Below are 72,089 nucleotides of genomic sequence, written 5' to 3' on the forward strand. Positions count from 1 at the left end.
TCACCCTCGGGAATATGTGACCTAATCTCCTTTGCTGTACCAGTTTGTCTCCTTGATTACCTCCTTTTCTGTATATTTGATATTGTCTGTTGTATTATTATTGATAATAACATTTTCTATCTTTTATTCTATGGTGGTCTTTTGTACTCTGCCTTGCTATGTGTATTTAAAAGATAGTTCAGGCAATTTAATGTATTTGCTATTCACATACAGTACAGACCAAAGGTTTGGACACACCTTCTCATTTAAAGATTTTTCTGTATTTTCATGACTATGAAAATTGTACATTCACACTGAAGGCATCAAAACTATGAATTAACACATGTGGAATTATATACTTAACAAAAAAGTGTGAAACAACTGAAATTATGTCTTATATTCTAGGTTCTTCAAAGTAGCCACCTTTTGCTTTGATGACTGCTTTGCACACTCTTGGTATTCTCTTGAGCTTCAAGAGGTAGTCACCGGGAATGGTCTTCCAACAATCTTGAAGGAGTTCCCATCACTCTCCTTCTTGGTCAAATAGCCTTTACACAGCCTGGAGGTGTGTTTGGGGTCATTGTCCTGTTGAAAAATAAATGATGGTCCAACTAAATGCAAACCGGATGGAATAGCATGCCGCTGCAAGATGCTGTGTTAGCCATGCTGGTTCAGTATGCCTTCAATTTTGAATAAATCCCCAACAGTGTCACCAGCAAAGCACCCCCACACCATCACACCTCCTCCATGCTTCACAGTGGGAACCAGGCATGTAGAGTCCATCCGTTCACCTTTTCTATGTCGCACAAAGACACGGTGGTTGGAACCAAAGATCTCAAATTTGGACTCAACAGACCAAAGCACAGATTTCCACTGGTCTAATGTCCATTCCTTGTGTTCTTTAGCCCAAACAAGTCTCTTCTGCTTGTTGCCTGTCCTTAGCAGTGGTTTCCTAGCAGCTATTTTACCATGAAGGCCTACTGCACAAAGTCTCCTCTTATCAGTTGTTGTAGAGATGTATCTGCTGCTAGAACTCTGTGTGGCATTGACCTGGTCTCTAATCTGAGCTGCTGTTAACCTGCGATTTCTGAGACTGGTGACTCGGATAAACTTATCCTCAAAAGCAGAGGTGACTCTTGGTCTTCCTTTCCTGGGGCGGTCCTTATGTGAGCCAGTTTCTTTGTAGTGCTTGATGGTTTTTGCCACTGCACTTGGGGACACTTTCAAAGTTTGCCCAATTTTGCGGACTGACTGACCTTCATTTCTTAAAGTAATGATGGCCACTCATTTTTCTTTACTTAGCTGCTTTTTTTCTTGCCATAATACACATTCTAACAGTCTATTCAGTAGGACTATCAGCTGTGCATCCACCAGACTTCTGCACAACACAACTGATGGTCCCAACCCCATTTATAAGGCAAGAAATCCTACTTATTAAACCTGACAGGGCACACCTGTGAAGTGAAAACCATTCCCAGTGACTACCTCTCGAAGCTCATAAAGAGAATGCCAAGAGTGTGCAAAGCAGTCATCAAAGCGAAAGGTGGCTACTTTGAAGAACCTAGAATATAAGACATAATTTCAGTTGTTTCACACTTTTCTGTTAAATATATAATTCCACATGTGTTAATTCATAGTTTTGATGCCTTCAGTGTGAATGCACAATGTTCATAGTCATGAAAATACAGAAAAATATTTAAATGAGAAGGTGTGTCCAAACTTTTGGTCTGTACTGTACCTGAAAAGATATATGTGGGTATATAGTTGGCCATAAACAGTGCATCAGATAGGTGTTAGCAGGGGCATAATTATTGCTGTTGAAAAGGGTGTAATCGAGTGAATGGAGGAAGGGGGCTCGCCTATGTATTCAGTATTTTCAGCTGAATGTGTGTCCACTAGGGATGATCGCACGTGTATGTGAAAATGGCAGAGGATAATATTACAAAATCCAGGATGTCTGGGTGCTGAATCCAATTTTCATAATCGTCACGTGGTCTCCCTGCGATCAGCAAGACTAGGCAACGCTGATGATAGTTGTAGTCAGCACTGGCATCATTCCTGCTGCCAATCAGCTCTGGCTTCACTGTACCATTCTTCAGACAAATCAAGACATCCGGAGCTGAGTATAAGTGTCATTGCTTTACTGGGTGGAAGCATAAGAATTCAGAATGGGTTATAGATGTAATGGACAACCACATTAAGTGACATGCACCCAATAATGAATCAGGTGCACCTTACATCTGTTATGGAAATATTAGGGTTGGATAAATATATCCCTGTGTGTGCTGTGGCCGCTCCCAATTAGACTGAGTATTTTGAGCGCTCAAAGGAATGAGACTGCACACAACTGTGACAGAACAACATTCCATCAATACTGAATTTTATTGTACATACATAGTTTTATATTTTCACATAGAAAGGAGTGGTTAGGGGTTGTCAGGGGTGGTTAGTTAATTATCATATTGTCTAGCTCCTCTGTCATTGGTTATCTAAACATATATAGAATATTGTGATTAATGCTCATATGACTGCTGATCAAGCAACTAAACTCGAGTTCTCTGTCTAGGACAAAGTGGAGACACCTGACACTGTTGGTCTGCCGTTTCAGCAAGATTCAGCTAGATTCTAGGCATTATCTCAGACATCTGACCCGATTTCCTGTTTTTAAGATGGAAAAACACCATATGATCTGTCTGGGTTATATCAGGCTTATATCAGTTCAGTTTGTGTCAGCCATTTTAAACCATTGATTATAATGTATATATTAGCTGTGAGCATATAAGTATATATTTGATTATAGAGGAGTATACATGCAAGTGAGATCTACATGATATATATATTTCTATCACAAGCCCCCCTTAGATATCACTTGCCCTAATCCTAGCCTCCTGTCCCAAAGCGCTGCAACTCTTTTGTGCTGTTGGCGAACTGACACAAGCCTAACGCCTGTGCCCCACTCCATACAGACTTTTCGCAAATGGGCGGTCAGGAGATCTGTCCCTAACGGGGGTTCGTTGCAATCAGTCTCTTAGTCAATAGCATGTGTAGTGAGCGATGTGTAGTCTTTATCAGGGAGGTCATCTGTTCGGTCAGGCAGGGCATCCACGACATCATTCTGGCTTGGGTGTCATCTTCTGGTAGGGGAGCTTTCTTGCCATGCGATGAGTGGATCCAAGCGAGTCTTCCCTCCAGTTTCACAGAGTTTGGTGTCATCAGCAGCACTTGAGCAGGACCATCAAATCTGGGATCGAGTGGTGTTCTCCTTACAAGCTTTTTCACCAACACCCAATCTCCTGGCTTCTAGGAGTGCATACCGGACACTGAATCTGGATCTGGCAATGAAGAAAAAACTCGAGAATGGATGTTAGCAAGTTTCTTGGTGATTTCAATTACGAAAGCAGACAAAGTATCATATTACATAGTCAGCTGCTGAGGGAAAAGATACCCCTAACCTGGGACTAGACACAAACAAAATTTCATATGGTGACAACTTTTCTGGGCCTCTGGGAGTGTGCCTAACACTGAGTAGTGTGATTGGGAGTGTGTAGGCCTAAGTCTGACCCTACTGCTGACTAGATCTCTCATGTGAGGTTTGCTGTGAATGCAGGTCCCTGGTCACTCTCTATCACTTCTGGGACCCCATAGCTGCACATCTCGTCTCTGAGAGTAGCTTCTTTGCAGTAGTCTTTGCTGACTGGTTCTTCACTGGGAAAGCTTCTGGCTGTCCTGAGAACACGTCCATGACCACAAGGGCATATTCGAATCCTCCACTTGGCGGCATCTGGATGTGGTCTATCTGGATCCTCTGGAAGGGGTACAGTGGTCTGGCAAGTTGATGAGTGGGAACTTTCTTGATTCTTCCAGGGTTGCATTTGCCACAGGTCAGACAGCTGTTTATGAACTTGGCTGTTAGGGTGGAGATTTCTGGAGCGAACCAGTAAGCACCAATCGGATCATTCATCTGTGTCTTTAATCTGTGTGTGGGCCCATGTGCCCACTGGACCACCATAGGGTACATGCTTCGGGGTAAACAGGGTTTGTAGTCCATTTAGTATACCCTTCCTTCTTCATGTGTTGCTCACTTCTGCATCCAGCATTCCTTCTTGTCCTTTGGGGCTTGCTCTTGCAACTTTTTTGAGCAGATCCCAGGATGTCATCTTGTCAGGTTTCCTGTCTTCAGCCGTCCTGTAGTAGCCGTCCGGCTCTACGACCTCTTCCACTTGTCCATATTGTCTTCCCTTGACTGCTTCTTTGGCTGCCATATTGACCATGTTGTTGCCCCGTGCCTCTACTGTGTTTAGTTTTCCATGCGCTTTGACTTTTAGCACTGTCACCACTTTTGGAAGTTGAAGTGTGTTCAGCAGGTCCTTAATGGCTCCATTATGCTTCAAGGTTGTTCCGCTTGCTGTGAGGAAGTCCCTTGCAGCCCAGATGGGTCTGAAGTCGTGTGCTGTGCCATGCAAGTACCTTGAATCGGTATACATTTTCTCAGTCTTGTCTTTTGCCATCTGGTAGGCCTTCATCAGCGCTATCAGTTCTGCTTCCTGGGCTGACAGACTGGGCGGCAGACTTCTGGACCACAGGATCTCTTGATTGCTGGTCGCTGCACCTCCCGTGTGGAATCTTCCTTCATCATCTGCAAATCTGGAGCCATCCACATAGAGGATCAACTCTGGGTTGGTCAGTGGCTCTTCTGCCACCTTGGGTAGTCCTGCTGTTTCCTGTTGCATGATGCTGAAGCAATCATGGTCATCCGTCCGGAGCAAATTCAGACTTTTTATCTGAGGATCCGTATCTGTATCCCCCCTTGGGAGTGGGAGTAGAGTGGGCGGATTGAGGACTGTGCATTTGGAGATGGTGACATTGTTGGGCAGGAGTAGAGAGCACTGGAGGCGAAGATGCCTGGCGGTGGAGAGATGTTTTAGCTGGGTTTGGTTGAGGATTGCTGAGATGTCATGCAGAGCCAGGATTTCCAATGGTTTTTCCACTGATGTCAGTAGTCCTGTCCAGGAGGGCATGTGCTGCAACTGCTGCTCTCATGCGGGAGGAAGAGGCTTCCCTTGCAACTGGATCCAGGCAAGCTGAAAAGTAGTCCGAAAGTCTCTGCTTTCCCCCCTGAAGCTGTGTCAGGACTCCAGTAGCAAGGCCTTCTCTTCTCATCAAGTAGAGACGGAATGGCTTCTTGTAGTCAGATAGGCCTAGTGCTGGCGCTGAGACTACAGAGCCTTTTCACTTCTTGAACGAACTGAAGGCCACATCTGTCTGGAGGAACGGGGTCACGCTGACGTATTCACACAGAGGCTGCATTAGGACGGAAGCATCAGGGATCCAGGCTCTGCAATATGAAACTAGACCAAGGAAGGCCTGTAGCACCTTTGGAGTTGTCGGAGGGACCATCTTCTCCACTGTGGTCCTCCGGTCATCTGTCAGGTGTTTCACCTGGTGAGCAATACAGTGTCTCTGGAACGTAACTTGCTTCAGACACCACTGGACTTTGTTCTTTGAGATCTTGCAGTGCTGCTCCGCCAGGTAGAGTAGGAGATACAAGGAATGGGCTTTAAACGTGTCAAAGTCAACTGCACAAAGGAGTAGATTGTCCATGTATTGTAGCAGGGTTACTTCTGCTTGTTCTGTGACTCAGTTGGTGAGAACTGTGGACATTGCTTTGGTGAACTGTGAAGGGCTGTTCTGGGCCCACTGTGGCATCACTGTCCATGTGTGGTGTCCCCCCTGGTGCATTAAGGCAAACAGGAACTGGTCTTCCGGATGAGGGGGGAACACTGAAGAAAACATTAGCCAGGTTGTTCACTGTGAACACTTTTGCTGTGGCAGGCACATTTGAGAGCAGAGTGTGCAGATTCGGCATATTTGTAGTTTCAAACACCGTGGCGTCATTCACAGCTCTCAGGTCATATACCATTCTGAACTTGGCTGGCTCTCCTTTTACAGTCTTTTTCTTGACGGGGAAAAGGAGGGTATTGCAAGGCGATGTGCGAGGAACAATGATTCCTATTTCCAGGCAGACCTTCAGTTGGTCAGAGGCAGCTTGACTCTAGGCCTGGCCTGGGCCTTACGAGGGTACGGGGTACATGGCTTGAGTGACACCCGTACTGGGGCAACTTGAGGTTTTCTCACGTGCTGGGGTCCCTTAGACCATAGACTTTCTGGTACTACATCCAGTACCTCCTTGGGTAGGCCTCGATTGTTTAATGTTCTTGTAGGGCCGCCAGCATGACTCTTCTCGGGTCAGGGATGAAGAAAGTGTCACTGTCCCATCTTCCTGGAACACTGTGGTTGCCTTCAGCTTCTGCAGTAGGTTCGCTCCCAGCAGGTTGAGTGGCAGGTCCTTTACACCACAAACTGGGACAGGATAGAGTGTCCTGGCTGAGTGCACACGCTCAGTGGCTTTGTAAGCTGAGAATGTCTGACTTGACCATCAATGCCCATGCGAGACACAGAGGATTCTGATAGGCAGGTGGGATCAGCGAGTTCCACAGGTGTCATCACACTTCTGGCTGCACCACTTTGGATCTGACAACGCCATCCACTTTTAAAGGTAATTTGAGGTATTGGTCCTGCAGATGAAGTTTTACATGTCAGGAGCGTAGTGTCTTGCGGACCTGGCTTGCTTGCCTCTGTCCTATGGACGGGGTACTTCACTGCTTTCTGCACTTCCTCCTTGACCTGTTTCTCTGGACCAACTCTTGGATTGCATGGGTCCAGTCTCTTCGGGGGCGTGGGTGCTTTGCACTGGTTCTGGTAATGGCCAAACTTGCCACAGATGTAACACTTGACACTTTTTCTGTCTTTGTAGTGTGGTTGCTCTTCCAGGTCAGTGGTCACCATGAGAGGGGCTGTCTTCTGCACCCCTGGTTGAGACTCAATCCTTTTGGCTACTGTGGACAACGGCATGATGGGTACTGTAGCGGCAGCGGGGTCCGGCCTGCTGATTGAAGCTGCGGTGGTAAGACGGGGCCTGCAGGTGCATTCGTGACGAGGCCTGGGGTGCCATGGGACCGGCGGCTGCATCCAACCCAAGGTCTTGGGGCGTTACAGGGGCTGTGGCTGCATCTGCCATCACTTCTTCCCCCTGCTCCAACATAGCTTCTCCCCTTTGCTAACCTTATTGAAGAGTCTGCAGCGGTTCTTCTGGTGTGTTGGTCGGCACTTTGCAGCGTCTTCACCTCTGGCTCCCCTTCCAGCGTTCTCAGCAGCACGGCACCCGTTTCCTTCTTCGCGCTCTTTGCGGTGCTATAATGGCGGCAGTTTTGGTGACAATCGGCAATAAACAGTCTCCTAGGCGCACATAAAACATTTTGCTGGGTCAGTCCACTGTTATTGACCTGTTCTCAGGCCTAGCCACTATCAGTGGTTTCCTGATTGGCTGTCTCAGTCCATGCACAAAGACCTGTGTCAACATTTGCCTGTGTATCTGGTCATGAATGGTGAAGCCCAAGTCTTGGAATACTTGCATTACTCTGCAATGAAACTTCTTTACAGACTCTGTCTTATCTTGGCTCATGTCATGGCTTGTCCTGCCAATCTGCCTTTGGCCCACTCTCTGAGCTGTTCAATTAGCTGTGGCCCTGACTCCCAAGCGTGTATGTCTGATTCTGCTGGAAGTTTGAATTGTTCCTTCATGATTGGCCAGAGTGCATCACCTGCTTCTATTTTCATTCATGGCCCAGAGATCATTCCAGCTGGCTGCATATGTTTGCTGCTTCTGCTTCTGCTACATTCTTCTGTAAAATGGCATGGGATGCATCCCTGGGTCTGGACTATTGTCACCTGACTTGAAGTGCAGTGCACATAGTGTAATGGTGGTGCCTCTATCTGCCCCTGCTTTCTTGGTGCCTGTGGGTTTCTTTTCTAGTACTAGACAGCATGTATGATGTTCCCTCTTCATCTTCATCAGAAGAATAGTTGTGATGGCTTGTACTGGGGTCATACACTGGCTGATTTTGGACTTAGAAGTTGCTTTTTTTTTTTTTTTTTTTGTGAGGATGTCTCCCCCCTTGCTGAAGCTGTGATGGATTAGGCTTATAGTTTCATGTTGGTGTGAATGTGGATGCAGGCAGCTCTGACCGGTGCTGAAGCTGTACATTATCAATACATGGTGATATCAAAGTTCATGTAAAATCTTAAGGGTTACAATATTGTTGACTGTGAAATGAGGTAACGGAGGATCTGTCAGTGAGCTCCTTCTGATATCACTCCTCCCCCCTCTGCACCCAGGGCTGAGCTGCCTGCTGCCTGATGTGTCTGGGGCTGCCCACTGTAGGGGGGGCTTTCACCTTCTCTCCCCGATATCACAAATGGCAATGGCTGGACTGTGCCAGGGACACATTGTGCTGTACGCACCATATTGTTTGAATTGGGCGTTGGCCCAGCCGGCAACAAGGAGGGAAAAAGAGGAAGAAGAAGGGGGAGGGTTCGAGGAGTGAGACAAAGGAATAGTAGGAGGGGAGAGAGAGAGAGAGAGAGTGTGGAGAAGAGGGAGGAGAGATGGGTGTGTAGAAGGAAAAGAAGGAGGAGATAGGTGTGGTTGTGAAGTGGAGAAGAAGGGAGGAGAAGATGGAGGGTGAGAAGAAATATGTGGAGGAAGAGGAGAGGAAAAGAGAGAGAGAGAGAAGAATGCAGAGAGAAAAGACTGACAACAGAATGAGAACAATAGAGTGGAGCAATGATGCCTTCTCCCTGTAGGGAGAGACGGGGTGCACCACATACTGTGCAAAAATAACTACCTATACCATGGATTCTGCTAAAAGCAGACTACTCAGATTCTCCTGTCTTATACCCACAAAAATCACTTCCTGGTTTGCTCACATAATTTTCTGTAACACCTAAACGATGTAAGCTCTGCTGCCACTTTATACCATGTATTAGTTTTCAGCAATCTAACATCAGATAACTTCCCTTATTTTTCCTTTCTACGTCATGCCACTCCGCAGCTTGAATTCTGCCATTCTAATGAATTTCACGTACTTTATACCTTCCAAAATCTTCACATACTTAATACCTTCCGTGTCCTGCCACTATCTAGGGGCTCTTTTCTCATCAGGAAGTAAAAAGACTTTCCTGTTGCTCGGCCACTTTATTCCCCATGGCAAGAGTAAAAAATGAAAAAAACACACAAAAATGAAAAAAGAAAACAGTACTAAAAAAAACTTCTAAAAATGAGTATATAAAACTCTAAGAAAAACCCAAAATGATAAGAAAACCGTCAAAAACTTAGTTCACAACCAAAAACTCAAAACTTTGATACAAGAGTAAAGAAAAAACTTTTTTCAAAAATAAATAAATAAAAAAATAAAAAGATAAAGAGATTGAAGATTGAGGAAAACTTAATTAAAAATTTTAAAATGCCGCAAAAAGGAAAAAAAAAAAGACCCTTTAAGAGAGTAAAAATCTCTGCGCTCAAATGCAGTCAGAGACATACTTCCTCTTTTTTCCGTATGCCATTGCAATAATATCAAATGTCACTAAAATCATGTTTCTGAAAACACTTAAGTCACATCAAAAATGATAGATACAACTTAAATTTCACTTCTTCACAAAAAAAAACTACATATAGCCAGCATTGCAAAAGAAGAAGAAAAAAAAAAAAAAACAGATATGACAGTGTGATTTACAATGCATATCTCTCTGCTAAACAGCACGGAGAAAGAGGAAGTTCGGACAAGAGAACTATTTCTGCTTCTTAAAGCGGCAATAGTAGATGGCACAAACAGACAGATAGACAATCCGAGAGATGCCCTTTTTAATTCTGTGACACATGCAGGTTGAGCTGGGAACAGACTACTGCCAATCGCACTGGACGCACCTGCGCCCGGGTTCTACCACCCCGGTCCGGACGTCCTGACTGGATCGCCGGCACTACGGGAATCTGCAGTAGCCCTCTTAAGTTATCACTACCCGTGCCTGGATCATGGGACCACCTGCCCCGGAACTCTGCGTGTTCCTCCTATGCACGGGAATCCTGCAATAACTTATCGAGCGATTTGACCTCCTGCGGTCCGTTTCCAGCAACCACAAACAAAAGTCACTTTTTCCTTCCTCTCTCGGATTTTACACAAACACATACACGGTCCACAGCAGACACCTCCCAGGGTGGATTCGTGGCTACGGATTTTTTACACTACCTGGGAATTTGTGACCACATCTGACTGGCAAGAGGCATAGACAAGGACTGGGCACAGGGGACTTTCAGGTAAGATGATAATCTTATTTCTATCACACATCAGTGGCCCCATTCATTATAATTGACATGCAAAACAACAGTTTTTATAAATAGGGCAAATTGTACCTATGGTTACAAAGTAAAAAATAAAAATCACTTTCTTAAGCTGTAGCATAGTGCAGCTAAAATGTTTGCTTGTGACTTGTATATCATTTCCCTTCTGAGATTTATAGTTTTTCTTCCATATTTGCCTAGTGGGCTAGCTCATTAGTGTAATAGCAAAAAAAATGTGCTGATTAGGGTTTTTTTTCTTTTATTTTTATAGGATCAGGTCGGGTTTCACGAAACCCGACTTTCTCAAAAGTCGGGTCGAGTGAAATCGGCCGATCCTATAAAAAACTCGGGGTCGGCCGAAACACGAAACCCAATGCAGTGCAATGGGATACTATGGTTCCCAGGGTCTGAAGGAGAGGAAACTCTCCTTCAGGCCCTGGGATCCATATTAATGTGTAAAATAAAGAATCAAAATAAAAAATATTGATATACTCACCCTCGGACGCGCCCTGGTACTAACCGGCAGCCTTCCTTCCTAAGAATGAGCGCGTGAATGACCTGCGGTGACATCGCGGCTTGTGATTGGTCGCGAGCGGTCACATGGACAAGCCGCGACGTCATCTAAGGTCCTTCACGTGCTCATTCTTAGGAAGGAAGGCTGCCGGAAAGAAGCAGGGCGCGTCCGAGGGTGAGTATATACCTAATAGGAATATACTCACCCTCGGACGCGCCCTGCTTCTTTCCGGCAGCCTTCCTTCCTAAGAATGAGCGCGCGAAGGACCTTAGATGACATCATGGCTTGTCCATGTGACCGCTCGCGACCAATCACAAGCCGCGACGTCACCGCAGGTCATTCACGCGCTCATTCTTAGGAAGGAAGGCTGCCGGTTAGTTCCAGGGCGCGTCCGAGGGTGAGTATATCAATATTTTTAATTTTGATTCTTTATTTTACACTTAAATATGGATTCCGATACCGATTCCCGATTTCGCAAACATATCGGAACTTGGTATCGGAATTCCGATACCAGATTCAGAAGATCGCCGACCTCATGGCCGACCCCACACAGGGGTCGGGTCGGGTTTCATGAAACCCGACTTTGCCAAAAGTCGGCGACTTCTGAAAATGGCCGACCCGTTTCGCTCAACCCTAGTGCTGATCACTTCAAGCTTCCTGTTATGACCCCAATGGCGAGGGTCTCAGAGGAACGTGGAAGTCTGCAGAATACAAAAATCCAGCTCATAGGGCAGTGGTAACTGGGTTGACCATATATCTACTCCTAACGCCAACACTAGAAGTAGCCGGGGATCATTCCTACGTTGATTCTAGATGACACGCGCCAGCCGGAGAATCTAGCTACCCCTAGTAGAGGAAAACAAAGACCTTTCTTGCCTCCAGAGAAGGGGACCCCAAAGCTGGATAGAAGCCCCCCACAAATAATGACGGTGAGGTAAGAGGAAATGACAAACACAGAAATGAACCAGGTTTAGCACAGAGAGGCCCGCTTACTGATAGCAGAATAAAGAAAGGTAACTTATATGGTCAACAAAAACCCTATCAAAATCCACACTGGAAATTCAAGAACCCCCGAACCGTCTAACGGTCCGGGGGGAGAACACCAGCCCCCTAGAGCTTCCAGCAAAGGTCAGGATATAGATTTGGAACAAGCTGGACAAAAATACAAAACCAAAACAAATAGCAAAAAGCAAAAGGCAGACTTAGCTGAGATAACTGGAACCAGGATCAGTAGACAAGAGCACAGCAGACTAGCTCTGATAACTACGTTGCCAGGCATTGAACTGAAGGTCCAGGGAGCTTATATAGCAACACCCCTAACTAACGACCCAGGTGCGGATAAAAGGAATGACAGAAAAACCAGAGTCAAAAAACTAGTAACCACTAGAGGGAGCAAAAAGCAAATTCACAACAGTACCCCCCCCTTAGTGAGGGGTCACCGAACCCTCACCACGACCACCAGGGCGATCAGGATGAGCGGCATGAAAGGCACGAACTAAATCGGCCGCATGAACATCAGAGGTGACCACCCAGGAATTATCCTCCTGACCATAGCCCTTCCACTTGACCAGGTACTGAAGCCTCCGCCTGGAGAGGCGAGAATCCAAGATCTTCTCCACCACGTACTCCAACTCGCCCTCAACCAACACCGGAGCAGGAGGCTCAGCAGAAGGAACTACAGGCACAATGTACCGCCGCAACAAGGACCTATGAAATACAATGTGAATAGCAAACGACACAGGAAGATCCAGACGAAAAGATACAGGATTAAGGATTTCCAATATCTTGTAAGGCCCAATAAAACGAGGTTTAAATTTGGGAGAGGAGACCTTCATAGGAACAAAGCGGGAAGAAAGCCACACCAAATCCCCAACGCGTAGTCGGGGACCCACACCGCGGCGGCGGTTGGCAAAGCGCTGAGCCTTCTCCTGTGACAACTTCAAGTTGTCCACCACATGATTCCAGATCTGCTGCAACCTATCCACCACAGAATCCACCCCAGGACAGTCAGAAGGCTCCACATGACCCGAAGAAAAGCGAGGATGGAAACCAGAGTTGCAGAAAAAAGGCGAAACCAAGGTGGCGGAACTAGCCCGATTATTAAGGGCAAACTCAGCCAACGGCAAGAATGTCACCCAATCGTCCTGATCAGCAGAGACAAAACACCTCAAATAAGCCTCCAAAGTCTGATTGGTTCGCTCCGTCTGTCCATTAGTCTGAGGATGGAAAGCAGATGAAAACGACAAATCAATGCCCATCCTACTACAAAAGGATCGCCAGAACCTGGAAACGAACTGGGATCCTCTGTCTGACACAATATTCTCAGGGATGCCGTGCAAACGAACCACGTTCTGGAAAAACACAGGAACCAGATCAGAAGAGGAAGGCAGCTTAGGCAAAGGAACCAAATGGACCATCTTGGAGAAGCGATCACATATCACCCAGATAACGGACATGCCCTGAGATAGCGGAAGATCAGAAATGAAATCCATGGAGATATGTGTCCAAGGTCTCTTCGGGACAGGCAAGGGCAAGAGCAAACCGCTGGCACGAGAACAGCAAGGCTTAGCTCGAGCACAAGTCCCACAGGACTGCACAAATGACCGCACATCCTTTGACAAGGAAGGCCACCAAAAGGACCTGGCCACCAGATCTCTGGTGCCAAAAATTCCCGGGTGACCTGCCACACCGAGGAATGAACCTCGGAAATGACTCTGCTGGTCCACTTATCCGGGACAAACAGTCTGTCAGGTGGACAAGACTCAGGCCTATCAGCCTGAAATCTCTGCAACACACGTCGCAGATCCGGAGAAATAGCTGACAAGATAACTCCATCTTTAAGAATACCAACAGGATCAGCGACTCCAGGAGCATCAGGCACAAAGCTCCTAGAAAGAGCATCGGCCTTCACATTCTTTGAACCTGGTAAATACGAGACAACAAAATCAAAGCGGGAGAAAAACAATGACCAGCGGGCCTGTCTCGGATTAAGGCGTTTAGCAGACTCGAGATACATCAGATTTTTGTGATCAGTCAAGACCACCACACGATGCTTAGCACCCTCGAGCCAATGACGCCACTCCTCAAATGCCCACTTCATGGCCAACAACTCCCGATTGCCCACATCATAATTTCGCTCGGCAGGCGAAAACTTCCTAGAGAAAAAGGCACAAGGTTTCATAACAGAGCAACCAGGGCCTCTCTGCGACAAAACGGCCCCTGCCCCAATCTCCGAAGCATCCACCTCAACCTGAAAGGGAAGTGAGACGTCAGGCTGGCACAAAACAGGCGCACCGGCGTTTCAACTCCTGGAAAGCCTCCACGGCAGCAGGAGCCCAGTTAGCTACATCGGAGCCCTTCTTGGTCATATCCGTCAAAGGTTTCACAATGCTAGAAAAATTAGCGATAAAACGACGGTAGAAGTTAGCGAAGCCCAAGAACTTCTGAAGACTCTTAACTGACGAGGGCTGAGTCCAATCAAGAATAGCTCGGACCTTGACTGGGTCCATCTCCACAGCAGAAGGGGAAAAAATGAACCCCAAAAAGGGAACCTTCTGTACACCAAAGAGACACTTTGAGCCCTTGACAAACAAAGAATTTTCACGCAAAATTTTAAAGACCAACCTGACCTGCTCCACATGCGAATCCCAATTATCAGAAAAAACCAAAATATCATCCAGATAAACAATCAAAAATTTATCCAGATACTTCCGGAAAATGTCATGCATAAAGGACTGAAAAACTGAAGGTGCATTGGAGAGCCCAAAAGGCATCACCAAGTACTCAAAATGACCTTCGGGCGTATTGAATGCGGTTTTCCATTCATCACCTTGCTTAATGCGCACAAGGTTGTACGCAACACGAAGGTCTATCTTGGTGAACCACTTGGCACCCTTAATCCGGGCAAACAAGTCAGACAACAGCGGTAAAGGATACTGAAATTTGACAGTGATCTTATTCAAAAGCCGATAATCAATACAAGGTCTCAAAGATCCGTCCTTTTTTGCCACAAAAAAGAATCCCGCACCAAGAGGGGAAGAAGACGGACGAATATGTCCTTTTTCCAGAGACTCCTTGATATATGAACGCATAGCGGTATGTTCAGGTACCGACAGATTAAACAGTCTTCCCTTAGGAAATTTACTGCCTGGGATCAAATCTATAGCACAGTCACAGTCCCTATGAGGAGGCAGTGCACTGGACTCAGACTCACTGAAGACATCCTGATAATCAGACAAATACTCCGGAACTTCCGAAGGCGTAGAAGAAGCAATAGACACAGGCAGGGAATCCTCATGAATACCACGACAGCCCCAACTTGAGACTGACATAGCCTTCCAGTCCAGGACTGGATTATGGGTCTGTAACCATGGCAGCCCTAAAACAACCAAATCATGCATTTTATGTAAAACCAGGAAACGTATCACCTCGCGGTGTTCAGGAGTCATGCACATGGTAACCTGAGTCCAATACTGCGGTTTATTTGCTGCCAATGGTGTAGCATCAATACCCCTAAGAGGAATAGGATTTTCTAATGGTTCAAGAGTAAATCCACAGCGCTTAGCAAATGAGAGATCCATGAGACTCAGGGCAGCACCTGAATCTACAAACGCCATGACAGGATAAGATGACAGTGAGCAAATCAAAGTTACAGACAGAATAAATTTAGGTTGCAAATTACCAACGGTGACAGGACTAACAACCTTAGCTATACGTTTAGAGCATGCTGAGATAACATGTGCAGAATCACCACAGTAGTAGCACAAGCCATTCCGGCGTCTATGAATTTTCCGCTCATTTCTAGTCAGGATTCTATCACATTGCATTAAATCAGGTGTCTGTTCAGACAACACCATGAGGGAATTTGCGGTTTTTCTATCACATTGCACCGAATTAGGTGTCTGTTCAGACAACACCATGAGGGAATTTGCGGTTTTGCGCTCCCGCAACCGCCGGTCAATTTGAATAGCCAGTGCCATAGTATCATTCAGACCTGTGGGAATGGGAAAACCCACCATAACATTCTTAATGGCTTCAGAAAGGCCATTTCTAAAATTAGCGGCCAGTGCACACTCGTTCCAATGTGTCAGCACGGACCATTTCCGAAATTTTTGGCAATACACTTCAGCCTCGTCCTGCCCCTGAGACATAGCCAGCAAGGCCTTTTCTGCCTGAATCTCAAGATTGGGTTCCTCATAAAGTAAACCGAGCGCCAGAAAAAACGCATCAAGATCAGCCAATGCCGGATCTCCTGGCGCCAGCGAAAAAGCCCAATCCTGAGGGTCGCCCCGTAAGAACGAAATCACAATTTTAACTTGCTGAGCAGAATCTCCAGATGAACAGGGTCTCAGGGACAAAAACAATTTACAATTATTCACGAAATTCCTAAACTTAAACCTGTCTCCGGAAAACAGTTCAGGAATCGGTATTTTAGGTTCTGACCTAGGATTTCTGATAACATAGTCTTGTATGAACTGCACACGAGTAGCCAGCTGGTCCACACTTGTAATCAAGGTCTGGACATTCATGTCTGCAGCAAGCATAGCCACTCTGAGGTAAAGGGGAAGGAGAAAAAAAAAAACTCAGAATCTTCTTTCTTATAATCCCTCTTCTGCAATGCATTAAACATTTAATACTGGCCTGGCAAACTGTTATGACCCCAATGGCGAGGGTCTCAGAGGAACGTGGAAGTCTGCAGAATACAAAAATCCAGCTCATAGGGCAGTGGTAACTGGGTTGACCATATATCTACTCCTAACGCCAACACTAGAAGTAGCCGGGGATCATTCCTACGTTGATTCTAGATGACACGCGCCAGCCGGAGAATCTAGCTACCCCTAGTAGAGGAAAACAAAGACCTTTCTTGCCTCCAGAGAAGGGGACCCCAAAGCTGGATAGAAGCCCCCCACAAATAATGACGGTGAGGTAAGAGGAAATGACAAACACAGAAATGAACCAGGTTTAGCACAGAGAGGCCCGCTTACTGATAGCAGAATAAAGAAAGGTAACTTATATGGTCAACAAAAACCCTATCAAAATCCACACTGGAAATTCAAGAACCCCCGAACCGTCTAACGGTCCGGGGGGAGAACACCAGCCCCCTAGAGCTTCCAGCAAAGGTCAGGATATAGATTTGGAACAAGCTGGACAAAAATACAAAACCAAAACAAATAGCAAAAAGCAAAAGGCAGACTTAGCTGAGATAACTGGAACCAGGATCAGTAGACAAGAGCACAGCAGACTAGCTCTGATAACTACGTTGCCAGGCATTGAACTGAAGGTCCAGGGAGCTTATATAGCAACACCCCTAACTAACGACCCAGGTGCGGATAAAAGGAATGACAGAAAAACCAGAGTCAAAAAACTAGTAACCACTAGAGGGAGCAAAAAGCAAATTCACAACAGCTTCCCTTCTATTACCCTCACTTACTGGAAAATTTCAGCTCCATACCTTCCTTCCTATATACTGTTTGCCGTTTTAGACAAGACATATTTTTTCATGACATAGTTTCCTAATGTGTTTTATTATCCTTTTTACTCAGAACCTGAAATAAAATATTGAATTTGACAGTTTTGCATCTTAATTGAGCTAAACGTGGTTTAATAATTATACTTTTATTGACCTCATTATAAAATCTTTATTTTAAGAAAATATCAATTTAATTTGCTATCTTTTAACCCCTTAATCCCATATGACGTACTATACCGTCGAGGTGGGGTGGGCCTTAATTCCCGGTGACGGTATAGTACGTCATACGCGATCGGCCGCGCTCACGGGGGGACCGCGGCCGATCGCGGCCGGGTGTCGGCTGCATATCGCAGCTGACATCCGGCACTATGTGCCAGGAGCGGTCACGGACCGCCCCCGGCACATTAACCCCCGGCACACCGCGATCAAACATGATCGCGGTGTACCGGCGGTACAGGGAAGCATCGCGCAGGGAGGGGGCTCCCTGCGGGCTTCCCTGAGACGATCGGTACAAGGTGATGTACTCACCTCGTACCGAACGTCTTCTCCCTGCAGGCCCCAGATCCAAAATGGCCGAGGGGCTGTATCCGGGTCCTGCAGGGAGCACTTCCGGGTCGGAGCAGGCTGCAGATGAAAGCTGCAGCCTGCTCCGATGAAAGTATGATCGCAGATCTCATAGAGTGCTGTGCACACTATCAGATCTGCGATCTATGATGTCCCCCCCTGGGACAAAGTAAAAAAGTAAAAAAAAAATTTTCCACATGTGTAAAAAAAAAAAAAAAAAAATTCCTAATTAAATAATAATAAAAAAAAAAATATTATTCCCATAAATACATTTCTTTATCTAAAAAAACAAACAAAAACAATAAAAGTACACATATTTAGTATCGCCGCGTCCGTAACGACCCAACCTATAAAACTGGCCCACTAGTTAACCCCTTCAGTAAACACCGTAAGAAAAAAAAAAAAAAACGAGGCAAAAAACAACGCTTTATTACCATACCGCCGAACAAAAAGTGGAATAACACGCGATCAAAATGACGGATATAAATAACCATGTTACCGCTGAAAACGTCATCTTGTCCCGCAAAAAACGAGCCGCCATACAGCATCATCAGCAAAAAAATAAAAAAGTTATAGTCCTCAGAATAAAGCGATGCCAAAATAATTATTTTTTCTATAAAATAGTTTTTATCGTATAAAAGCGTCAAAACATAAAAAAATGATATAAATGAGGTATCGCTGTAATCGTACTGACCCGACGAATAAAACTGCTTTATCAATTTTACCAAGCGCAGAACGGTATAAACGCCTCTCCCAAAAGAAATTCATGAATAGCTGGTTTTTGGTTATTCTGCCTCACAAAAATCGGAATAAAAAGTGATAAAAAATGGTCACGTGTCCGAAAATGTTACCAATAAAAACGTCAACTCGTCCCGCAAAAAACAAGACCTCACATGACTCTGTGGACCAAAATGTGGAAAAATTATAGGTCTCAAAATGTGGAGACGCAAAAACTTTTTTGCTATAAAAAGCGTCTTTTAGTCTGGTTTCATACTTGCGTTTTTATCTGCATGCGTTTTTTAAAAAAACCGCATGTGTGAAAAAATGCATGTAAACGCGGTAAAACGCATGCGTTTTTATAGAAAAACACAAGAAAACAAGAAAAAAACAAAAAACCCTAACCCTACCCCTAACCCTACCCCTAACCTGAAATACGTGGCACTGAAATACGTGGCACTGAAATATACGTTTATATACGTATATACGTATATAAGTGCCACGATATTTCAGTGGCCACGTATTTAAGTGCCACGTATTTAAGTGCCACGTATTTAAGTGCCACGTATTTAAGTGCCACGTATTTAAGTGCCACGTATTTACGTGCCACGTATTTACGTGCCACGTATTTACGTGCCACGTATTTTTCAGTGCCTGAAATACGTGGCACTGAAATACGTGGCACTGAAATACGTGGCACTGAAATATCGTGGCACTGAAATATCGTGGCACTGAAGTATTTACGTGCCACGTATTTTTCAGTGCCTGAAATACGTGGCACTGAAATACGTGGCACTGAAATACGTGGCACTGAAATACGTGGCACTGAAATATTGTGGCACTTAAATACGTGGCACTTAAATACGTGGCACTTAAATACGTGGCACTTAAATACGTGGCACTTAAATACGTGGCACTTAAATACGTGGCACTTAAATACGTGGCACTTATGACTGTCAGAAAATGTTCAGTAAACGGTTAGGGGTAGGGTTTCAGGTAGAATTGGGGAGTTTCCACTGTTCAGGCACATCAGGGGCTCTCCAAACGCGACATGGCGTCCAATCTCAATTCCAGCCAATTCTGCGTTGAAAAAGTAAAACAGTGCTCCTTCCCTTCCGAGCTCTCCCGTGCGTCCAAAAAGGGGTTTACCCCAACATATGGGGTATCAGCGTACTAGGGACAAATTGAACAACAACTTCTGGGGTCCAAGTTCTCTTGTTATCCTTGGGAAAATAAAAATTTGGGGGGCTAAAAATCATTTTTGTGGGAAAAAAAATATGTTTTATTTTCACGGCTCTGCGTTGTAAACTGTAGTGAAACACTTGGGGGTTCAAAGTTCTCACAACACATCTAGATAAGTTCCTTGGGGGGTCTAGTTTCCAATATGGGGTCACTTGTGGGGGGTTTGTACTGTTTGGGTACATCAGGGGCTCTGCAAATGCAACGTGACGCCTGCAGACCAATCCATTTAAGTCTGCATTCCAAATGGTGCTCCTTCCCTTCCGAGCTCTGTCATGCGCCCAAACAGTGGTCCCTCCCCACAAATGGGGTATCAGCGTACTCCAGACAAATTGGACAACAACTTTTGGGGTCCAATTTATCCTGATACCCTTGTGAAAATACAAAACTGGGGGCTAAAAAATCATTTTTGTGAAAAAAAAAAATAATTTTTATTTTCACGGCTCTGCGTTATAAACTGTAGTGAAACACTTGGGGGTTCAAAGTTCTCACAACACATCTAGATAAGTTCCTTGGGGGGTCTAGTTTCCAATATGGGGTCACTTGTGGGGGGTTTGTACTGTTTGGGTACATCAGGGGCTCTGCAAATGCAACGTGACGCCTGCAGACCAATCCATTTAAGTCTGCATTCCAAATGGCGCTCCTTCCCTTCCGAGCTCTGTCATGCGCCCAAACAGTGGTCCCTCCCCACAAATGGGGTATCAGCGTACTCCAGACAAATTGGACAACAACTTTTGGGGTCCAATTTATCCTGATACCCTTGTGAAAATACAAAACTGGGGGCTAAAAAATCATTTTTGTGAAAAAAAAAAATAATTTTTATTTTCACGGCTCTGCGTTATAAACTGTAGTGAAACACTTGGGGGTTCAAAGCTCTCAAAACACATCTAGATAAGTTCCTTAGGGGGTCTACTTTCCAAAATGGTGTAACTTGTGGGGGGGTTTAATGTTTAGGCACATCAGGGGCTCTCCAAATGCAACATGGCATCCCATCTTAATTCCAGTCAATTTTGCATTGAAAAGTAAAATAGCGCTTCTTCCCTTCTGAGCTCTGCTATGCGCCCAAACAATGGTTTACACCCACATATGGGGTATCGTCGTACTCAGGACAAATTGCACAACAACTTTTGTGGTCTAATTTCTTCTCTTACCCTTGGGGAAATAAAAAAATGGGGGTGAAAAGATCATTTTTGTGAAAAAATATGATTTTTTATTTTTACGGCTCTGCATTATAAACTTCTGTGAAGCACTTGTTGGGTCAAAGTGCTCAACACACATCTAGATAAGTTCCTTAAGGGGTCTACTTTCCAAAATGGTGTCACTCGTGGGGGGTTTCAATGTTTAGGCACATTAGGGGCTCTCCAAACGCAACATGGCGTCCCATCTCAATTCCAGTCAATTTTGCATTGAAAAGTCAAATGGCGCTCCTTCCCTTCTGAGCTCTGCCCTGCGCCCAAACAATGGTTTACACCCACATATGGGGTATCAGTGTACTCAGGACAAATTGCACAACAATTTTTGGGGTCCAATTTCTTCTCTTACCCTTGGGAAAATAAAAAATTGGGGGCGAAAATATCATTTTTGTGAAAAAATATGATTTTTTATTTTTACGGCTCTGCATTATAAACTTCTGTAAAGCACTTGTTGGTTCAAAGTGCTCACCACACATCTAGATAAGTTCCTTAGGGGGTCTACTTTCTAAAATGGTGTCACTTGTTAGGGGTTTCAATGTTTAGGCACATCAAGGGCTCTCTAAATGCAACATGGCGTCCCATCTCAGTTCCAGTCAATTTTGCATTGAAAAGCCAAATGGCGCTCCTTCCCTTCCGAGCCCTGCCCTGCGCCCAAACAATGGTTTACACCCACATATGGGGTATCAGCGTACTCAGGACAAATTGCACAACAATTTTTGGGGTCCAATTTCTTCTCTCACCCTTGGGAAAATAAAAAATTGGGGGTGAAAAGATAATTTTTGTGAAAAAATATGATTTTTTATTTTTACGGCTCTGCATTATAAACTTCTGTAAAGCACTTGTTGGGTCAAAGTGCTCACCACACATCTAGATAAGTTCCTTAGGGGGTCTACTTTCCAAAATGGTGTCACTTGTGGGGGGTTTCAATGTTTAGGCACATCAGGGGCTCTCCAAATGCAACATGGCGTCCCATCTCAATTCCAGTCAAATTTGCATTGAAAAGTCAAATGGCGCTCCTTTGCTTCCAAGCTCTGCCATGCGCCCAAACTGTGGTTTACCCCCACATATGGGGTATCAGCGTACTCAGGACAAATTGTACAACAACTTTTGGGGTCTATTTTCTCCTGTTACCCTTGGTAAAATAAAACAAATTGGAGCTGAAATAAATTTTGTGTGAAAAAAAGTTAAATGTTCATTTTTATTTAAACATTCCAAAAATTCCTGTGAAACACCTGAAGGGTTAATAAACTTCTTGAAAGTGGTTTTGAGTACCTTGAGGGGTGCAGTTTTTAGAATGGTGTCACACTTGGGTATTTTCTATCATATAGACCCGTCAAAATGACTTCAAATGAGATGTGGTCCCTAAAAAAAAATGGTGTTGTAAAAATGAGAAATTGCTGGTCAACTTTTAACCCTTATAACTCCGTCACAAAAAAAAATTTTGGTTCCAAAATTGTGCTGATGTAAAGTAGACATGTGGGAAATGTTATTTATTAAGTATTTTGTGTGACATATGTCTGTGATTTAAGGGCATAAAAATTCAAAGTTGGAAAATTGCGAAATTTTCAAAATTTTCGCCAAATATTCGTTTTTTTCACAAATAAACGCAAGTTATATCGAAGAAATTTTACCACTAACATGAAGTACAATATGTCACGAGAAAACAGTGTCAGAATCGCCAAGATCCGTTGAAGCGTTCCAGAGTTATAACCTCATAAAGGGACAGTGGTCAGAATTGTAAAAATTGGCCCGGTCATTAACGTGCAAACCACCCTCGGGGCTTAAGGGGTTAAATGTCACATGGACCAGTCTTACATTTCAAAATTATGGGTTTATTTTTAAAAAACACAAACAACAAACACGTTAAGGGGTCATACTCATCTGCATTAAAAACAGGCAAATGCAATCAGATAAAAAATTGGATTGCAGTCTAACTTATGTTAGCCATTTATTCAGTGCTCATCTGCAATTTTTTTCTCAGCTTAGATCAGACTGAGAACAAAATTGCAGCATGCTGCGAGTGACCATGTATATTGGATGAGTCTTGCCAATGCAAGTCAATGGCTGCAAGAAAAAAATCCCATGGCACATGGACCATGTGTGCGCCGTCCAATTTTTACTTACCCAGCTCCTAGAAAACCTGACATTTCATCAGCCGAGTACAGTAAATTCACAATATCACCCATCAGAATAGAATAGATAGAATACATCATGTATAAAGATAGAATAGATAGAAATATGTTAGTGACATATATAGTGCATTTAGCTAATAATTCAATAAATTAAAGAGAAAAATGTCGTAGGGTCCCCTCCTTTTTTTTAGCCAGCTGAGGGAAAGCCGACAGCTGGGGGCTGATGTTTATTATCAGGGAAGGGGGAAACAAACAGGGAGCTTCCCAGGCTATTAATATCAGCTCACAGTTGTCTAATCATCCTTTACTGGTTATTAAAATTAGGGACCCCTTCCAAAAAAAGACATTAGTCCCCCATATAAATAAAAAAATAGCAAAGGCTAGGCAGAGAGCTGCAGGCTGATATTAATAGGCTAGGAGGGGCCATGGATTTTCACCCTATCTCAGACTAAGAACATCAGCACTCAGCTGCCCCAGAAGTCAGCTGCCCTAGAAATGTCGCTATTCCCACTTACCCTGGTGCAGTGGCCAGTGGGCCATTGGGGTAATAAAGTTAGGGTTGATGTCAGCTTTGCATTGTCAGCTGACATCCAGCCCAGGGGTTAGTAATGTATAAGCACCTATAAGGGCCTGGACATGTTCTGGAGTGAGCAGGGGAACCTTGCATGCCCTGTAGGATTTTAATCCATGATGGTGTAGTGTGTTACTAATGGTAATGTTTAATACTGTGGTCCCATCTCTCTTCAGATCATAGACCAGGTCATCCTATGTAGTTCTTGGCTTATTCCTGATCTTTCTGAAAATCATCCTTACCCCAGGAGGCAAGATCTTGCATGGAGTCCTAGACCGAGGAAGATTGACAGTCATCTTGTGTTTCTTCCATTTTCTAATAATTGTGCCAACAGTTGTTGCCTTCTCACCAAGCTGCTTTCCTATTGTCTTGGCCATGTTGGAGAGATTGTAGTGTGACTGAATGATTGTGTGCACAAGTCTATTTAATGCAGTTATGGAGTTCAAACAGGTGCAATTAAAACGGAATGAGTTCAGAGTAGGAAGGCTTCTTAAAGAAAAAATAACAGGTCTGTGAGAGACAGAATTCTTGCTGGTTGGTAGATGGTCAAATACTTATTTCATTCAATAAAATGAACAGCAGCAATTAACTGGTTAACAATTGTGGGCTGAGCTACACTCCACCCACAATTTTTAGAGGCAGGTCCTGGCTGTAACACACAGCCATCAACTGCTGAGTATGGGGTGTGCAGCAACACTAAGACTAAATATTAATTCCATACAGTGGCATGTAAAAGATTGGGCACGCCTGGTCAAAACTACAATTATTGTGAACAATAAGGCTGATTTTGGGGGGCCATGAAGGGGGCCTCCAATAAGGCCCCTTCACACATCCTGGCGATTCCTGCACAAGAAAACCAGTACATATGTGATCCGTGGTCTGTGTCCGTGTACCAACCATGTGCTGCATGTGTCTGTATGTCTGTGTGCCATCCGTATGTGTGCGTGCAATGTCCATGTTCCATATGTGCAGCATACGTGTGTCCGTATGTCCATATGCATGTGCTGTCCATGAGTCCATGCGCAACGTCTGTGTTTTTGTCATAACAAAAAACATATGATACACAATTGATTTAATCTGTGTAGGAAAATTGCATATGTTCTTTTATAAACCAGTCAATTAAAAGAGTTGTGTGTTTTTTCCTGCAGTTGAATTTATTGGATAAGTAAATAAATACATTTATATAAAAGAAAAAGGTGTGGGCTCCTGCCTTTTTTTCAAAACCAGCAGAGGGAAAAAAGACAGCGGGGGGCTGGTGTGGTGCCATGGATAACATCAGCCTAATAACATCAGCCTTCTGCGTCCCCAGAAATGGTGTATCACTAAAATGCTCCAAATCTGGTGCTTAGCATTGCTTTTCTCACCTGCCCTGGTGCAATGGTAAGAGGGGTAATAGAGTTGGGGTTGATGTCAGCTTTTCCATGGCCACTGACATCAACCCCAGGGGTTAATAATGGAGAGGCATCTAAAAGACGTCTCCATTACTAACCCCATAGTAATATTGTAAAAAATACACAACCAGAATAAAGTCCTTTAATTGAAAGAAAGACAGTCTCCTTTATTTGAAATAAACACTCCCCACCCTCCTCTAGCCAGATACAGTGACATTTGCCCCCTTTGTGTCCTCTAGACCATGCATTTTGTGTATCTCATAGTAAGGACAAGTCTCTCCACTTTGCTCTCCCAGGCAGTAATAGTGCACCCAATGCATTCCTTTAGAGGTTATATTGCCTGAGTGCTCCCTAACGTAATTATACCTTTTTAGTGCACCCTTAAAGTAAAAGTTCACTCAAATACCCCTTAAAGTATTAATGCAATTGATTACCCCCTTAAAAGTGCCCTCAACGCAAATAATGCTCCAATTGCCTTTATAGAAAATATTATTATCCCCTTTAAATTATGCAGCTTGATCTGAAGTTTTAAATATAACCATGCCCAAAATAAAACAATGACAATGATATTAGCTGAAACATTATCCCCAAACATGGCAACACTGTCCTCTTTTTACCTCCACAATATTGTACCAGCAAGGATGGAATAATGCGGTGATGCCTTTGTGTCGCCTGCAGCAGCACTCAGATGTATTGTAGACTTTATGCCTGCAGCATCCTAAAGCCTAAAATATAGCTAGGGGTAGAAAAAGGAGCCTTCCTTGCTCTATCACATTGAGCTTTATATAGATGTGCTTACAGAAATACAGTACAAAGTTGTGTTCGGCCCGGAAAAGAAATCAGTTGCACATGGCCTGGATTTTCAGCACAAGTGAAGCAGTTAGATAGAAGAGGACTGTTCCTGATTTTGTTTGGGGGAATTGCTGCATTTTTTTTTTTTAGAAAACAGAAAAATCTTCTGAAACAATTGCTATAATAAACAATTTATGTATGGAGTTCAGGACTAAAAAGATTTACCCTCTGACTTTCGTAGTACAATTGAAAAAGGATAAAGAATTGTGTTGCAGATAAATGGAGATAGCTGAGGTTCCACACAGGCATTATTTTAATGTTTGACTAGTACTACATAAAGAGGGCTGCCACTAGATAGTGATAGATTAAAGAGAGATGATAAGACTGGAATGAAAACGCAGAAAATAAATGAGAAGGAAAGGATACGATAAGGCCAAATGCTAAGCTACTGTAGGACTCGGAAATGAAAATAATAAAAACAAGACTAATTTGTGTGTCATCTGGTGAGTAGGGAGACAAAGAAAGGTTACAGAGACTCAAGGACTAAGTGACTTGCCTCCCTTAACAGCTTTTTTCATTTCTGCAAAGAAGATGACTATAGACTGTTCTAGAGAAAAGTGAATAAAAACCATTGAAAGGTTAGTCTAATAGATTACAAACAGAACAGAGGCAAGTGAAAGCGAGGCGAAGCATATAACTATCCTTGTGAGAAGGAGCAGAGAACTACTGTGAAGGGTCAGAAGGCAAAAGAGTAAGAAGTGTGGTGGCAGCAGGGTTGCTGGGTTATTGCAAGTGATCAGAATATAACCGACCAGTTAAAAGTAATTGGAAAAGCCACGCAGAGAATTGATCCAAAAGTGTAGTTGGTGAGAAATACAATTTGGAAATGATAGGTAGAAATTGTTATATTTTATATATTTAATAAAATTCTGAAAGAAAAAAGTAACATAAGCAAGACATTAGGTCCCAAGCGCCCATACTGCACGCATAAGCTTTATTAATAAATAGATTAAATATATTATTTACTACTCATATTAAATGGTTGTACAAAACCATTGACCCACATTTATCAATGTATTTTCACATATTTTTTGAGACATTTTATTCCAAAATATTCTCAAATCTCCTACGGGACACACTTGTTAATCATTTACATCATAATTTAAAGTCATTTGCCCCATGCTTGCCAGTTTGTAAAATTAGAGGAAATATTGGCTGTGTCATGCTGTGAGACCAGAACTTTTATCCAGGATTTATGAACTTGACTGCTTTAAAATGTCATAATTTTTTTTTATATATTCTCACACCAGTAGATGAGTGGAGTAGAAATTGAAGAAACATCTCGAGTTATATTTAAAGAGATGACAAATTTAGCAACCCCTGTGCAACATTTTTTTTTTAAACATACATGATCAATTCCCATATAATAATCAAGTGATAACATTAATTTTCTACTAATTCAGACAATGGAGACACAAAAAGAGCACAGCGAGGTCAAAAATACTCTGTTGTAAAAAAGTCACAGTAAATAAGCAAGTGCTAGTCAAAAAAATGAAAATACAGGGTATTTAGTTAATACGTTTTTTTGCAAAAAAATGTGTATTAAGCTGCTCCACCAATCGACAAGGTATACCCATAATAGAGCAGTCCTATCTAATGTATATAATCCCTATCTGATGTATTTAAAAACCTGATCATCTGTATAGTACCTGTATAAGCAGGGTTCAGAGAGAAAATATCCATGTGGACATGCTGGTTTTTAAATACATCAGATAGGGATTATATACATTAGATAGGACTGCTCTATTATGGGTATACCTTGTCGATTGGTGGAGCAGCTTAATATACATTTTTTTGCAAAAAAACGTATTAAGTAAACACCCTGTATTTTCATTTTTTTTTGACTAGCACTTGCTTATTTACTGTGACTTTTTTACAACAGAGTATTTTTGACCTCGCTGTGCTCTTTTTGTGTCTTCAAGTTTCTTGGTGGTGTGAACAGGTTTCTACAGACTTGTTCACTGTGCAAGTAGCCCATGTGTTTTTGGTTCTATAATTCAGACAATGGTTATTTTTTTCTAAGTAATTTTTTCTAAGTAATTTTTTCTTGTTTTCTGTATTGTAATAAAGTACCACTGTATTTTTCAACTTTCCCTTTTTCAAATTTGAATTAAAGTACATAGATATATTAACTAAGTATAAATCAGACAGACATACTAATTTTGTAATCAAACATAACGCAGATAAACGTAAATGGAAATAAAAGTTGAATTGCTGCTGCCCCCTAGTGTTATGCTCAGTAACAAAATAAAATTTGGAAAATGTTAGCTAATAAACATTTCACTTGTTAGATGTTTCTGTTGAAATGTTTTTTCTTATGAAGAACTAAAATAAAATAAATGTTGTAAACACATCTACAGCACTAGTAAGAGAAACATTTGTTGTACAATCAGCAATGAGATGTCCAAACTTTGTATCTTAGGCTGTGTGCACATGTTCAGGATTTTTCATGCTTTTTTTGTGGTTTTTCGCTATAAAACCACAAAAAAGCGCATACATTAGGCATCCTATTATTAGAATGCAATCCACAATTTTTGTGCACATGTTACGTTTTTTTCCATGGCGGAATCGCATTCCGGAAAAAAACACAGCATGTTCATTCGCAGGGATTCCGCACACATAGGAATGCACTGATCTGCTTACTTTCCGAATGTGGCTATGTCCACCATGTGGGAAGTAAGCGGATCATGTGCGGTTGGTATCCAGGGTGGAGGAGAGAAGAAACCATATACCTGTAAAAAAAAAATGTGAAAAAAAAAAGAATTAAAATAAAAAATCATGATATTCTCACCTTTTGGCGGCCCCGGCAGCCTTCCTGCTCCTTGAGATGCTTCCGTTCCCAGTGATGCTTTGCGGCAATGACCTGTGATGACGTGGGTCTCGCAAGAAAGCTGAGTCATCTGGGGTCATTGCCACAAGGCATTATTGGGAACAGGAGCATCGCGAGGAGCGGGAACGCTGCGAGGGCCGTCGGAAGGTGAGAATATCAAGATTTTTTATTTTTTTAAATTATTTTTAACATTAGATCTTTTTACAATAGTAAAAAGTTGGTCACACTTGTCAAACACTATGTTTCACAAGTGTGACCAACCTGTCAACCAGTTTTCCAAGGGATGATACAGATCGCTTGGAAAACGCTAGCATTCTGCAAGCTAATTACGCTTGTAAAATGCTAGTGTTTAGCGGGAAAATGCATGCCAATTCCGCATGCGCTTTACCAGCGGCACAGTTGCGTGTGCACGGACGTGTGCTCATAGCCTTACTGTAGTTCAGGGAAAAAATGCAGGTTAAAATAAATAATAATAAGGTAATATTTGGAAACGTTTTTGCTTTTGACACAAAAATGTTTAAATATTCATGTTTTGCCTTCTTCACTTGGCTAGTAGTTACTGTATATTTTCTTGCCATCTATCTGCTTATAAAGTGTTGTGGGAATATGTTTGCGCTTTGTAAATACAATTATGTCATAATATCTTAGTTTACATGTTAAATTTGATACTTTAATAAATGACAGTTGCTATAAATTTACCTGCAATGTTCACTTATATTTAAAGGTAATCTGTCACCAGGTTTCTCTTACCTCATCTGAGAGCATAACAGGGAAAAAGATTCCCTGAATCCAACAATGTGTTACTTAGTTTACTGGTTCATAGCTCAGAAAATAAATCCATCCACACCAGGCTCTCTACGTAAATAGTCTATAGACAGTGAGCTGCTTATCACCGGAGTGGTGGAGTCGGCCTAGCTGGTACTTGACTGATCAATTTACCCACAGTAAAATCTGTTATAATGGCACACAGCCTGTCAGCCATGGGCCAGGCATGAGGTATCAGGTTCTGGCACAGCATTTACAGCTTGGAATTTAAGTTTTAATGAAGATCTGGTGGTTAAGTGAGTAGTGTAAGCCTTCTTAGCAGGGATACCTCACACCTCATGCAACACCTTCATTTTTGTTTAATCGAGCCACATTTAGATGGCACAAACATCTGTTTTATAGACTGCTATTGATAGAAAAATGTAAGAATAGTAACACAGGTAGTAGACTGATCAATTGACCCACAGTAGAGCAAGTTATAATAGCACACAAGCAGTCACCCATGGGCCATGAATGAGGTATCAGGCTCTGGTCCAGCACACATTTCAAAACTATAATTGTCACACAGCATTAATGTGGCATCAATTTACACAGAGTAGAAATATGATAATAGGTCTCTGACACACCTTCCATCACAGTAAACCCACCAGATGGAGACCCAATTTAGAGTCTCCACATTTAACCCCTTACTGCCATTGGACGGGATAGTATGTCCAATGGCAGTACCCCCGCTTTGATGTGGGCTCCGGTGGTGAGCCCGCATCAAAGCCGGGACATGTCAGCTGTTTGTAACAGTTGACATGTGCCCGCAATAGATGCAAGCGGAATCGTGATCCTCCTGCACCCATTAACTAGTTAAATGCCACTGTCAAACTGTGACAGCAGCATTTAACGCGCGCTTCCAGCCATCGGGCTGGAAATACGAGCACCGCTGACCCCCGTCACGTGATCGGGGGTCATAAGTTTTTCGGCATAACAACCAGAGGTCTCCTTGACACCTCTATGTTTGTTGATGCCAGGTTGCTATGAGCGCCACCCTGTGGTCAGCGCTCATCGCAACGCAGTAATTCTGCTACAAAGAGGCGATCAGAGGATTGCCTCTATGTAGCAAAGATGATCATGTTGTGGCAGCTTCTAGCCTCCCATGGAGGCTATTGAAGCATGCCAAAACTTAAAGAAAAATAGTTTTTAAAAATATTTTAAAAATTTAAAAATATAAAAGTTTAAATCACCCCCCTTTCGCCCCATTCAAAATAAAACAATAAAAAAAAAAAACATACACATATTTTGTATTGCCACGTTCAGAATCGTCAGATGTATCAAAAAAAGGATTAACCTGATCGCTAAACAGCGTAGCAAGAAAAAAAAAAAAAATGCCAGTCACAGTGAAATTGCATTAAAATGCAATAACGGGCGATAAAAAGAACATATCTGCAGAAAAGTTGTATCATTAAAAATGACAGCTCGGTGCACAAAAAATATGCCCTCACTCAAACCGAGATCACGAAAAATGGAGGTGCTATGAGTATCGGAAAATGGCACAATTTTTTTGTTTAGCAAAGCTTGGAATTTTTTTTCACTACTTAGATAAAAAAGAATCTAGACTTGCTCAGTCTCTATGAACTCACAATGACCTGGAAAATCATAATGGCAGATCAGTTTTAACATTTAGTGAATTTAGCAAAAAAGCCAAACAAAAAACAAGTGTGGGATTTCACTTTTTTGCAATTTCACAGCACTTGGAATTTTTTTTCCTGTTTTCGAGTACATGACATGCTAAAACCAATGATGTCTTTCAAAAGTACAACTCATTGTGCAACAAATAAGCCCTCACATGGCCATATTGATGGAAAAATTAAAAAGTTATGGCTCTGGGAATGTGGGGAGCGAAAAACGAAAACGCAAAACCGAAAATGCTCTGAGGGTTAAGGGGCTAAAAAATAATTGTCACTCCCCACTAAAGTGGTGTCAATTTCCACAGAGTAGAAATATTATGATAGGCCTCTGACACACCTTCCACCACAGGCAACCCATCAGATGAAGACCCAACTTGGAGTCTCCACATTTAAAAAAAAATTAGTCACAGAGCACAAAAGTGGCATCAATTTCAACAGGGTAAAAACAGTATAATAGGCCTCTGACACACCTACTACAGGCTATTCACCAAATGGAGACCCAACTCATTTTGTGTCTGTGTGGGAAGACGCAACATAACCTCCTCATCTTCCTCCTCCTCCTCCACCTCCTCAGCTGAGCTACTCAGCTGCATACCTCTGGGTTCACACCGAGTGAGATCTAAAACCTCATCATCATACTCTCTGTTCTCACCCTCCTCACCCAGAAAGTTACCCTCCTCCTCTTCCTGCCCTGACACCACAGTACAGTCCACATGTGCCTCTGCTATCTTCAAAGGGTTTACCTCTGCCCTTGGTGGTTAATGTTTGATGATGAAGGTCTGTATTCTGCTTTGACCCTATCTCGTCCGGTCTCTGTTTGCACTTGAAAAATTAGTGGTATCGGTACAGATGCTTTCCTCCTCTGAATTCTGTGATTCTTCAGAGCAGACCTCGAATGCCCATGAAATACAATGTGTGAACAGCTCTTCAGAATGGCCGATCTGAGGTTCCCCACAGTCAGTTTGGCATTTGGAAATTTTGACGCGGGGGAAACAAGGGTGATTGAGGTGCATCCTGTAAGGATTGTACTGTGTGTGATGTTAAGGTGAAGGAAGAGTAGGAGAGGCCACTTGATGCAGCGCTTACTATCCACTCAAGCACATGCTCTTTCTGAGCCTCATCTACAAGGCGCACCGCTGTGCGGCTGCCAAAGAAAGGTAGTCGGGTAGACTGGCCAGTAACAGATGTCAGTGGTCTTTGATTGGACAAGATGGTGTTTGTTCAGTTGAGCATTACCCATTAACACCAAACCCACATACACATTGAGCACCAAGCCTATTCCCCCTTTCACCACGACCTCGCTTTTTTTCACTCATGTTGTAAGTAGCCTTCCCCTCTTGTACCCTGTTGTTTCGCAACCTTAGGCCCACAGCAGTCAGTCACCTGTCACTAAATGAACAATCACTATATATTTTCTTAGATAGTGTGCCTGAACATCACTGTTATGCCTAATGATTTTTAAGAGGAAATATAGCCTTCTGATTTGCCACTGAAACACAGTTTTAGCACAAACGATTTGGATTAGCTAATTGCGCCTAGCGGTTACACCACTATATTAGGCCTAACAAATTTAAATGGAAATCTGGCCTTCTGATTTGACTCTAAAACACAGTTTTAGCACACACAATTTGGAGTAGCTAATTGGGCCTCATGACTGCACCACTATATTAGGCCTAATGATTTTTACGTCCAAATCTGGCCTTCTGATTTGCCACTGAAACACAATTTTATTACAGCCTAGTGGCTGCACCAATATATTAGGTCTAACATTTTTTAAGTGGAAATCTGGCCTTCTGATTTGACACTGAAACACAGTTTTAGCGCAAATGATTTGGAGAAGCTAATTGAGCCTCATGGCTGCAACACTATAGTAGGCCTAATGATTTTTAAGTGGTAATCTGGCCTTCTGATTTGCTACTGAAACACAGTTTTAACAAAAACATTTTGGAGTAGCTAATTGGGCCTCACGGCTGCACCAGCATAATAAGCCTAATGACTTTTTCGTGGAAATCTGGCTTTCTGATTTGCCACTGTACCTCAGTTTTAGCATGAATGATTTGTGTTAGCTAATTGTGCCTAGTGGGTGCACCACTATATTAGGCCTAACAATTTTTAAGGGGAAATCTAGCCTTCTAATTTGCCACAGAAACAGAGTTTTAGCACAAAGATTTGGAGTAGCTTATTGGGCCTCGTGGCTGCACCACTATGTTAGGCCTAACATTTTCTAAATGGAAATCTGGTTTTCTGATTTGCCAATGAAATGCAGCTTAAGCACAAACAATTTGGAGTAGCTATTTTGGCCACATGGCTACAACACTGTATTAGGCCTAACGATTTTTAAGTGGAAATCTGGCTTTTTGATCTCCCACTGAAACACAGTGTTAACACAAATGATTTGGAGTAGGTAATGGGGCTTCCGGGAGACTGCCACACATTTTTTGCACAGTTTACTTTGATACTGGAAGATCAGTTTTACACAGGATAAGTTCACTTTCAGCACCAAGCACTAGCGCAGGAGCGACCTCTCTGCATTATGACACTGAGCAAATGGCGGCAGTAAAACAAGTTGTCCACTTTTTTTTATGGCCAAGGACATGTGACTTTGCAACCAATCACAGAAGAACTTGTGTCATGACATTGTGGATGATTTCTGTGCCCTGATTGATTTAACACACATAAGGTTATGGGACTTAAAAGGAAAAAAACGCTGCTGCTGTAACCTCTCCACATGCTCTTCTGACCTAGACAATCTCTCCCATCATCAAACTCATCCCACCACCCGAGCGCTCATTATACAGCACCACTATCATAGTCAAAGTAATAACAAAAGCCTTAGTGGAAGCACAATGATTTACCGAACTGTGACTGACTTTTGCCGACTTTGAGTAAAAATGGTCGTGAAAGCGAATACGAATACGAATGTGCTACATTCGTGCCGAATTTGAGAGTGGCAAACATTTTCCAAAAATGTTAGCTCATCTCTAATGGTCTACTCTTTTATATTATTCACTTTTATGTCCTTTTTGTCTTCTTCCGTCTCACAGGGCACTGAACTTTTAAACTCAGAACTTTATTGCCTTCTTTTAAAACATATACAGTGGCATGCAAAAATTACTGTTATTGTGAATAGTTAACCAACTTGAAGATAAAAAGATCTCTAAAAGACCTTTTTACATTTTAAAAATTGCAAAAAGGAAAATGATCTTATGAAAAGGTTTGTGCACCCTTGGAGATTTGTGTGCTCAAATAACTTTGCCAACTTTTCAGTCCTTAATTAGCCTGTTAGAGTTATGGCTTGTTCACTATCATCATTTGGAATGGCCAGGTGATGCAAATTTCCAAGTTTCATAAAAACCCAGTTCAACAACAAATTATTTTGTACAACATGGAGGAGATTATCCATTTGGTGTACTGCACTGCAAATGTCCACTATATGTTTACAGACTTGTCAGAGGAAAAGAAAAACTTTACATGCCAAAAACGCAAGCTTACGATTCTATTAGAGGAAAAGGTGGAAAGTCTTCAGAAGAGAATAACTACACTGAAGCTCATCAAAGCAGATGATGATTTCCTTGACAGAGCAGACAAATCACTTCAGAATGTTGCAAGAGAAGAACTTTTAAGCGTTCTTGCAGTAGCTCATGACAAAGTAGAAATAGCTATTCAGAATGTATGAAGAGGAGCACCTTTCAATGTACCTGCAGAAGAAGAGAAATGGAAGCATGTGATTAAAAAAGCATAAGAACCGCTATAAGGCTGTCACACTGCACAATTATGAAGCTGTACATCAAAAAGTTCTTTACCCAAAAAGAACACTTCAATAAGCTATCAAAAGCCTCTTGAAGGGAGAAAAAAAAGTAGCGGACTGTATTTTTATAAGTAACTTAATATGTGGAGATCCCTGCAGCCAATCGGGGTGCAGAAACCATCCACAATGTCCAGACTCAAGGGCTCCTGTCATGTCCCTCGCCATGTAAAATGTGGACATGTTTTTGCGCCATTTTGTCAGTGTAACAGCGCAGAGAAGCTGCTGCTTCTACAAGTAGTCAGATACTTCAGACTGATAGCTTCCTGTGTAAAATCGACATAAGCAAAATCCTTTCTGCTGATAGTGTGGGCCAGAGACCAGGCCACATTTCAGAATCTAAATTGGTGATAATGCTTTGTTTGTGAAGGGGTCTAAGTGTCTCTTTGGAGTGCAGAAGGTTTCTTTTTGGGCTTCATTTTTTCTCCCTCATCTATAGAGATGGATCCGGTTAAGGTTCAGGCCATTCATGATTGGATTCAGCCCACATCTGTGAAGAGCCTTCAGAAATTTTGGGGCTTTGCTAATTTTTATCGCCGTTTCATTGCCAACTTCTCCAGTGTGGTTAAACCCCTGACTGATTTGACGAAGAAAGGCGCTGATGTAACGAATTGGTCCCCTGTGGCTGTCTCTGCCTTTCAGGAGCTTAAACGCCGATTTACTTCTGCCCCGGTGTTGTGTCAGCCAGATGTTTCTCTTCCATTTCAGGTTGAGGTTGACGCTTTTGAGATTGGGGCAGGGGCCGTTTTGTCTCAGAGGAATTCTGATGGTTCCTTGATGAAACCGTGTGCCTTCTTTTCCCGTAAGTTTTCGCCTGCTGAACGCAATTATGATGTCGGCAATCGGGAGTTGTTGGCTATGAAGTGGGCGTTTGAGGAATGGCAACATTGGCTTGACGGAGCCAAGCACCGTATTGTGGTCTTGACCGATCATAAAAATCTCATTTATCTCTAATCTGCCAAACGGCTGAATCCTAGACAGGCTCGATGGTCCCTGTTTTTCTCCCATTTTGATTTCGTGGTCTCGTATCTTCCGGGTTCTAAGAATGTTAAGGCTGATGCCCTCTCTTGGAGTTTTTTGCCTGATTCGCCTGAGGTATTGGAGCCGGTCGGCATTCTGAAGGAAGGGGTGGTCCTTTCTGCCATTTCCCCTGATTTGCGACGAGTTCTGCAGGAATTTCAGGCTGACAAACCTGACCGCTGTCCAGTGGGGAAACTGTTTGTTCCTGATAGATGGACTAGTAGAGTGATTTCTGAGGTTCATTGTTCTGTGTTGGCTGGCCATCCTGGTATTTTTGGTACCAGAGATGTGGTTGGTAGGTCCTTTTGGTGGCCTTCTTTGTCGCGTGATGTGCGTTCTTTTGTGCAGTCCTGTGGGACTTGTGCGCGGGCCAAGCCTTGTTGTTCCCGTGCTAGTGGGTTGCTTTTGCCTTTGCCGGTCCCTGAGAGGCCCTGGACGCATATTTCTATGGATTTTATTTCAGATCTTCCGGTTTCCCACAGGATGTCGGTTATCTGGGTGGTTGTGAATTCTGCTCTTGGGCTCCCTCCGGTGGTTGTTGGTGGTAGTGCAGTTGTCTTGGGGTTGTAATCCAGGGCAGGTGTTTCTGCTGATTGCAGCTCTATTAGGTATTTAGGTGTGCAGGATCCATGAGTCAATGCCAGTTGTCCAATGTACTTGGAGGGATTGTATCTCTCTCTGGCTCCTCTGTTATGACCCCAGTGGACAGGGTCTCAGAGGAACGTGTAAGTCTGCGAGATACAAAAATCCAGCTCATAGGGCTGTGGTAACTGGGTTGACCAAATAGCTACTCCTAACGCCAACACTAGAAGTAGCCTGGGATCATGCCTACGGTGATCGCTAGATGACTCGCGCCAGCCGGAGAATCTAACTACCCCTAGGAGAAGAAAACAAAGACCTCTCTTGCCTCCAGAGAAAGGGACCCCAAAGCAAGATACAAGCCCCCCACAAATAATAACAGTGAGGTAAGAGGAAATGACAAACACAGAAATGAACCAGGTTCAGCAAAGAGAGGCCAGCTTACTAATAGCAGAATATAGCAAGATAACTTATCTGGTCAACAAAAACCCTATAAAAATCCACGCTGGAGATTCAAGAACCCCCGAACCGTCTAACGGTCCGGGGGGAGAACACCAGCCCCCTAGAGCTTCCAGCAAAGGTCAGTATACAGATTGGAACAAGCTGGACAAAAAATACCAAACTAAACAAAAGCAAAAAGCAAGGAAGCAGACTTAGCTTGAAATACAGGAACCAGGATCATAGGACAAGAGCACAACAGATTAGCTCTGATTTCAACGATGCCAGGCATTGAACTGAAGGTCCAGGGAGCTTATATAGCAACGCCCCTGAACTAACGGCCCAGGTGAGGATATAGGAAAAGACAGAAGCTCCAGAGTCAAATCACTAATGACCACTAGAGGGAGCAAAAAGCAAAATCACAACAGTACCCCCCCTTAGTGAGGGGTCACCGAACCCTCACCACGACCACCAGGGCGATCAGGACGAGCGGCGTGAAAGGCACGAACTAAATCGGCCGCATGAACATCAGAGGCGACCACCCAGGAATTATCTTCCTGACCATAGCCCTTCCACTTGACCAGGTACTGAAGCCTCCGCCTGGAGAGACGAGAATCCAAGATCTTCTCCACCACATACTCCAACTCGCCCTCAACCAACACCGGAGCAGGAGGCTCAGCAGAAGGAACCACAGGCACAACGTACCGCCGCAACAAGGACCTATGAAACACGTTGTGGATAGCAAACGACACAGGAAGATCCAGGCGAAAGGATACAGGATTAAGGATTTCCAATATCTTGTAAGGACCAATAAAACGAGGTTTAAATTTGGGAGAGGAAACCTTCATAGGAACAAAGCGGGAAGAAAGCCACACCAAATCCCCAACACGTAGTCGGGGACCCACACCGCGGCGGCGGTTGGCAAAGCGCTGAGCCCTCTCCTGTGACAACTTCAAGTTGTCCACCACAAGATTCCAGATCCGCTGCAACCTATCCACCACAGAATCCACCCCAGGGCAGTCAGAAGGTTCCAAATGACCCGAAGAAAAACGAGGGTGGAAACCAGAGTTGCAGAAAAACGGCGAAACCAAGGTGGCGGAACTAGCCCGATTATTAAGGGCAAACTCAGCCAATGGCAAGAAGGTCACCCAATCGTCCTGATCAGCAGAGACAAAACACCTCAAATAAGCCTCCAAAGTCTGATTAGTTCGCTCCATCTGTCCATTAGTCTGAGGATGGAAAGCAGACAAAAACGACAAGTCAATGCCCATCCTACTACAAAAGGATCGCCAGAATCTGGAAACGAACTGGGATCCTCTGTCTGACACAATATTCTCAGGGATGCCGTGCAAACGAACCACGTTCTGGAAAAACACAGGAACCAGATCGGAAGAGGAAGGCAGCTTAGGCAAAGGAACCAAATGGACCATCTTGGAGAAGCGATCACATATCACCCAGATAACAGACATGCCTTGAGACACCGGAAGATCAGAAATGAAATCCATGGAGATATGTGTCCAAGGTCTCTTAGGGACAGGCAAGGGCAAGAGCAACCCGCTGGCACGAGAACAGCAAGGCTTAGCTCGAGCACAAGTCCCACAGGACTGTACAAATGACCGCACATCCCTAGACAAGGAAGGCCACCAAAAGGATCTGGCCACCAGATCTCTGGTGCCAAAAATTCCTGGGTGACCTGCCAACACCGAGGAATGAACCTCGGAAATGACTCTGCTGGTCCACTTATCAGGCACAAACAGTCTGTCAGGTGGACAAGAATCAGGCCTATCAGCCTGAAATCTCTGCAACACACGTCGCAGATCTGGAGAAATAGCTGACAAGATAATACCATCCTTAAGAATACCAACAGGTTCAGCGACTCCAGGAGCATCAGGCACAAAGCTCCTGGAAAGAGCATCGGCCTTCACATTTTTTGAACCTGGTAAATACGAGACAACAAAGTCAAAACGGAAGAAAAACAATGACCAGCAGGCCTGTCTAGGATTCAGGCGTTTAGCAGACTCGAGATACATCAGATTTTTGTGATCAGTCAAGACCACCACACGATGCTTAGCACCCTCGAGCCAATGACGCCACTCCTCAAATGCCCATTTCATGGCCAACAACTCCCGATTGCCCACATCATAATTTCGCTCCGCAGGCGAAAACTTCCTAGAGAAAAAGGCGCAAGGTCTCATAACAGAGCAACCAGGGCCTCTCTGCGACAAAACGGCCCCTGCTCCAATCTCTGAAGCATCCACCTCAACCTGAAAGGGAAGCGAGACATCAGGCTGGCACAAAACAGGCGCCGAAGTAAACCGACGTTTCAACTCCTGGAAAGCCTCCACGGCAGCAGGAGCCCAATTAACCACATCGGAGCCCTTCTTGGTCATATCCGTCAAAGGTTTCACAATGCTAGAAAAGTTAGCGATAAAACGACGGTAGAAGTTAGCGAAACCCAAGAACTTCTGAAGACTCTTAACTGACGAGGGCTGAGTCCAATCAAGAATAGCTCGGACCTTGACTGGGTCCATCTCCACAGCAGAAGGGGAAAAAATGAACCCCAAAAAGGGAACCTTCTGTACACCAAAAAGACACTTTGAGCCCTTGACAAACAAAGAATTTTCACGCAAAATTTTAAAGACCATCCTGACCTGCTCCACATGCGAGTCCCAATTATCAGAAAAAACCAGAATATCATCCAGATAAACGATCAAAAATTTATCCAGATAGTTCCGGAAAATGTCATGCATAAAGGACTGAAAAACTGAAGGGGCATTAGAGAGCCCAAAAGGCATCACCAAGTACTCAAAATGACCTTCGGGCGTATTGAATGCGGTTTTCCATTCATCCCCTTGCTTAATGCGCACAAGGTTGTACGCACCACGAAGGTCTATCTTGGTAAACCACTTGGCACCTTTAATCCGGGCAAACAAGTCAGACAACAGCGGCAAAGGATACTGAAATTTGACAGTGATCTTATTTAAAAGCCGATAGTCAATACAAGGCCTCAAAGATCCGTCCTTTTTAGCCACAAAAAAGAATCCCGCACCAGGGGAAGAAGACGGACGGATGTGTCCTTTCTCCAGAGACTCCTTGATATATGAACGCATAGCGGTATGTTCAGGTATCGACAGATTAAACAGTCTTCCCTTAGGAAATTTACTGCCTGGAATCAAATCTATTGCACAGTCTCATTCCCTATGAGGAGGCAATGCACTGGACCTGGACTCGCTAAAGACATCCTGATAATCAGACAAATACTCCGGAACTTCCGAAGGCGTAGAAGAAGCAATAGACACAGGCAGGGAATCCTCATGAATACCACGACAGCCCCAACTAGACACTGACATAGCCTTCCAGTCAAGGACTGGATTATGGGTCTGTAACCATGGCAGCCCCAAAACAACCAAATCATGCATTTTATGTAGAACGAGAAAACGTATCACCTCGCGGTGTTCAGGAGTCATGCACATGGTAACCTGTGTCCAATACTGCGGTTTATTTTCTGCTAATGGTGTAGCATCAATACCCCTAAGAGGGATAGGATTTTCTAATGGTTCAAGAATAAAACCACAGCGCTTAGCAAATGAGAGATCCATAAGACTCAGGGCAGCACCTGAATCTACAAACGCCATGACAGGATAAGATGACAGTGAGCAAATCAAAGTTACAGACAGAATAAACTTAGGATGCAAATTACCAACGGTGACAGGACTAACAACCTTAGATATACGTTTAGAGCATGCTGAGATAACATGTGTAGAATCACCACAGTAGTAGCACAAGCCATTCCGGCGTCTATGAATTTTCCTCTCATTTCTAGTCAGGATTCTATCACATTGCATCAAATCAGGTGTCTGTTCAGACAACAACATGAGGGAATTTGCGGTTTTGCGCTCCCGCAACCGCCGGTCAATTTGAATAGCCAGGGACATGGTATCATTCAGACCTGTGGGAATGGGAAAACCCACCATAACATTCTTAATGGCCTCAGAAAGGCCATTTCTAAAATTAGCGGCCAGTGCACACTCGTTCCAATGTGTCAGCACGGACCATTTCCGAAATTTTTGGCAATACACCTCAGCCTCGTCCTGGCCCTGAGACATAGCCAACAAGGCTTTCTCTGCCTGAATCTCAAGATTGGGTTCCTCATAAAGTAAACCGAGCGCCAGAAAAAACGCATCAATATCAGCCAATGCCGGATCTCCTGGCGCCAACAAAAAAGCCCAATCTTGAGGGTCACCCCGTAAGAATGAAATAACAATTTTTACTTGTTGAGCAGAGTCTCCAGACGAACAAGGTTTCAGGGACAAAAACAATTTACAATTATTCCTGAAATTCCTAAACTTAAATCAGTCTCCTGAAAACAGTTCAGGAATCGGAATCTTGGGTTCAGACCTTGGATTTCTGGTAACATAATCTTGTATACCCTGCACACGAGCGGCAAGCTGGTCCACACTTGTAATCAAGGTCTGGACATTCATGTCTGCAGCAAGCTTAAGCCACTCTGAGGTAAAGGGGAAAAGAAAAAAAAAATGAGAGAGGGAAAAAAAAAAAACTCAAAACTTTCTTTCTTATAATCCCACTTCTGCAATGCATTAAACATTTAATACTGGCCTGGCATACTGTTATGACCCCAGTGGACAGGGTCTCAGAGGAACGTGTAAGTCTGCGAGATACAAAAATCCAGCTCATAGGGCTGTGGTAACTGGGTTGACCAAATAGCTACTCCTAACGCCAACACTAGAAGTAGCCGGGGATCATGCCTACGGTGATCGCTAGATGACTCGCGCCAGCCGGAGAATCTAACTACCCCTAGGAGAAGAAAACAAAGACCTCTCTTGCCTCCAGAGAAAGGGACCCCAAAGCAAGATACAAGCCCCCCACAAATAATAACGGTGAGGTAAGAGGAAATGACAAACACAGAAATGAACCAGGTTCAGCAAAGAGAGGCCAGCTTACTAATAGCAGAATATAGCAAGATAACTTATCTGGTCAACAAAAACCCTATAAAAATCCACGCTGGAGATTCAAGAACCCCCGAACCGTCTAACGGTCCGGGGGGAGAACACCAGCCCCCTAGAGCTTCCAGCAAAGGTCAGTATACAGATTGGAACAAGCTGGACAAAAAATACCAAACTAAACAAAAGCAAAAAGCAAGGAAGCAGACTTAGCTTGAAATACAGGAACCAGGATCATAGGACAAGAGCACAACAGATTAGCTCTGATTTCAACGATGCCAGGCATTGAACTGAAGGTCCAGGGAGCTTATATAGCAACGCCCCTGAACTAACGGCCCAGGTGAGGATATAGGAAAAGACAGAAGCTCCAGAGTCAAATCACTAATGACCACTAGAGGGAGCAAAAAGCAAAATCACAACACTCCTCATGCCCTGATGCCAATTCAGCTAAGATAAGTGTCTGGTTTTTTGTCTCTGTGCACACATGCAGTGTGCTTTGCAATTCAGTGCAATTCATTGTGTTTTTGTCCAGCTTAGACTTTGGTTGGATTTTTCAGTCATGCTGGATTCTCAGGAGATGCAGATATACTTTCTATGTCTTTAGTTAGATGTAGTATATTTGTATTATCTGCTGTGGATATTTTTAGGATTTTAATACTGACCGCTTAGAATTCTGTCCTATCCTTTTCTGTTTAGCTAGAAGTGCCTCTTTTGTTAAATCCTGTTTTTATGCCTGCGTGTGTTTTTCCTCTTATACTCACAGTCAATATTTGTGGGGGGCTGCCTATCCTCTGGGGTTCTGCTCTGAGGCAAGATAGAATTCCCATTTCCATCTATAGGGGTATTTTGTCCTCCGGCTGTGTCGAGGTGTCTAGGACGTGTTAGGTACATCCCACGGCTACTTCTAGTTGCGGTGTTAGTTTAGGGTTTGCGGTCAGTACAGGTACCACCTACTCCTGAGAAAGTCTCATTCGGCTCCAAGGTCACCGGATCATAACACCTGTGCCACAGATGAAGGACGTCTTCACTCTTCTGCACAGCTTCAAAATGGCTACTAAGATGGTTAGCGCTGATGATGCCATCATCAACATCACTATTCTGGTCATCTACATGCTGGAGCACACTTTGAATAGTCTGTGGTAGTTTGAGCTGTTGAATGAGTTATAAGGTTTCCCAGCAAAAAAGGCTTACACCACTCCCCCACTCAACTCATCTTAATTGAAACTTCAATTCAAAGTTCTAAATGATCGCCCAGACCCTGATAGCTCTTGCTTGACCCATGGCTGAGTGCTTCTGTGCCATTATAAAATGTTTTACTGTGGGTCAATTGATCAGTCAATTACCTGTATTACTATCCTTATATTTGTCTGACATTAGTGCTCTACCAAGCAGATATTTGTGATATCTGAGTGTGGCTGGGAAAAAAAATTGAGCTGTTACATCAGCAATCAGGGCTCCCAATATAATAGGCTTACACTGTTCCCTCACCCACCTTATCTTAATTGAAACTTCAATTCAACGCTCTAAATGCTGGCCAAGACCCTAATACCTTTTGCATAGCCCATGGCTGACTGCTGCTGTGTCATTACCATACTTCTACTATGGGTCAATTGATGCCACGTTTCCTTGCATTTGCCTGTAATTTTTGGAAATGTTTGGACTCCAAGTTGGGTCTCCTTCATGTGTGTTGCCTGAATTTACAGACCTCTCAGAGCAGGAGGCCTACACTTGTCACTCATCCACCTGTTACTGATCAATGTTTCAGCTAGAAATGCTAGCCCAAGCTTTGTAGCATGCATCCATGCAGTGCAATTATACTATTTGTATTCTGGTCAATTAATGCCCCTAATTTGAGCTTTTTGGGAAGCTTTTTGGCCCCTCATAAGGTGTTGTCTATGCACTTGCTTTTAATCTTTCATTGAATTCAATGTGGTTCGGGATCCGAACTGAGCCTGGAAAGGTTCGCTCATCTCTATTCCCCATTTCAAACACGATAAAAGCTCTCTAACATTACCCAATAACTTCATAAACCATAAAGCCTCCATATCGCTCTCACCTCCTCTCGATGCCACTGATGGACACACTAACTGATGCCCTGTTTCTAAACTTTAAAACTTTACATTTTGGAATGGACAAGACAGAGCCATACTCACCAGGCATCGCAGGTGCTATGAGCTTGCTAGCCGCAGATCCCAAATTCTGATGTTCTCTAACAGACGTTCCTGACCTGTAGGGGTCCACCCTCTTCTTTCTTCCAACTGACAAACATCCTATGACGCCCCAGGGTCCTAGTTGCACCCGACTTTAGGGGGGAGCTGCTCTCTCTGATCGGGAGGCAGAGTTAGTTGCTAGGCAGTTGGGAAGGATTAGACAGTTGGTGCTGGACAGCAGACTGGAGGCAGAAGGACGGGTGAGGGGCTGTACAGCCTGAGGTGCTGTAGCTCCTAGATAGTGAGATACAGAAGGAAGAACAGCCTTTAGCTAACGTGCCAGAGAGCAAAGCAAAGGAGAGTGACAAAAAGGGAGGATAGCTGCGACTAGGCTACCTCCCTGATAGAGCGCAGATACTAACAAAATATTACCAAGCTAAAGGTCCAGGGAAATCCAGAAAACAATATAAATGACCTTAATCCCTATTTAGTATATAAGATAAACCAACTTTATTCAATAACTATAAAACCATGAAAAGACAACCACAGTCAAACATAACAAACAACCGTGCTCACTAAGCACACCCCTGTCACAGTTCCTTTATCACACTACCTGACAGCGGAGGTTGGCACCCTATAACACAAACGAGATTGGCGCCCCTGCTCGGCGTCGGCTGCCCCTAGTGCTCCTGCGATCACCCTAAACTGGTGTCTCACTTGGGCAGACAATTATATGACACTGGACAAAAATAGAAAAAATAGATGGAAGGGGATAATGAAGTCCTATTGGCTGTTAGTTACCAAATTTGAACTGTGGCAGGGTGAGAAATACAGACATAAAAGTGCTAAAGTGCTAGTGTGTACATAAATGAAACCTCACTATGCTGCTCCCTGCTTAAATTTCCTGCCTAGCTGTGGAGGTTGGCACCCTACTGTGCAGCGGATATGGCGCCCCCACTCCTCGACGGCTAAACCCTTAGATGCCCTATGGGTAGCTCAATAGGCAGAGAGAGATATAGAAATACTGATAAGTTTAGCATTTGATATCAATAGACAACTTCTGTCTGGGTCTGCAATGATGTGCCTATCAGTATATGAAGGCTAAGGCCATTAATGCTAAACTTATCATTATTTCTATATCTCTCTGCCTATTTAGCTACCCATAGGGCATCTAAAGGTTTAGCCGTCGAGGAGTGGGGGCGCCATATCCGCTGCACAGTAGGGTGCCAACCTCCACAGCTAGGCAGGAAATTTAAGCAGGGAGCAGCATAGTGAGGTTTCATTTATGTACACACTAGCACTTTAGCACTTTTTGCACTTTTATGTCTGTATTTCTCACCCTGCCACAGTTCAAATTTGGTAACTATCAGCCAATAGGACTTCATTATCTCATTCCATCTATTTTTTCTATTATTGTCCAGTGTCGTATAATTGTCTGCCCAAGTGAGACACCAGTTTAGGGTGATCGCAGGAGCACTAGGGGCAGCCGACGCCGAGTGGGGGCGCCAATCTCGTTTGTGTTATAGGGTGCCAACCTCCGCTGTCAGGTAGTGTGATATAGGAACTGTGACAGGGGTGTGCTTAGTGAGCATGGTTGTTTGTTATGTTTAACTGTGGTTGTCTTTTCATGGTTTTATAGTTTCTGAATAAAGTTGTTTTACCTTATATACTAAATAGGGATTAAGGTCATTTATATTGTTTACTAGAGCGCAGATACTGGTAACAGGAAGACCAAGGTTGTGTCATACTCTAGGAGGCACAGCTGAAACTGGTAGGACAGTTAGACTACACATAACCTGTCCGCCCTAATGCCCAGGAGACACAGTGCCACATAGAGCCCGGGTCATGATAGAGAACCTGTAAAAAGGCTCGAGTCACCTGTCATACGGGTTTGTGTCCCACTTCAATAAAGGACAGAGATAACTGAGAGGAACTTGCTAAGAAGCTATAGGCAGTAAGGGACTATAATACCACCGTGCTAAGAGGAAGACTTTTAACTCCACCTGGTAAAGCTGGACTCTGAACTCACTTCCAAGCCGGCTGGACCCTGCCTGTACCTGTGATCTGGTGCCATTGTACTATGGCTGCCTGCTACCATCAGTAAATCAGGTGTAAAGACTGCACAACTGTGTCCTTTGTTCTTTACTGCACCACTCACCATCTTCCATCTAGGAGCCCTGGGGACCTACTGCACCTGAGGGAAGTTATACCATATGGCTACCATAACATCACCTCAGAGGACCCCTTTAAGCAATGTTGGTCATTCCTGACCGAATACCACAGGTGACGTCACGTACATTTATTATTTTACAAATCCCTTTAAAGACTATCCCTTTAACATGGGCAACCAGGGCCATGGACCGGTGGCGGCCGCCGTGACTCATCCCTTTAAGTAACGGACCCGGTATTGAGTATCCCACAGCCCTGTTGGGCGTTTCAATCCCTCACCTCAGTTTAGGCACTGTAATCCAAATACAGCCTCTGTGGTGCCTGAACAAGTCAACTGCCTCCCAAGTCTGAGACTGCTGCCGACTCCTATCCACAGACTATCTTCTTCCTCCAAAACCCACAAGTGAGCTTGGGTGTCCCTTTTGTGTGTAGTCAGAGAAAGACTCTGTGACAGGAGAATTGACAGCAGCACTTGCAGCCTCAATACTCACTTCCAGTCATTGTTGGGAAAAAATATCTTTCATCAACCTTTCTTCTCTAGGTCCAGCTGCTGAGCTCAGGTGTCCTGAGCCATGTAGACACAGGTAAGCCCTGTGACAGGAGGATTGCCAGCAGTGTCCACCTCCCTGCATGCTTCCAGTTGTCAGGGAGAAGTAGGCTGCACTCCATGCGCATGTGCGGCCTACTACATTCTGCAGCTCCTGGCTGGCTGCCAGGATTATTTTCAGGCCGCGGACACCACTTGGCTGCAGTGTTCTGGCGTATGCCACCAGGAGGGTCCCTGGAGGCGATCCTGATCCGATGCTGAGAGCGAGTGGTGATTTCAGGGCTCAATCTCTGCAGCAGCTTCACCTTCCTCGGCTGCCAACTGTATCCCTCACTAAGGGGCTGCAGCACCGCACTTCCAAATAAGTCTAATTCTTGTTCCTCCAGCCAGGCTTCACCTCTGATGCTAGCAACAGTCCATTGCTGTCCCAGGAGAACATCCATATTGGCCATTGGGTTTAGACAAGCAGACAGTATAAGGGCAGAGCTCATGCTTTACATTTGTAATCCCCTAAAATGGGGATCACACTTTTCTTTAAATATCCCCCCATGGCCCATACCCCCTTGATTTATTGTCCCAATCCAATATTTACCTTGTTATGGCTGAGACCGTAAATGCGGCCGAGCCGATGCCCCCACGTCGCCAAACCATGATGACGTGGGCGAGCGTCCCAAATAGGAATGCGATGTGGACCCACTGGACCACATAGAGTAACCTGGACCTACCCAGACTAGGGAAGGGCAGTGAGCAAGGTCTGTGGCAGTTGAGCATGTGAACAAGATGGCAATGTGCAGAACTAGATTACACCGCACAACTTCAAGTATGAAGAAACAAAGTTTACTTTAATGAAAACACAGTAGATATCAAAACATAATGATGTCAGGATCCCGATTCCACACAGAGTAGGGTACACGTCTCAGGATAACAGACGAAGGCAGGAGGACATCACGGGTTGATGAAGTCCAGGGTTATCTGGCACGGGCATGCTAGGATGGCCTCTCTCAGGCCTCAGGCACAGCATAGGCTCAGCAGGAGAATATCAGACACCGATCTTGGACAGACGTCAGAAGATGGCAGGGGTCATCATGGGTTGATGCAGTCCAGGGTCATCTGGCACGGGCTTATTAGGACGGCCTCTCTCAGGCCTCAGGCATAGAACAGGCTCAGCAGGAGAACATCAGACACCGACCCAGGACAGACGTCATCACAGGGTGGACCCCGGGGAACATCGGGTCACAGGCAGGGCATCAGGACACAGACTAGGCATCAGAATAGACATCCGGGACACTGGTGTAGCAGCCCAGATCATCGGCTGGGACACTGGCATGGCAGCCCAGGACATAAGGACATAGGCAGGGCATTAGAACATAGGCAGGGCATTAGAACATCAGGAATATGGATAGACATCTGGGACACTGGCGTGGCAGCCCAGGTCATCGGCTGGGACACTGGTGTGGCAGCCCAGGACATCAGACACAGGAAGGACATCAGGACACAGGCAGGACATCAGGAATACCAGATAGACATCTTGGACACTGGCGAGGCAGCCAAGTTCATCGGCTGAGATTCAGATAGCACAAGATCAGGTAGTAGTGGTCATCAGGTTTCTAGCTACGGCCGTCAGGCTCCGGGCATTGGACCTAGGAAGGAACTCAAGCATGATGGTGCAAGCACCGCCAGACTGGACCTGGGCCAGACGGGGTTAGCCCGGCATAACAGGCTGAGCACAGCATAGTAAAGGCACAGCATAAACACCAGACTCCATCTTTAAAAGATGAGCCCAGGAAGTTCAGTCACTGGGTATGGGGTGTCAGACACAAAAGGACTTCAGGAACATAACAGAGGACACAGTTCAGACAGGGTCAGGTACTGGATATGCAGCCTCCAGGATAGGCAGATCTGCGATCTGTGATGTCCCCCCCTGGGACAAAGTAAAAAAGTAAAACAAAAAATTTCCACATGTGTAAAAAAAAAAATAAATAATTCCTAAATAAATAATAATAAAAAAAAATATATTATTCCCATAAATACATTTCTTTATCTAAAAAAACAAACAAAAACAATAAAAGTACACATATTTAGTATCGCCGCGTCCGTAACGACCCAACCTATAAAACTGGCCCACTAGTTAACCCCTTCAGTAAACACCGTAAGAAAAAAAAAAAAAACGAGGCAAAAAACAACGCTTTATTACCATACCGCCGAACAAAAAGTGGAATAACACGCGATCAAAAAGACGGATATAAATAACCATGTTACCGCTGAAAACGTCATCTTGTCCCGCAAAAAACGAGCCACCATACAGCATGATCAGCAAAAAAATAAAAAAGTTATAGTCCTCAGAATAAAGCGATGCCAAAATAATTATTTTTTCTATAAAATAGTTTTTATCGTATAAAAGCGTCAAAACATAAAAAAATGATATAAATGAGATATCGCTGTAATCGTACTGACCCGAAGAATAAAACTGCTTTATCAATTTTACCAAGCGCAGAACGGTATAAACGCCTCTCCCAAAAGAAATTCATGAATAGCTGGTTTTTGGTTATTCTGCCTCACAAAAATCGGAATAAAAAGTGATAAAAAATGGTCACGTGTCCGAAAATGTTACCAATAAAAACGTCAACTCGTCCCGCAAAAAACAAGACCTCACATGACTCTGTGGACCAAAATGTGGAAAAATTATAGGTCTCAAAATGTGGAGACGCAAAAACTTTTTTGCTATAAAAAGCGTCTTTTAGTCTGGTTTCACACTTGCGTTTTTATCTGCATGCGTTTTTTAAAAAAACCGCATGTGTGAAAAAATGCATGTAAACGCGGTAAAACACATGCGTTTTTATAGAAAAACACAAGAAAACAAGAAAAAAACAAAAAACCCTAACCCTACCCCTAACCTGAAATACGTGGCACTGAAATACGTGGCACTGAAATATACGTTTATATACGTATATACGTATATAAGTGCCACGATATTTCAGTGGCCACGTATATAAGTGCCACGTATTTAAGTGCCACGTATTTAAGTGCCACGTATTTAAGTGCCACGTATTTAAGTGCCACGTATTTCAGTGCCACGTATTTCAGTGCCACGTATTTACGTGCCACGTATTTTTCAGTGCCTGAAATACGTGGCACTGAAATATACGTTTATATACGTATATACGTATATAAGTGCCACGATATTTCAGTGGCCACGTATTTAAGTGCCACGTATTTAAGTGCCACGTATTTAAGTGCCACGTATTTAAGTGCCACGTATTTAAGTGCCACGTATTTAAGTGCCACGTATTTAAGTGCCACGTATTTCAGTGCCACGTATTTCAGTGCCACGTATTTACGTGCCACGTATTTTTCAGTGCCTGAAATACGTGGCACTGAAATACGTGGCACTGAAATACGTGGCACTGAAATACTGTGGCACTGAAATATTGTGGCACTGAAATATCGTGGCACTTAAATACGTGGCACTTAAATACGTGGCACTTAAATACGTGGCACTTAAATACGTGGCACTTATATACGTGGCACTTATATACGTGGCACTTATATACGTGGCACTTATGACTGTCAGAAAATGTTCAGTAAACGGTTAGGGGTAGGGTTTCAGGTAGAATTGGGGAGTTTCCACTGTTCAGGCACATCAGGGGCTCTCCAAACGCGACATGGCGTCCAATCTCAATTCCAGCCAATTCTGCGTTGAAAAAGTAAAACAGTGCTCCTTCCCTTCCGAGCTCTCCCGTGCGTCCAAAAAGGGGTTTACCCCAACATATGGGGTATCAGCGTACTAGGGACAAATTGAACAACAACTTCTGGGGTCCAAGTTCTCTTGTTATCCTTGGGAAAATAAAAATTTGGGGGGCTAAAAATCATTTTTGTGGGAAAAAAATATGTTTTATTTTCACGGCTCTGCGTTGTAAACTGTAGTGAAACACTTGGGGGTTCAAAGTTCTCACAACACATCTAGATAAGCTCCTTGGGAGGTCTAGTTTCCAATATGGGGTCACTTGTGGGGGGTTTGTACTGTTTGGGTACATCAGGGGCTCTGCAAATGCAACGTGACGCCTGCAGACCAATCCATTTAAGTCTGCATTCCAAATGGCGCTCCTTCCCTTCCGAGCTCTGTCATGCGCCCAAACAGTGGTTCCCCCCCACATAGGGGGTATCAGCGTACTCAGGACAAATTGGACAACAACTTTTAGGGTCCAATTTATCCTGATACCCTTGTGAAAATACAAAACTGGGGGCTAAAAAATCATTTTTGTGAAAAAGAAAAATAATTTTTATTTTCACGGCTCTGCGTTATAAACTGTAGTGAAACACTTGGGGGTTCAAAGTTCTCACAACACATCTAGATAAGTTCCTTGGGGGGTCTAGTTTCCAATATGGGGTCACTTGTGGGGGGTTTGTACTGTTTGGGTACATCAGGGGCTCTGCAAATGCAACGTGACGCCTGCAGACCAATCCATTTAAGTCTGAATTCCAAATGGCGCTCCTTCCCTTCCGAGCTCTGTCATGCGCCCAAACAGTGGTTCCCCCCCACATAGGGGGTATCAGCGTACTCAGGACAAATTGGACAACAACGTTTAGGGTCCAATTTATCCTGATACCCTTGTGAAAATACAAAACTGGGGGCTAAATTTCATTTTTGTGAAAAAAAAAAAAAAAATTATTTTCACGGCTCTGCGTTATAAACTGTAGTGAAACACTTTGGGGTTCAAAGTTCTCACAACACATCTAGATAAGTTCCTTGGGGGGTCTAGTTTCCAATATGGGGTCACTTGTGGGGGGTTTGTACTGTTTGGGTACATCAGGGGCTCTGCAAATGCAACGTGACGCCTGCAGACCAATCCATTTAAGTCTGCATTCCAAATGGCGCTCCTTCCCTTCCGAGCTCTGTCATGCGCCCAAACAGTGGTCCCTCCCCACAAATGGGGTATCAGCGTACTCCAGACAAATTGGACAACAACTTTTGGGGTCCAATTTATCCTGATACCCTTGTGAAAATACAAAACTGGGGGCTAAAAAATCATTTTTGTGAAAAAAAAAATAATTTTTATTTTCACGGCTCTGCGTTATAAACTGTAGTGAAACACTTGGGGGTTCAAAGCTCTCAAAACACATCTAGATAAGTTCCTTAGGGGGTCTACTTTCCAAAATGGTGTCACTTGTGGGGGGGTTTAATGTTTAGGCACATCAGGGGCTCTCCAAACGCAACATGGCATCCCATCTTAATTCCAGTCAATTTTGCATTGAAAAGTAAAATAGCGCTTCTTCCCTTCTGAGCTCTGCTATGCGCCCAAACAATGGTTTACACCCACATATGGGGTATTGTCGTACTCAGGACAAATTGCACAACAACTTTTGTGGTCTAATTTCTTCTCTTACCCTTGGGGAAATAAAAAAATGGGGGTGAAAAGATCATTTTTGTGAAAAAATATGATTTTTTATTTTTACGGCTCTGCATTATAAACTTCTGTGAAGCACTTGTTGGGTCAAAGTGCTCAACACACATCTAGATAAGTTCCTTAAGGGGTCTACTTTCCAAAATGGTGTCACTCGTGGGGGGTTTCAATGTTTAGGCACATTAGGGGCTCTCCAAACGCAACATGGCGTCCCATCTCAATTCCAGTCAATTTTGCATTGAAAAGTCAAATGGCGCTCCTTCCCTTCTGAGCTCTGCCCTGCGCCCAAACAATGGTTTACACCCACATATGGGGTATCAGTGTACTCAGGACAAATTGCACAACAATTTCTGGGGTCCAATTTCTTCTCTTACCCTTGGGAAAATAAAAAATTGGAGGTGAAAAGATCATTTTTGTGAAAAAATATGATTTTTTATTTTTACGGCTCTGCATTATAAACTTCTGTAAAGCACTTGTTGGGTCAAAGTGCTCACCACACATCTAGATAAGTTCCTTAGGGGGTCTACTTTCCAAAATGGTGTCACTTGTTAGGGGTTTCAATGTTTAGGCACATCAAGGGCTCTCTAAATGCAACATGGCGTCCCATCTCAATTCCAGTCAATTTTGCATTGAAAAGTCAAATGGCGCTCCTTTGCTTCCAAGCTCTGCCATGCGCCCAAACTGTGGTTTACCCCCACATATGGGGTATCAGCGTACTCAGGACAAATTGTACAACAACTTTTGGGGTCTATTTTCTCCTGTTACCCTTGGTAAAATAAAACAAATTGGAGCTGAAATAAATTTTGTGTGAAAAAAAGTTAAATGTTCATTTTTATTTAAACATTCCAAAAATTCCTGTGAAACACCTGAAGGGTTAATAAACTTCTTGAAAGTGGTTTTGAGTACCTTGAGGGGTGCAGTTTTTAGAATGGTGTCACACTTGGGTATTTTCTATCATATAGACCCGTCAAAATGACTTCAAATGAGATGTGGTCCCTAAAAAAAAATGGTGTTGTAAAAATGAGAAATTGCTGGTCAACTTTTAACCCTTATAACTCCGTCACAAAAAAAAATTTTGGTTCCAAAATTGTGCTGATGTAAAGTAGACATGTGGGAAATGTTATTTATTAAGTATTTTGTGTGACATATGTCTGTGATTTATGGGCATAAAAATTCAAAGTTGGAAAATTGCGAAATTTTCAAAATTTTCGCCAAATATTCGTTTTTTTCACAAATAAACGCAAGTTATATCGAAGAAATTTTACCACTAACATGAAGTACAATATGTCATGAGAAAACAATGTCAGAATCGCCAAGATCCGTTGAAGCGTTCCAGAGTTATAACCTCATAAAGGGACAGTGGTCAGAATTGTAAAAATTGGCCCGGTCATTAACGTGCAAACCACCCTCGGGGCTTAAGGGGTTAAAATTGAAGGGTCATGCTTCAAAACATTTTTAAATTGTCCCAGGGTAAATTGTTACTCTTATTTCACCAAACATTGCATAAAATCAATGGAAACTTTGCAGTGCTGTCATGAGCCAATTATGAATCAGCATAGAAAATACTTCAGCTGTATAACAGAATGACAATAGAAAAGACTAGTGCTGTCACAAATCAGTCATCAGCAGTCTAAAATATATATAGGAATATGTAATGTCCTCTTTAAAGAGCTTTCTTAGAACTGAAGTGAACACTGAAGTGAACACTTGAAATACTTAGTATTCTCATAGATTGCCACAAGATGGCGATTAAGTCCTGAAAATAATAAAAGGTTATAAATTGCAGTCCATGCCTGAAATGAATTAACACGCATCAGAACAGTTTTGTTTCTGTAACTAATATGACACACTCCAATGTTAAAACTCTGGGAGGTAAATTCCTAGAAGTGTCTTTCATCATGTGCATGTTTGAACATGTACATAGAAAATATTTTGTTTTTCAGCTGAATGCCTTAGAGAAACTTTAAGTAAATGTATTAAAGAGTTATTCCCATCATAAACTGCTGTATTAACCTGTGTAGTTTAAAATCTATTTTTTGGCTATGACCAAGGGGCATTGCCAGTTATTCTTCTAAACAATCATAAGCAGGAGACTTAATGCAGGTAGTGGTGGGGTGGAAAGAGCAGAAAAGCTTAAACTCGACTTTCTCTGGGGCTATAGAAAAACCAAGCCACACTGATCTAACTGCCACAATTAACTGCAAGGCATTCAAACCTGGAACTTGGCAGTCATTGGGGTATGAGATTTCAGCAACCACTGATCTATCAGAAATCACTTATTCTGTGCATAGGTGATAATATATTATGAATAGATAAGCACTGTAGGGAAACCATAGGGCGATAACTTAATAAAAAATAAAATGCAGTGTTGCTCCTATGTGCACTGTATATTTGTTTTTTGTTTTTTTTTGTTTATTTTACACTTGAGAAAGATGCCAGTCTGATGTGGAATAAAAAAAAAACTACTTTATATTATTGGATCAAGGATCTTCATTTTGGTTAGCACAGATCAAACCATGAATTGTATTTGACTTAAAATATATTATTACTTGTATACCTCTTAGCATAAACTGCTGTAAAAGGTTTACAAGATCATTAGCTGTTTGGAAGGAGCCCAAAGCTTTGTGTCATTACAAACACCTCTGCATCAGCAGCTCTGCTTTCACAGCAGTCAGTTATGCAGGGAGGGGGTAAAGCTGACCTGACATTTCTGTGAGAGGAGAACTGCAAGAACTATTTGCAATGGCACACAGCTCTGTTCTACTTTCTTTCCTCGCTTGTAATCTCAGTAGGGACTGAGTGAGATTAATGAAAATAAAAGGGCTGGGTGTTATAACGTTTTTGGTACAGAGAAAACTAGGTCTGACATTCTCTGGAGGCATGTTCTTTATTTTCCCATGCATTGCACCTCATGCTTAGGTTTGGTCAATGTCATACAAGGGAAAAAGTAACCACCCCAATGGACAATCTCTAGTAATATCAGTTGGTCTTGAAATTTAGAATCTAAACTGTACAAATTAATAGCTCCGCATTGTAGATGAGAACTAATTAAAAAAATTACATGTTATTCTATTCTGTAGCCACTATTCCATGATGTGACCAGTTGAGTATGCTAGCTGTTAATTAGGCTTTTCATGACAAACATATTAAAGTGCATAAGGAAAGGCAGACAACACTTGTTGAATATGGACACCTGTTCATGATCCAAGGAACCCACTTGGAAAAAAAAAACAGCTTGTCATGTCATGTGGCCTCACCTGTGTGATGCTCGATGACAGTGTGCGCACTGATAGGTTGCAGGGAATGAGAGGGAGGAGATGAGTGTCTGGCAGGCACACACCGATGTCACGATTTGACTGTGTCAATGCGTGCGAAAGGCTATATTATGGTTATATCAGGATTTTTGCGCACTTGTTTAAGATGGTTCAGATTGGACCTCTGAAACACATATAATATACTAGACTGTGGCCTGATTCTAACGCATCGGGTATTCTAGAATATGCATGTCCCCGTAGTATATGGACAATGATGATTCCAGAATTCGCGGCAGACTGTGCCCGTCGCTGATTGGTCGAGGCAACCTTTATGACATCATCATCGCCATGGCAACCATTATGACATCTACGTCGATACTGTGCCCGTCGCTGATTGGTCGAGGCCTGGCGGCCTCGACCAATCAGAGATGTGGGTTTTCCATTATGACATCATCGTCGCCATGCTGTGCCCGTCGCTGATTGGTCGAGGCCTGGCGGCCTCGACCAATCAGAGACGCGGGATTTCCAGGACAGACAGACAGACAGACAGACAGACAGACGGAAAAACCCTTAGACAATTATATATATAGATATTTACGACTTGCCTCACGATGATTGGCTCTTGGCATCCAAGAGGATAGGGACGCCATTATCCGATTGGCTCATCATCTTTTGCAGAACTTTATAAACAATGGATGTATCACGTTATGGAGGTGCCATTTTTCAATTAATCTAATATATGTACACTGTGTTCCAAATTATTATGCAAATTGGATTTTAGTGTCGTAAAGATTTAATTGTTTTGTTTTTCAAATAAACTCGTGGATGGTATTGTGTCTCAGGGCTCAATGGATCACTGAAATCAATCTGAAACACATGTGATAATTAGTTTTCCAGGTGATTCTAATTAAAGGAAAACTACTTAAAAATGATGTTCCACATTATTAAGCAGGTCACAGGTTTCAAGCAATATCGGAAATAAAAAGGATCTCTCTCTTCCTGAAAAGCATCAAATAGTGCAATGCCTTGGTCAAGGGATGAAGACAATAGATATTTCCCGAAAACTTAAGCGTGATCATCATACTGTGAAGAGATTTGTGGCTGAATCTGAGCACAGACGTGTTCGTGCTGATAAAGGCAGAATGAGGAAGGTTTTTGCCAGTCAAGTTAATCGGATTAAGAGAGCAGCTGTTAAAAAGCCATTACAAACCAGCGAACAGATATTTGAAGCTGCTGGTGCCTCTGGAGTCCCTCGAACTTCAAGGTGTAGGATCGTTCAAAGGCTTGCTGTGGTGCATAAACCTACTATTCGGCCACCGCTAAACAGTTTTCACAAGCAGAAACGGTTGTAGTGGGCCCAGACATACATGAAGACTAATTTTCCAACAGTCTTGTTTACTGATGAGTGTCGAGCAACTGTGGATGGTCCAGATGGATGGAGTAGTGGTTTACCACCATGTCCCAACAAGGCTGCGATGTCAGCAAGGAGTGGAGGAGTCATGTTTTGGGCCGGAATCATGGGGAAACAGCTGGTAGGGCCCTTTAAGGTTCCTAAAGGTGTGAAATTGACCTCTGCAAAGTACATAAAGTTTCTGACTGACAACTTTCTTCCATGGTATAAAAAGGAGAAATGTGCCTTCAGGAGCAAAATCTTCTTCATGCATGCAACGCACCATCTGAAGTTGCAAAGAAAACCTCTGATGTTGTGAATTTGCTTTTTGGCTCCCTCTAGTGGTTACTAGTGATTTGACTCTGGGTATGTCAGTCATCCCTTGTATGCTCACCTGGGCCGTTAGTTCAGGGGTGTTGCTATATAAGCTCCCTGGACCTTCAGTTCAATGCCTGGCAACGTTGTAATCAGAGCTAATCTGTTGTGCTCTTGTCTACTGATCCTGGTTCCTGCTAGATTAAGCTAAGTCTGCTTTCTTGCTTTTTGCTATTTGTTTTTGTTTGCATTTTTGTCCAGCTTGTACATAATCTGTATTCTAACCTTGCTGGAAGCTCTAGGGAGGCTGGAGTTCTCCCCCCGGGCCGTTAGACGGTTCGGGGGTTCTTGAATTTCCAGTGTGGAATTTTGATAGGGTTTTCGTTGACCATATAAGTTATCTTACTACATTCTGCTATTAGTAAGTGGGCCTCTCTGTGCTAAACCTAGTTCATCTCTGTGTTTGTCATTTCCTCTTACCTCACCGTTATTATTTTTGGGGGGCTTGTATCCAACTTTTGGGGTCTATTATCTGGAGGCAAGAGAGGTCTTTGTTTTCCTCTTCTAGGGGTAGTTAGTCCTCCGGCTGGCGCGAGACATCTAGCGACCAACGTAGGCATGTTCCCCGGCTACTTCTAGTGTTGGCGTTAGGAGTAGATATATGGTCAACCCAATTACCACTGCCCTATGAGCTGGATTTTTGTACTTCGCAGACTTACTTGTTCCTCTGAGACCCTCGCCATTGGGGTCATAACAGTTTGCCAGGCCAGTATTAAATGTTAAATGCATTGCAGAAGCGGGATTATAAGAAAGAAAATTCTGAGTTTTTTTTTCTTTTTCTCATTTTTTTTTTCTTTTCCCCTTTACCTCTGAGTGGCTTGTGTTTGCTGCAGACATGAATGTCCAGACCTTGATTACAGGTGTGGACCAGCTTACTGCTCGTGTGCAGGGCATACAAGATTATGTTATCAGAATTCCTATGTCAGAACCTAAGATACCGATTCCTGAACTGTTTTCCGGAGACCGATTTAAATTTAGAAATTTCAGGAATAATTGTAAATTGTTTTTTTCCCTGAGACCCTGTTCATCTGGAGACTCCGCTCAGCAAGTGAAAATTGTTATTTCTTTTTTACGGGGCGACCCTCAGGATTGGGCCTTCTCGCTGGCGCCAGGAGATCCGGCATTGGCTGATGTTGATGCGTTTTTTCTGGCGCTCGGTTTGCTTTATGAGGAACCCAATCTTGAGATTCAGGCAGAAAAAGCCTTGCTGGCTATGTCTCAGGGCCAGGACGAGGCTGAAGTGTATTGCCAAAAATTTCGGAAATGGTCCGTGCTGACCCAGTGGAACGAGTGTGCATTGGCTGCAAATTTCAGAAATGGCCTTTCTGAAGCCATTAAGAATGTGATGGTGGGTTTTCCCATTCCCACAGGTCTGAATGATTCCATGGCCCTGGCAATTCAAATCGACCGGCGGTTGCGGGAGCGCAAAACCGCAAATTCCCTCATGGTGTTGTCTGAACAGGCACCTGATTAAATGCAATGTGATAGAATCCTGACTAGAAATGAGCGGAAAATTCATAGACACCAGAATGGCTTGTGTTACTACTGTGGTGATTCTACACATGTTATCTCAGCATGCTCTAAACGTCTTACTAGGGTTGTTAGTCCTGTCGCCATTGGTAATTTGCAACCTAAATTTATTCTATCTGTAACTTTGATTTGCTCACTGTCATCGTATCCTGTCATGGCGTTTGTAGACTCAGGTGCTGCCCTGAGTCTGATGGATCTGTCATTTGCCAAGCGCTGCGGTTTTGTTCTGGAGCCATTAGAAAATCCTATCCCTCTTAGGGGTATTGATGCTACGCCTTTGGCAAAAAATAAACCGCCGTTTTGGACACAGGTTACCATGTGCATGACTCCCGAACATCGGGAGGTGATACGTTTTCTTGTTCTGCATAAGATGCATGATTTGGTTGTTTTGGGTTTGCCATGGTTACAGACCCATAATCCGGTCTTGGACTGGAAGGCAATGTCGGTGTCAAGTTGGGGCTGCCATGGAATTCAAGGAGATTCCCTGCCCTTGTCTATTGCTTCTTCTACGCCTTCGGAAGTTCCGGCGTATTTGTCTGATTATCAGGATGTCTTCAGCGAGTCTAAGTCCAGTGCACTGCCTCCTCATAGGGAATGTGACTGTGCAATAGATTTGATCCCTGGCAGTAAGTTTCCTAAGGGGAGACTGTTTAATTTGTCGATACCTGAACATACTGCGATGCGTTCATATATCAAGGAGTCTCTTGAGAAGGGGCATATCCGTCCTTCTTCTTCCCCTCTTGGTGCGGGATTCTTTTTTGTGGCCAAAAAGGACGGATCTTTGAGGCCTTGTATTGACTATCGGCTTTTAAACAAGATCACTGTCAAATTTCAGTATCCTTTGCCGCTGTTGTCAGACTTGTTTGCCCGGATTAAAGGTGCCAAGTGGTTCACCAAGATAGACCTTCGTGGTGCGTACAACCTTGTGCGCATTAAGCAAGGCGATGAATGGAAAACCGCATTCAATACGCCCGAAGGTCATTTTGAGTACTTGGTGATGCCATTTGGGCTCTCTAATGCACCTTCAGTTTTTCAGTCCTTCATGCATGACATTTTCCGGAAGTATCTGGATAAATTTTTGATTGTTTATCTGGATGATATTCTGGTTTTTTCTGATGATTGGGACTCGCATGTGGAGCAGGTCAGGATGGTTTTTAAGATTTTGCGTGAAAATTCTTTGTTTGTTAAAGGCTCAAAGTGTCTCTTTGGTGTACAGAGGGTTCCCTTTTTGGGGTTCATTTTTTCCCCTTCTGCTGTGGAGATGGACCCAGTCAAGGTCCGAGCTATTCATGATTGGACTCAACCCTCGTCAGTTAAGAGTCTTCAGAAGTTCTTGGGTTTTGCTAACTTCTACCGTCGTTTTATCGCAAATTTTTCTAGCGTTGTTAAACCATTGACGGATATGACCAAGAAAGGCTCTGATGTAGCTAACTGGGCTCCTGCTGCCGTGGAGGCTTTCCAGGAGTTGAAACGCCGGTTTACTTCGGCGCCTGTTTTGTGCCAACCTGACACCTCACTTCCCTTTCAGGTGGAGGTGGATGCTTCGGAGATTGGGGCAGGGGCCGTTTTGTCTCAGAGAGGCCCTGGTTGCTCTACTATGAGACCTTGTGCCTTTTTCTCCAGGAAGTTTTCGCCGGCAGAGCGAAATTATGATGTGGGCAATCGGGAGTTGTTGGCCATGAAGTGGGCATTTGAGGAGTGGCGTCATTGGCTCGAGGGTGCTAAGCATCGTGTGGTGGTCTTGACTGATCACAAAAATCTGATGTATCTCGAGTCTGCTAAACGCCTGAATCCTAGACAGGCACGCTGGTCATTGTTTTTCTCCCGTTTTGACTTTGTGGTCTCGTATTTACCAGGTTCTAAGAATGTGAAGGCCGATGCTCTGTCTAGGAGCTTTGTGCCTGATGCTTCTGGAGTCGCTGAACCTGTGGGTATTCTTAAGGAAGGAGTTATCTTGTCAGCTATTTCTCCTGATCTGCGGCGTGTGTTGCAGAGATTTCAGGCTGGTAGGCCTGACTCTTGTCCATCTGACAGATTGTTTGTGCCTGCTAAATGGACCAGCAGAGTCATTTCCGAGGTTCATTCCTCAGTGTTGGCAGGGCACCCGGGAATTTTTGGCACCAGAGATCTGGTGGCCAGGTCCTTTTGGTGGCCTTCCTTGTCAAGGGATGTGCGGTCATTTGTGCAGTCCTGTGGAACTTGTGCTCAAGCTAAGCCTTGCTGTTCTCGTGCCAGCGGGTTGCTCTTGCCTTTGCCTGTCCCGAAGAGACCTTGGACACACATCTCTATGGATTTCATTTCTGATCTTCCGGTGTCTCAGGGCATGTCTGTCATCTGGGTGATATGTGATCGTTTCTCCAAGATGGTCCATTTGGTTCCTTTACCTAAGCTGCCCTCCTCTTCTGATCTGGTTCCTGTGTTCTTCCAGAACGTGGTTCGTTTGCACGGCATTCCTGAGAATATTGTGTCGGACAGAGGATCCCAGTTTGTTTCCAGGTTCTGGCGATCCTTTTGTGGTAGGATGGGCATTGATTTGTCGTTTTCGTCCGCTTTTCATCCCCAGTCTAACGGACAAACGGAGCGAACTAATCAGACTCTGGAGGCTTATTTGAGGTGTTTTGTCTCTTCTGATCAGGATGATTGGGTGACCTTCTTGCCGTTGGCTGAATTTGCCCTTAATAATCGGGCTAGTTCCGCCACCTTGGTTTCGCCATTTTTCTGCAACTCTGGTTTCCATCCTCGTTTTTCCTCGGGACATGTGGAGCCTTCTGACTGTCCTGGGGTGGATTCTGTGGTGGATAGGTTGCAGCGGATCTGGAGTCATGTGGTGGACAACTTGAAGTTGTCACAGGAGAAGGCTCAGCGTTTTGCCAACCGCCGACGCGGTGTGGGTCCCCGACTTCGCGTTGGGGATTTGGTATGGCTGTCTTCTCGATTTGTTCCTATGAAGGTCTCCTCTCCCAAATTTAAGCCTCGCTTCATTGGTCCTTACAAGATATTGGAAATCCTTAATCCTGTATCCTTTCGCCTGGATCTTCCGGTGTCGTTTGCCATTCACAACGTATTTCATAGGTCCTTGTTGCGGCGGTACGTTGTGCCTGTGGTCCCTTCTGCGGAGCCTCCTGCTCCGGTGTTGGTTGAGGGCGAGTTGGAGTACGTGGTGGAGAAGATCTTAGATTCTCGTCTCTCCAGGCGGAGGCTTCAGTACCTGGTCAAGTGGAAGGGCTATGGTCAGGAGGATAATTCCTGGGTGGTCGCCTCTGATGTGCATGCGGCCGATTTGGTTCGTGCCTTTCACGCCGCTCATCCTGATCGCCCTGGTGGTCTTGGTGAGGGTTCGGTGACCCCTCACTAAGGGGGGGGTACTGTTGTGAATTTGCTTTTTGGCTCCCTCTAGTGGTTACTAGTGATTTGACTCTGGGTGTGTCAGTCATCCCTTGTATGCTCACCTGGGCCGTTAGTTCAGGGGTGTTGCTATATAAGCTCCCTGGACCTTCAGTTCAATGCCTGGCAACGTTGTAATCAGAGCTAATCTGTTGTGCTCTTGTCTACTGATCCTGGTTCCTGCTAGATTAAGCTAAGTCTGCTTTCTTGCTTTTTGCTATTTGTTTTTGTTTGCATTTTTGTCCAGCTTGTACATAATCTGTATTCTAACCTTGCTGGAAGCTCTAGGGAGGCTGGAGTTCTCCCCCCGGGCCGTTAGACGGTTCGGGGGTTCTTGAATTTCCAGTGTGGAATTTTGATAGGGTTTTCGTTGACCATATAAGTTATCTTACTACATTCTGCTATTAGTAAGTGGGCCTCTCTTTGCTAAACCTAGTTCATCTCTGTGTTTGTCATTTCCTCTTACCTCACCGTTATTATTTGTGGGGGGCTTGTATCCAACTTTTGGGGTCTATTATCTGGAGGCAAGAGAGGTCTTTGTTTTCCTCTTCTAGGGGTAGTTAGTCCTCCAGCTGGCGCGAGACATCTAGCGACCAACGTAGGCATGTTCCCCGGCTACTTCTAGTGTTGGCGTTAGGAGTAGATATATGGTCAACCCAGTTACCACTGCCCTATGAGCTGGATTTTTGTACTTCGCAGACTTACTTGTTCCTCTGAGACCCTCGCCATTGGGGTCATAACACTCTGAGTCATTGGCTGCTATGGGCATAAAAGGAGATAAACTCATGGTGTGGCCACCATCTTCCCCTGACCTCAACCCTATAGAGAACCTTTGGAGTATCATCAAGCAAAAGATCTATGAGGGTGGGAGGCAGTTCACACCAAAACAGCAGCTCTGGGAGGCAATTCTGACTTCATGCAAAGAAATACAAGCAGAAACTCTCCAAAAATTCACAAGTTTAATGGATCCAAGAATTGTGAAGGTGATATCAAAGAAGGGTTCCTATGTTAACATGTAACTTGGCCTGTTAGGATGTTTTGGAGTTACATAGCTTTTTTGTTCAGTGAATGTGACCTCCTAATGCTGCAAATTCCACAATTGAGCATTTTCAGTTCTTTAAAACATATCAAATGTTTAGAAATTCTACTGTGCATAATAATTTGGAACAGTGCATTTTAGAGTTTTTATTCATTTTGGAGATTATACTGTTATCATTGGGAGGTTTCTCAATAAAATTCAATGCATAATCTAACGGGTGATGACTTTTATTAGACTGACTGTCATTTGCCCCGACCTTTTAGGAAAATCTGAGAAAAATGTAATTTGCATAATAATTTGGAACATAGTGTATATGGTTTTTGATGTTTATAAACAACTAGATGGTGGCCCGATTCTAACGCATCGGGTATTCTAGAATATGTATGTAGTTTATTTATGAAGATTTCAGAATAATGCAATGAATACACAGGATTCGGCCGGCCGGGCACGTCCAATTAGCGAAGTGTGGTTCAAATCCCGCATCAATTTTTCGGCCGGACTGCATCTGTCGCTGATTGATTGGTCACGGACAGTGAAGCTAGAGCCGGCTCCAGATTTTTGAGGGCCCCGGGCGAAAGAGTCTTACAGCCCATGTAGCATATAAAACAGCCCACGAAGTATATAGCACAGCCACGTAGTTTATAACACAGCCACGTAGTATATTGCACAGCCACGTAGTATATAGCACAGCCCATATAGTATATAGCACAGCCATGTAGTATATAGCACAGCCACATAGTATATTGCACAGCCACGTAGTATATAGCACAGCCCACGCAGTACATAGCACAGCCCACATAGTATATAGCACAGCCCACGCAGTATATAACACAGCCCACGCAGTATATAACACAGCCCATGTAGTATATAGCACAGCCCACGTAGTATATAACAGCCACATAGTATATAGCACAGCCACTTAGTATATAGCACAGCCCACGTAGTATATAGCACAGTGACATAGTATATAAACACAGCCCATGCAGTATATAACACAGGCCATGTAGTATATAACACAGCCCACGTAGTATATATCAATGTGGGCACCATATCCCTGTTAAAAAAAAAAAATAAAATAAAAAATAGTTATATACTCACCTTCCAGCGGCCCCCGGATCCAGCCCAGGCCTTTAGCGATGCTCCAGCCGGCCGCGACCAATCAGCGATGCGCGATTTCCATGACAGAGAAACAGACAGACAGACAGACACAGACAGAAGTGGACCTTTGCCAATTATATATAGATGTATGTGTATTTCTTTTGGATTTGTACATAAATTGTGTAATCTATGTTTGTGGGTTCGGCTTGAATGGTGATTGGTACATATTGTGTCTCCACACTATATAAGCCAGCCCATTTGTAACAGCCTGTATACTTGACAAAAACCTGTTATAAGTCGAAACATTGTATTTTTCTATGGCGGAATAAAGCTCTTTGGAATTTTTCACCTGGGCGGGATGCTGTTCTCATTTACTCTGTAACATATTAAAGCGTTCCTTCCATAGAAACAAACTGCTACCCATCATCCCGACTTCTAGACTGCTCCTTCTTGATTAACACTTTAGGGAAGCAGTATTATCACACTGGCCTGAACTGTTCAAAGCATATATGTGCACTTGCCTATTACTTTAATACTACGTAGGTGTGCTGGCCCTTGGTTTTTGCTTTAACCCCTGGTTTTTGCTTCAGTTTTTTTTTGGTGGGAGGGAGCAGGGTGGCTTCCCTCGGCTGGTGCATTACCCAAAAAGGTTTAAAATACAGTCAGGCTCTGATCCCGTCTTTACCCTCATCTATCTCAGACCTTGGTAGGCATAAAGAAAGGTGAGTCAATGGAAATATGGACCAGCATGATTGGGTAAACCTTAACCTTGTGGGAATTTTTTTTCTTTTTTTGATAACATTTTTTTTTAACTTGGTACATTACATTTTTTTATGTGTATTTTGGTATTTTTGCATTTATTTATTGAAGTGTGCATACACATAGTATGTTTATTATGAGTATACATTTTTTTGATAATGACCACAGCATATATGTGAACATGCCAATTACTTTAATACTATAGGAGTGCTGGTTCTCATTTTTTAGCTTTATTTTGTTGTCAGGTGTGCCCCACAACCACCACCAGGGCACTTCACTGTTAACTATCCTGCTTTTCCCAAATAGTTTTTAAACACAATCAGGCACTCATCAATCATGTCTGTAAACTTAGTATGCAGGGATGAGTCACACCATAGTTAGGGACCATCCTGGTTAGGTACACCTTGGTAGCATGGCCTTTATGCTTTTTGACAAAAAATGTACACTAAAAACTCTACGGTTTCTTTATGTGTATAATGGTATTTTTGCATTTATTTAGTACATGTAAATTTATATTTATTTGATAATACCTATAGTGTATATGTGCACCTGCCTATTGTGTTAACCACTTCAACCCCCAGCCGGTTTTCGCATTCCTGACCAGGCCAATTTTATCAATTCTGACCAGTATTATCAATTCTGACCAGTATTATCAATTCTAACCAGTATTAATTTATGTGGCAATAACACTAGAATGCTTAAACTGATGACATCTGTGTGTCATCAGTGTGACATGTACCGGAATGAAAAGCTCTGGCGCCATGCTCTGGCGCCCTGCTCTGGAGTTTTGGAAAAGAAGTAGAGTTGATTCCAGGCACCAGTGCTAAATTAAAGTCATCATTGTCGCCTGGTCTCAGCAAGACCAGGTGACGCTGATGAGACTTGTAGTCACCACCTGCTGTGTAGCGCATATTAAATAAATAATTTAAAAAAAAGTGTGGGGTCCCTTTTCATTTTCCTAATCAGCTGAGGGAAAGCTGACACCTGGGGATTGATGCTAATATTCTGGGAAGGAGCTAATAGCCATAAAGGTTCCCAGTGAAGTAATAACAGCTCACAACTGTTTGCTTAGCCTTTATTAATCTTTGCAGGGAAGATCCCCCCAAAAAAGGGATGTGGGGTCCCCCCTAAATTTACTACCCATCAAAGGCTAAACAGAAAGCTGCGGCCTGATATTTATAGGCTGGGTCGAGGCCATTAATATTGGCCCCATCCCAGACTATGAGCATTAACCCTCAGCTGCCCCAGAAATGACGCTTCCATTAGATGAGCCAATTCTGGCATCTAGCCTCCCCTCCTCCCACTTGCCCTGGTGACGTGGCAAGTGGGGTGATATTTGTGGGGTTGATGTCAGCTATTTTTTGTCTGCTGACATCAAGCCTAGGGGTTAGTAATAGAGAGGCATCTATTAGACACCCCCATTACTAATCCCATAGTCAAATTTAATAAAGACCCAACCAGAGTAAATTCTTTTAATCAAAATAAACACACAGATTAAAATCCTTAAATGTAAACACTCCTCGACTCTCTTTTACCCATTTATTCACCAAATAATAAAAATAAAAAAGCAAAGTTATACTCACCTTTCTGCTGATAATTCATTAATGTGACTGCTCACCACGCCAGCCGCAACACGCTAAGCTGAGCATGAGAACTGCTGCCTGTGACCAGCGGTAACCTCAATGACATCACTGACGGTCACACGCAGTCGTGTTCTCACGCTCAACTCAGTGTGATCTGGCTGTCGTGATCAGCAGTCACATCACTTAGGACATGGGCATTAATGGATTATTGGCAGAAAGGTAAGTATAACTTTTTTTGTTTTATGGTGAATAAATGGGTAAAAGGGTCGGGGAGTGTCTATTTAAATTAAAAGGACTTTACTCTGTGTTTATATCAACTAAAATACTTTACTGTGTGTCTTTATTAAATTTCATTATGAAATTAGTAATGGCGGTGTGTTATGGATACTTCTCCATTACTAATCCATGGGCTTGATGTCAGCGGACATAAAACACTTGACATCAATTTCACAACTATTACCCCACTTGCCACTGCATCAGGGCAAGCGGGAAGAGCAGAGGCTAGGCACCAGAATTGGCAAATCTAATTGATGTGCCATTTCTGGGGCAGTTGAGGGCTGATGTTCTTAGTCAGGGAGAAGGCCAATATCCATAGCTTCTTCCCAGGCCGCAGCTATCTGTTTAGACTTTGCTGGTTAGTAAATATAGGGGGACCCCATGTCATTTTTTGAGGGGGTCCTCCTTTAATAACCAATAAAGGCTAAGCAAACAGCTGTGTGCTGTTCTTAATAGGCTGGGAACCTTTATGGCTATTGGCCCTTTCCCAGAATATTAACACCTGCACCCAGCTGTTGGCTGTCACTCAATTGGTTCTGAAAATTAAGAGGGCACCCATGTCATTTTTTTAATTTATTGATTTAAACAATTTATATAAGTACAGAAAAATAAGCACACAAAGTACTGATTATAAATCACAATGACATATTTTTATCAATCTATCAATCTATCTATCTATCTATCTATCTATCTATCTATCTATCTATCTATCTATCATATTCCTCTCCTCTATCTATCTATATCTTTGAAAATCTTTAATACATAAAACTCTAATTTCTATGCTGCATTTCATTTCATATGTGTCACACTGACAGCACACGGACACACACATGCACGCATACAGCTCACGTACACACGGATGTCCCTTAATGTGTGTACATATGGATGGCACACGGACCACAGATCCCACCAGTACTGTTTTTTCAGTACCAAAATTACCAGGACATGTGAAGGGGGCCTTAGACTGTTTACATTTAGGAGCTTGATAGAGATAGATTAAAGTTATACGAGACTTGTATACCCATAAGTGCCATTTTCTTCAAACAAGCATTCCTCACATGTATTCAGCCTGTCTAGCAGCTGTAAATCATACAGCTGCGGTAACTAGGGTTGAGCGACCTTTACTTCTATAGGATCGGGTCGGGTTTCACGAAACCCGACTTTTTCAAAAGTCGGGTCGAGTGAAATCTGCCGATCCTATAAAAAAGTCGGGGTCGGGGTCGGCCGAAACTCGAAACCCAATGCAGTGCATTGGGTTTCCAATGGTTCCCAGGGTCTGAAGGAGCGGAAACTCTCCTTCAGGCCCTGGGATCCATATTTAAGTGTAAAATAAAGAATTAAAATAAAAAATATCGCTATACTTACCCTCTGACGGGCCCTGGTACTAACCGGGAACCTTCCTTCCTTAGAATCAACCTTCCAGGACCTTGCGGTGACGTCACGGTGACGTCTCGGCTTGTGATTGGTCGCGCGGCCGCCCATGTGACCGCTCGCGCGACCAATCACAAGCCGCAACGTCACCGTGACGTCACCGAAGGTCCTGGAAGGGCTGATTCTTAGGAAGGAAGGCTGCCGGAAAGAAGCAGGGCGTGTCCGAGGGTGAGTATATACCTAATAGGAATATACTCACCCTCGGCTTCGTTCCGGCAGCCTTCCTTCCTAAGAAGGTGCCGACCCGTTTCGCTCAACCCTAGCGGTAACTAAAACTAAATCTCCGAGCACTAACAAATACTCAGAGATCACCCGAGCAACAATGCTATTTGCTCATCACTAATGATATTCATTAGTGTAAAAACACATTTATGTAGGTGCCTTAATAACAAAATACAATCATCAAGATGTTGAACGCCCCGAAATCCTATACAGTGGGGCAAAAAAGTATTTAGTCAGTCAGCAATAATGCAAGTTCCACCACTTAAAAAGATGAGAGGCGTCTGTAATTTACATCATAGGTAGACCTCAACTATGGGAGACAAACTGAGAAAAAAAAAACCCAGAAAATCACATTGTCTGTTTTTTTATCATTTTATTTGCATATTCTGGTGGAAAATAAGTATTTGGTCAGAAACAAAATTTCATCTCAATACTTTGTAATATATCCTTTGTTGGCAATGACAGAGGTCAAACGTTTTCTGTAAGTCCTCACAAGGTTGCCACACACTGTTGTTGGTATGTTGGCCCATTCCTCCATGCAGATCTCCTCTAGAGCAGTGATGTTTTTGGCTTTTCGCTTGGCAACACGGACTTTCAACTCCCTCCAAAGGTTTTCTATAGGGTTGAGATCTGGAGACTGGCTAGGCCACTCCAGGAACTTGAAATGCTTCTTACGAAGCCACTCCTTCGTTGCCTTGGCGGTGTGCTTTGGATCATTGTCATGTTGAAAGACCCAGCCACGTTTCATCTTCAATGCCCTTGCTGATGGAAGGAGGTTTGCACTCAAAATCTCACGATACATGGCCCCATTCATTCTTTCATGTACCCGGATCAGTCGTCCTGGCCCCTTTGCAGAGAAACAGCCCCAAAGCATGATGTTTCCACCACCATGCTTTACAGTAGGTATGGTGTTTGATGGATGCAACTTAGTATTCTTTTTCCTCCAAACACGACAAGTTGTGTTTCTACCAAACAGTTCCAGTTTGGTTTCATCAGACCATAGGACATTCTCCCAAAACTCCTCTGGATCATCCAAATGCTCTCTAGCAAACTTCAGACGGGCCCGGACATGTACTGGCTTAAGCAGTGGGACACGTCTGGCACTGCAGGATCTGAGTCCATGGTGGCGTAGTGTGTTACTTATGGTAGGCCTTGTTACATTGGTCCCAGCTCTCTGCAGTTCATTCACTAGGTCCCCCCGCGTGGTTCTGGGATTTTTGCTCACCGTTCTTGTGATCATTCTGACCCCACGGGGTGGGATTTTGCGTGGAGCCCCAGATCGAGGGAGATTATCAGTGGTCTTGAATGTCTTCCATTTTCTAATTATTGCTCCCACTGTTGATTTATTCACTCCAAGCTGGTTGGCTATTGCAGATTCAGTCTTCCCAGCCTGGTGCAGGGCTACAATTTTGTTTCTGGTGTCCTTTGACAGCTCTTTGGTCTTCACCATAGTGGAGTTTGGAGTCAGACTGTTTGAGGGTGTGCACAGGTGTCTTTTTATACTGATAACAAGTTTAAACAGGTGCCATTACTACAGGTAATGAGTGGAGGAAAGAGGAGACTCTTAAAGAAGAAGTTACAGGTCTGTGAGAGCCAGAAATCTGGATTGTTTGTTTCTGACCAAATACTTATTTTCCACCAGAATATGCAAATAAAATGATAAAAAAACAGACAATGTGATTTTCTGGATTTTTTTTTCTCAGTTTGTCTCCCATAGTTGAGGTCTACCTATGATGTAAATTACAGACGCCTCTCATCTTTTTAAGTGGTGGAACTTGCACTATTGCTGAATGACTAAATACTTTTTTGCCCCACTGTACCTTATTTTTTACAGGTTGATGTATACTCTATAAATGATTGGACAGTTAGAATTTTTACAAGAAAATTGACAAATTAATTTGCAATGGTAAGCAATTTGTGCAGTTTCATTTTACAGTAGAAAGACAAATGGACACTAACTAATGAATTTTGTTATAACATGTATATTAGGTGTTCAAGGGGGTTATTTGGCCTTATGCTACAAGTCTGCAGTCACTCTATGTGACTGACTGCAGACTTGTGAATCCTCACTGCACACTATGAGCATTTTACGGTGCTGACACTGGAAGCCAGCTGCCATGTGAAGTATGTGATTTTCATACTTCCAGTCACATTCCAACTGGACTTGTCCAACCTTGCTCAACATACCTGCATTTAAAGATATATAGGTATATAATAACGCAAGTTGAAAAAAGACTTGGGTCCATCAAGTTCAACCTTTCTCCACCAATTACACATTTTCGGTTACTAAATTATCTGTAACCCACAATGTTATACATACTGAGTAAATCATCCAGCTCTTATTAAAAAAATATTATAGTGCCTGCGCTCCTGCAGTGTGTCATGGTGACGTGACAAAGCTCCCCGGAGTACATAGCTGATGAATCCCAGTGACCTCTCCCACGGCATCACTGGCGGCGTGAGAACGTTCTATCATGGAGTTGCACTCGGCAGCTGTCGGCTTTGCCTGTGCTAGTTATCAAAAATAGAAGAGACCACATATCATTTTTTAAAATGACCTATTTACCACTGGTTACAGCTGCTGACTCACACGCTGGCATCTGACAGCTTGGGAATCGCAGCTCTCTGACCGACAGTAACGATTTTACAGACGAGCACAGTCCATGTTTGCTGTGCAGTCATGCAGATAACAGCTTGGAAAACAATGGATATTCATGGGCCCCCCATTCATGTGAATGGGGTCCGGATTCAGGTTTGTGTACTGCTCTGGTACCCAAACCAAACTTTTTTAAATGAACATTCGAACATCCAAGAAGGGAGTCTAAATGTGCAATAGCTTTGATGTTCTTGTCAGCAGGTGGAAAATGGAGAACAAAATCAAAACAGGCAGAAAATAATGACCACTTAGCATGATGAAGGTTCAGTCTTTGTGCTGTCCGCAGATAGGCCAGGTTCTTGTGGTCACTATAAATGATGACAGGATGGACTGCTCCTTCAAGAAGGTACTGCCACCTCTCAAGAGCCGTTTTAATTGCTAACAATTTTTGGTTGCCAATCGAGTAGTTGCATTCTAGGGTAGAGAAGGTCTTGGAGAAGAAACCACAGGTCATCATACGACCGTAAGGAGACTTCTGGGTAAGAACTGGTCCAGCTCCAGAAGAAGAAGCAGCATCTAAATACAGAAAGAACTGTTTGCTCACTTGTGTTCACTGTAATACTGGAGAGGAGGAGAAGGCCAGTTACAGGAAGAGAAAATTGTTCTCAACTTCCGCAGTCCATACCTTCAGATCAACACCCTTATGGATCATGGTGGAGATAAGAGCAGTCCGGAATGAAAGTTGCAGAAAGAACTGTTAGTAGTAGTTGGAGTTTGGCAAATCATAGAAATCAATGGATAGTTTAATGTTGTCAGGGCGGGGCCACTCAACAATGGAAGACATATTTTATGGATCCATCTCCAAGCCTTTGTCCGAGAAGATATAAACTAGGAAAGAGAGAGAAAATTGTGCAAACACCCATTTCTCAAATTTAGCTAACTGGCAAATTTTTTC

This window comes from Ranitomeya variabilis, chromosome 5 (genome assembly GCF_051348905.1).
Source record: "Ranitomeya variabilis isolate aRanVar5 chromosome 5, aRanVar5.hap1, whole genome shotgun sequence".
Classification (NCBI taxonomy): Eukaryota; Metazoa; Chordata; class Amphibia; order Anura; family Dendrobatidae; genus Ranitomeya; species Ranitomeya variabilis.